The sequence below is a fragment of the Apium graveolens genome, chromosome 4 (assembly GCF_009905375.1).
Source record: "Apium graveolens cultivar Ventura chromosome 4, ASM990537v1, whole genome shotgun sequence".
NCBI lineage: Eukaryota > Viridiplantae > Streptophyta > Magnoliopsida > Apiales > Apiaceae > Apium > Apium graveolens.
In genome coordinates, this window is record NC_133650.1 from 62,457,682 (window position 1) to 62,529,770 (window position 72,089).

A 72,089-nucleotide genomic window follows, 5' to 3' on the forward strand; every position below is an offset into this window, starting at 1 on the left:
GGATCTTGGATCTACCTCCACTTGTGATTTTGATTTGGTTGCCTCAGCATTTGTCCTTTCCTTAATCACAATACCCTTAGGTTTTGGAAGTTTCATTTCAACAACAGAAGCTTTAGATTTGGAGTTGACTTTTTCTGCTTGAAGTCTAGCTTCTTCTTCCTTTAAAATTTCAAAGTCCATTCCAGGATTTTCTTTAAGAAATAATCTCCTTGAAATTTCTTCATCAAGTTCCAGATGTTCACCAGAACTTATCCTTTTACTAGTATCAGAACTTATTCATCTCCCAGTATCAGAACTTGTTCTTTGTGTAGAAATTTCAGTTGTCTTTGATGAAGATCCTTTACCTTGACTATGACCTCTACCCATTCCAGAGTTTCCCTGGTCATCATTTCCATCATCCTTACCCTTTAGTGATTGAGTAGATTTGCATTTGGACTTAATTACTTTCTCCCCCTTTTTGGCATTAGCAGGTAAAAGAAGAGAGACAAGCAATGCCACTGAGGATTGGATATCATTGAGTTGAGTTTGATGAGAAGCTTGATTCTTTAGAATTTCATCAATCTGAGCTTTTGCTTCTCCTGAGTTTTTTCAATATACCCAATTCTGTCAAAGGCTGGCTTGAAAAATCTGTTCTTTTCCAATTTTATATTCATATCTTGCTGGATCAAAGATTCTTGAATTTTATTCACCTTGTCATGAGTTATTGAGTGTTGACCTTGAAGGTGTCTAGTACTCATTGCAGTAACTCTCAGCTGTGCCTTGAAATCATCATTTATCAGCATTTCATCAGCTTTGGCAAGGTGCTCAGCAAGAATTTTTTCAGTAGGAACAAAACTAACTAAGTTCCATTCCTTAGTTCACTCCTTTCCTCTAGGAGTTTCACTCCAAGGTACTGGTGCATCCTCTCTAACAAACTTCTTGATCAAATCAGCTTTACATGGAGCTTCTTAAGGTGCATGTCCTGATGGACCAGCTGCATCAACATCTACATTTGCAGCAGCTTCACCAGTAAGTTCAGCATTATCAGCATCAGAACTTACAGAGCCTGCAGCATCAGCATCCTCTGATAAAATAACAGTATGTGAGGCTTTAGAGGCTTCAACATCATCCTCTAAGTTCTGATCTGCAGCTAAGTTCTGATCAACAGCCAAATCTTGATGCCCATCTAAAATCTGATTTTCATCATCCAGATTCAGAAATAGTGTAGTTGGAATATCTTCATTGAAATCAGCATCTAGAATTGGTGTTGTTGGTGGAGTGAGTTGAGTTGGTGGAGCTTCCAAGTACAGAACCTCAGGCACAATCAAGTTATGAATATCAATTTCAACACTTGTACCTGGGTCTTCAGTATGTACTGGATCAATTACAGGAGACACAGGATGTGTAGACACTTTCTCTTGAATATGAGACTTTGGAGCTTGAGTAAAGGCTGATTCAACTGTGGGAAGTAATTCAATTACTATAGGTTCAGTTGGGATTAGAGATTCTTGACCCCCTTCCTTTGCTGCTGCTTCCAGAATTTCTTCTGGTGGGATGATACACTTACAGCCCTCCTGGCTCTTTGCTTTTTAAGTCTCTTTGCAGAATTAGAGACTTTGGGAGCTTCATCATCAGAATTTAGCTTTCTAAGCCTTTTGAGGGGCCTAGAACTCCCAGTTTTAGTATCTTTCTGAGAAGAGATATTCTCAGCTTCTACAACAATAGGTTATGATATTGGAACCTGTTCCTCATTGTCTGACTCATCTCTCAGAATAATTCTCCTTCTTTTCTGTTGAGACTGAGGTACTATCTGTAACACCCCCAGATCCGGGGTCGGGGATCCGGGTCATCACGAGTTCCATTTCCCTTAATAACACCCAATCTTAATAATTACTCAACTACTCTGTACTGTGACCCCACAATAAACACACACACCACACGTTATAGTCTCAGAGATGAACATCCAAAAATAACCACAAGTCATTTTATTCCACAATTATCTGCCAATACACCTTAAAAGGTTTTCTGAATAAATTTACATTTCTTTGCCATTATTACAATTCATAAATATAAATAAATCTGGTACATCAAAAGTTGAAAGCCTAGCCTATTGGTAGTTCCTACCTCAGCTACGGCGGCATCAATGCTTCTAGAAAACTGCGGAACGTCTCCTAATCACTTGCGAATCGGGAGCTTGGTTCTGTTCATCTTTTCTATCTGTTGTTTTGTGATGAAAGAAGAAAGCAAGGGTGAGCAGCAAGCCCACCAAAATAATATGTATAATGATTAATAGTATATGAGCCTTCTCATAGTACTCATGAAAGTCTTGGTCAAAAGAAATGAACCAAGTTTGATATCTTAATGCGATGAAGTCGCAAAATATTCATTATATATACATATATACTTTTCAAAATATTGGAAGTCCTCTTCCATGCATAATACACACAGAGTTCCAGTGTATAACTGTATAAAAATATCGTTGCAAGGTGATCTCATATATCTAACCTTGTCTCAACGTTTTTCTGAAAATCTTTGTCATGCATAAGATAATCATTTACTAGATATAAGTTTAAAAAAAAATGAAGTTATAAGATACTCCAATATACTTTATATCCACATACTACTTGAACTACCACCGTTCAAGTTATAATCAGTTTCAAAGTTCATCACCCAGATGAGACTACAAGATAAGACTTGAATAGATTCAATCTTTGAAATATCATTATAAATAATGAAGTTACGAGATACTTCATTAAGTCCTGATATATATCCATATATATATATATATATATCTCATACATTTCCTGAAAATCTCTGTCATGTAAAGTATGAAGAGAGTTATAATATCCAATGAATTTTGGAAAGGAAAAGAATTTTGGCATAAACCAGATATCTTGCTGATCAGGCAAAGATACCAATAAGTAACCTTTTCTACTGTAGATGGATGAATTCCTCACCGGTCATCACCCTGGCCGCATTAGGACCTCGCGCTAGACCGTTACCCGGCCACTCACGCGTTGATGGACTGCCACCCAGCCACTTACACTTTGATAGACCGTACCCCGGCCTGTCGCTTATGCCGACTCAATTAGATGGGCTTACTTCCCGAATATTGGGCAAGTAATCAATTCATTTATCAAAACAGCAACCTTGTTGCGAATATAAAATACACCATAGAGCCGGATCCCTCAGGTTTTGAACGAGTATTTAAATCCCCTTTAAAAGGAAGATCTTAAATATAAAAATGAGTTTTGGGATCCGCTCTAACTTTTAAAAATCATTTTGAAGACTCGAAAACACTTTAAAGAGTGTTTGGAGTGATGCTGATTTAATGAAGTAAATCAGTCCCAATATATTTAGAAAATGTCTGAATATTATTATTTAAATAATATTCCGATAAAGAATAATCTTTATACAAATAATTGAAGTAGAAGTTGTAAGACTTATACTTGAAATGAGTATTAAATAACCAAAGATATACTTATATGAAAGTACTATCTTTATTTGAATAATCGAAAATAAGTTTAATTATCGAAACATTATTCTTTAATAAAATACAGAATATATCTCAGCAAATAATCGGAGTCATAGATCCTCAAATGAATATTCAAATAATATTCATTAAATAATATAAACTGAGTCATAAGCCCTCGAATGAATATTCAAATAATATTCAATAAATAATATAAAAGAGTCATAAGCCCTCGAATGAATATTCAAATAATATTCAAATAATAAAATAAAAGGAGTCATAAGTCCTCGAATGAATATTCGAATAATATTCAAATAATAAAATAAAAGGAGTCATAAGTCCTCGAATGAATATTCGTAATAATATTCAAATAATAAAATAAAAGGAGTCATAAGTCCTCGAATGAATATTCGTAATAATATTCATTAAATAAAATAAAGTTATCGAATAAACCTTATTCGATTAATAGTTTTTAAAAACTATATCAATATATATATATATAAATATATATTATACTCGGGAGCCTCGCCTCCCGGTTTAGAAATATGTTCACCTTTTATCCCCTATACTAAGGGTAAACTCAAATACCGCTTATCTCTAGCATAGGTATTATGCAACTATAAGCATTTGAACCAACAGATATATAAATCAAGAATATGAAACAGGCATGCATATATACCATATCACATGCTACAATATATCGCAAGAATTTGCTAATAACCAATATGCATTTATCGCAAGATCATGCATATACACATATACATCACAACAACAGTTATACGGGTAGAAAACTTGCCTGAGCGACTGGGGGTTACGAATGGCTCGGGACGAGTCTGGTAACCTATAAACAACAAGTAAGTTGGAATTAAACCAAAGTCACTTGTAAATCTATACTTTAACTAACTTAGACTCTAATGCTTGTTTTGCGCTTACTGATTCTCTTAAGTCACTCGAGTACCCTCGGCTCCACCATTTTTAATAATTTAACCTTTACGAGTTTTAAGGCGATTCTTTCGCGAGTGTCTTACCAACTGCCTAACACACTTACCATAAATGTTTCATACATTAATTAACCCTTTTTGGTCTTTAACCTATGTTTCAAAGTAAGGCGAGGGGAAAAGTTTCGTCCGCGAAACGCCGTTACTTGAAACGGTCGTTTCTCCTAAACCGTGCATCGGAATCGAACGAACTATATATCAAAACGAAGCTCGTAACATGAGCTATCTAAACATGGAAGTGGTCATAATCTAGCAGGGGGTTCTCGGGTCCTAATGTTATGCACAAAAACAGTCCAAAGAAAATCGGACGTTACGACGGCTATGTTTACGCGATTACCAATGTTTAAACTACTCCAATTAACCACCAACCAACTCATAACCATCAATACAACAAAACTTCACCTAAACCATACCACATCAGTCCATAATCTCCAAGGTTTTCAACTCAAACAACCACAATCAAGACCTATGAACTATAATCAAGCTTCAATTACCAAAACACTTCCAAATCAAACCAAACTACTAATAATCACAATCCATGGTTCTCATTTCACAACACCAACCAATAAACTTACTAACAAATAAAGTAAAGGCTAGGGTTTGAAGTTTATACCTTCCTTGGGAGGTGTTAAGTTGCTAGGAAGCCTTAGGGAGCCTCCTACAAGCTTGATCTTTCCAAAGAAATCAAGAACACAAAGTTAGGCTTTGAAGTTTCTAAAAGTCCGATTTAAAGAACTGTAAAAATGAGGGTCTTACCATGATTATTTGGATGAGACTTGTGAACAAGAGTTGTAGTCCATCTCAATACCTTTCCAATGAGCTATAGAACACAATATTTGAGTGAGAAATGAAGGAGATACATCAGTTTTAGTGTTCTGGTTCTGTTTTGGCCGAGAGCATGAAGAACAATGCCTTGGTTTCTTTTTGATTTTGATGAAAAATGATTTGCTTGGCTTGGTTGGTTTGATTTTTGTATTTTTTTAGTAAATTACCTAGTTGCCCTTGATTTTGTGTGGTTAAAAAGCCACCACATCTCCTTCCTTCCCATGTCATGCTTGTGTCATCCTCATGATGTCATCCTCCCCTCCTTGTCCTCTTTCTATTGGTTGGATGACATCATCCCCACTAATCCCCTTGATTAACTTCCTAATCGTTTACCTAATGACCGCTGATCTGTTATACGGTTCGCTTAACTTTCGTTTTCGTTTATCGTTTGAGGGATCATACCCGGGATCTTATTACTTAGGTTCCCTTAACCTTTCTCAATATATTATATTCCTTTTATGATCCTCTCCTATAATCCTTTAATTTAAATCCTTTTTATCCTGTTACATTTTTCTCAAATCTTTCCGTATCTAGTGTATTTCCGGGAAAAATCAAAGTGTTCGGATTTGGATTCTGACGATCTTTACATACACTTATATCCCATATAAAGTACTAATAAAATCTCAGAATATCCATATCAGAACCCCTACATAGTGTGGCATGAAAAGTTTTCTCATTCAGCAAAAACACTATTCATAAGGGTTTCAAAAATTTCCCAAAAATTGGGGTTATTACACTATCTTAGTCCTCTTGGGTTTGGAAGATGAAGGCTTCATAGGATGTGCTGAAGGTTGAGGTTGAGATGACTGTGATGGTTTGAAATATGTCCAGATGGAGGGTTGAGTAGGTTGAGGTTGAGAAGTTTGAGGTTGGTGAGAGATGGTAGGTTCTGATGGCTGTTGAGTTGGCTGTGATGTGTTGGTGGGTTGAACATCAGGGTAAACAGATGTGTATGTTTGAGGATCAGCATTTACCAAGATTTGTTTTACTGACTGAGGAATCTGTAAGGGTCTCTGCACTTGTTTCTTGATGTTAGCATTTAACAAATCATTAAAAGCCCCTTTTACAAGCTTAAAGGGTGGAATTAAAGTACTGGCTAGTTGGGGTTCATCAGCACAGCAAAAAGTATATATAAGCTGACATAATCTAGAAAAGTATACTACATTCCTATCCTCTGTCATTCTATCCCCTATGAAACCTAGCACAGCACTTGCAAAATCAAAATGTGTTTGATGAATAAGGGCATACCCGATTTGCTGACTCATGATGGGAATAGCATCAAAGTTGGAGCATTTATTGGCGAATGCCTTAGTGATACAATCAAAGAAAAAGCTCCATTCCTTTCTGATATTTGCTCTTTTCAGTTGACCCAGCTTTCCTAAACTTTTCTCATAGCCCAAACTGGCCATAAGCTGCTGTAAGACAGGATCCTCCATTATTGAGAATGTGCAACCTTTAGGTAAGTGAAGAGCTTTACGAACTGCTCCGGGAGTAACCACATGCTCGACATCTCCTGATGTGAAAACGATGCTTAGAGTACCAGTAGCACCACCATCATCAAAAAGCCCAGTTCTCTAAAATGTCAGCACTTGTTGGCTTGAAATAGTTTGAGGTTGGGTCAAAGCATACCCAATCTCACTATAAGCTAATAAATCTTGCACAAAGTGCAGATCTGATGGAACTTCAGCCTTGGTCAGGATTGCAGCATAATTATTTGGGACAAACTTGGCTCCATCAACAATTAAATCCTTGGGCGCCATCAGAAATAAGTGAGAAGTTAGAGTGCCTGTAAGGTGTTTGAGAAAATGTCTGTAAAGAAAACCGTCAGAAAATCTTAGAGAGAATAAGAAAAGAGAGAGAGTAAAATAAAAATGTAAATAAAAGATTTGAAAATCTTTTATCTCTTTTACTTAGACACCCCACGTGACAGTAGTTAATAAGAAGTGGAACAGACCTTTACACCTGTTAGGCATGCAACAGTTAAGGCAAAAGTTAATGGGCACGGTAAATAAGTAATAATTACATTGCACGTTCAGTTTTTTTTTTGAAAAAACTGTTCCCACTAAACAAATGATTATTACTGCTTTAACTCACATAAACCAATATTCTGAGAAAATATGACCATTCAAGTAATGACCAAAAATAAACCAAGTAAATAAATACTGCCACGTCAGCATCAGAACTTGATTATTATCAAGATTTAAAAGTCATCAGAATATGGCTCCTTAACTCGAAAAGTGAATGTTTATTCCTGTTATTCTTCACACAAATACTGATATGGGTACATCAGAACTTAATCATCAGAACCTCCATCAGAACTTGTCCTCAGAATTTATGCAACTGACACTTAAACTGTTCATCTAAAACAACATTTATCACCGCAGTAATTTTCATCATTCATATGGAGTGTAAGTGTGTGCAATAAGCTAAATATCAGACAAAGAGTAAAGTCTGGTTCACTTCAGTATATCTTAGAAATAAGGCATAACTAAGAACTTTGCTTAAAAATTATCATTGGTCTGAAGCCTACTATAGAATGAGTTCATGCATGAGTCCACCTCAACTATTTTGTGCTCATTTTATGCATCTTTTGAAATTCCTTTTTACAATGGCTTCTCAGTATAAGTGAGTCACAACTGCTTATCAGAATTTATGCTATTATCAGAGTATTTCTCCAGTAATCAGAGAATGTGAAAAGTCACCAAGAAAATTTTATTTTGCTTTTATAATGCATATTACCTAATACCAGCAATGCACTTGGGTTTTCCCTTCCACATATACTTTTCTCTAAATCTCAAAGGAGTACCTGATATTTCTTTTCTTTTCTTTTTCTTTTGATAAGTGAGGCTTATCAGCACTTAATACTTTTCTCTAGATTTACTACCGTCCGAACTTAACAGATAAAAAGCACTATTCTAGTTTTTTGACTTAGTAATAAGATACACAAAGTAAACTTTAACCAAGCTCAATATCAGAAATTGCTTGTGTTAAAAGATTTCCACATAAACAATTACTTCAAGCATGGGATCTTTAGTATATAAAAGACTACTAGGTCAGCATCTAGCACAGTTATCCTCATTGGATTGAATAGTCACAGAAACATTCATATCACTATCAATGTAGGCAATTATGTCAAAGTCAGGCTTGAAAAATTTGTTCTTTTCAAGTTTCGCATTCATATCTTGCTGGATCAAGGTTTCTTGAATTTTATTCACCTTGGCATGAGTTGTTGAGTGTTGACCTTGAAGGTGACTAGTACTCAATGCAGTAACTCTCAGTTGTGCCTTGAAATCATCATTTATCAGCATTTCATCAGCTTTTGCCAGATGCTCAGCAAGAATCTTTTCAGAAGGAACAAAACTAACTGTGTTCCATTCCTTAGTCCATTCATTTCCTCTAGGAGTTTCACTCCAAGGTACTGGTGTTTCCCCTCTAACAAACTTTTTTACTAAATCAACTTTATTAACTATTTGTTGAGGTGCATGTCCAGATGGACCGACTGCATCAGCATTTAGATTGGCAGCAGCTTCACAAGTAGTTTCCTCATTGGCAGCATCAGAACTTGCAAATCCTGCAGTATCAACATCCTCTGATAAAATAGAAGTATGTGAGGCTATAGAGGCTTCAACATCATCCTTTAAATTCTGCTCTGCAGCCCGGTTCTGATCAACATCCAAAATTGGTGTTGGTGGTGGAGTGAGTTGTGTTGGTGGAACTTTCAAGTACAAAACCTCAGGCATAATCAAGTTATGAATATCAATTTCAGCACTTGTACCTGGTTCTTCTGTATGTACTGGATCAACTATAGGTGACATAGAAGGTGTAGGTATTCTGTCTTGAGGAGTTTTTGGTTGGGCAGAAGGAAGTGATTTAATAACAATTGGTTCTGTTGAGATCAGAGATTCCGGACCCACTTCCTTAGCTTCTTCCACAACATCCTCTGAATCTGACTCAACTATGTCCCTGTGAGCTCTCTGTTTCTTCAATTTCTTCAAAGGTAGAGACACTGTAGGAGCTTTATCATCAGAATTTAACTTTCTAAGCCTTTTGAGGGGCCTAGAACTCCCAGTTACAGTATCTTTCTGAGAAGAGATCTTCTCAGCTTCTATAACAACAGGTTCTGATATGGGAACCTGTTCCTCAGTATCTGACTCATCTCTCAGAATCATTCTCCTCCTCTTTTGTTGGGACTAAGGCACATTCTTTGTCCTCTTTGATCTTGAAGATGAAGGCTTCACTGGATGTGCTGATGGTTGTGGATGAGAAGTTTGAGGTGTTTGTGTAGAGGTGGTATGTGCTGATGGTTGAGGTTCTGATGGTTGGACATCAGGATATAGTTCAGTGTATTTAACTGGATCATAGGTTATTAAGGCTTGTTTGACAGATAAAGGAACTTGGAGAGGTCTTAACACAGCCTTCTTATTATCAATAGATAATAAGTCATTAAAAGCTCTTTTAGCTAGTCTGAATGATGAAATTATTTCACTAGCTGATTGGGGCTTATCATCACAACAAAAACTAGAAATAAGCTGACAGAATCTAGCAAAGTAAACAGTATTTCTGTCTTCTCTCATTCTGTCCCCAATGAAACCTAAAACAGCAATTTCATAATCAAAATCAGTTTGGTTAATGAGAGCATACCCGATTTGTTGGCTGAATATGGGGATTGCATCGAAATTAGAACATTTGTTTGCAAAAGCCTTGGTTATGTAGTCAAAGAAGAAAGTCCATTCCCTCCGTATGTAAGATCTCTTCAACTGACCCAGTTTTGCCAATGTCCTCTCATACCCCAGACTGGCCATCATGTTTTGAAAAACTGGCTCCTCAACAGTAGAATAAACACAGTTCTCAGGCAGCTGCAGTGCTTGTCGAACCGTGGCCAATGTCATGACATGCTCATCCTCCCCTGATGAAAAAATAATACTTGGGGACCCTTGAGCACCACCATCATCATATACTCCTCTTCTCCAGAATTCCAGCACTTGAGTACCAGAGACTTCATTCGGTTCGGTCAGAGCGTACCTAATATCAGAACTAGTAAGAAAGTCTTGAATGAAGTGAAGTTCTGATGGGGCTTCTGACTTGTTAAGAATAACGGAGAAGTTATTAGGAACAAACTTAGCCCCATTGAAAATTACGTCTTTTGGTGCCATCTCTGTAAGAAATTAAGTGAATAAGAGAATGTTTGCAAAGTGTTTGTAAAAAGTCCTGAGAGAAAAACAACTTCAGAAAATAAGAGAGAGAGAGAGAGGGAGAGAGAGAGAGAGAGAGAGAGAGAAAGTAAAAGAGATTTAGAATAGAAAAGTAAGTAAAAGATTAGAAAATCTTTTATCTCTCATATATACACTCTCTCCACTCAACAGTTGTATTTTTGAAGCATGGGATACACTTTACACCTGGCACCATGTGAACAGTCAATATACGGTTAGAGCAGGAGTTAATGTGCACGTAAAATAAGCAATAATTACCGTGCACATGCAGTTTTTCAGGACATACACGTTAACCACTAACCCATAATGATTATGACTGTTTTATCTCACATAAACCAATATTCTGTAAAAATATGATCGTTCAAGTAATCAAGTAAATAACTACTTCCACGTCAGCATCAGAACTTGATTATTATCAGGATTTAAAAGTCATCAGAATATGGCTTCTTAACTCGAAAAGTGAATGGTTATTCCTGTAATTCTTCACACAAATACTGATATGGTTTCCTCAGAACTTCCATTATAACTTGTCCTCAGAATTTATGCAACTGACACTTAAACTGTTCATCTAAAATAACATTTATCACCATAGTAATTTTCATCATTCATATGGAGTGTATGTGTGTGCATTAAGCTAAAATCTGTCATTATTCTGAAGTCTACTGTAGAATGAGTTCATGCATGAGTCCACCTCAACGGTTTTGTGCTCATTTTATGCATCTTTTAAAATTCCATTTTACAGTGGCTTCTCAGTGTAAGTGAGTCACGACTGCTTATCAAAATTTATGCTGTTATCAGAGTATTTCTCCAGTAATCATAGAGTGTGAAAAGTCATCAAGAAATTTTTTTTGCTTTTCTAATGCATATTACTTAATACCAGCAATGCACTTGGGTCTTCCCTTCCATATTTTTACTCTAGATCTCAAAGGATTACCTGATATTTATTTATTTTCTTTTTTTTTTTCTTTTGATAAGTGGGGCTTATCAGCACTTAGTACATCCATCAGATTTATTAACATCTGAACTTAACAGATAAGAAGCATTATTCTAGTTTTTGACTTAGTAATAAGATACACAAAGTAAACTTAACTAAGCTCAATATCAGAATTTGCTTTTGTGAAAAGATTTCCTCATAAACAATTACTTCATACATGGGATCTTTAGTATATTAAAGTCTATTAGGTCAGCATCTAGCACAGTTATCCTCATAGGATAGAATAGTCACAGAAACATTCATATCACTATCAGAGTTTAGAATTCACATCAGACAATAATCAGCACTTAAGCAAATTTCAATTTAAGCACAGAATACACAAAGATAGTAATATCTGTAAATACTGATCATAAAGTCTGATGTATCAGAACATAAACTAGGCAGATTTAGAGAAAGAACCTGAAACTATTCCAAGTTCATTTACCAATCTTGTAAAAGTAGCTTCACATAGTGGTTTTGTGAAGATATCTGCTAGTTGTTGATCAGTTGGAACAAAATGCAATTCCACTGTACCTTCATCCACATGTTCCCTTATGAAGTGGTACCTAATGCTGATGTGCTTTGTCATTGAGTGTTGAACTGGATTACTTGTCATAGCAATAGCACTTTGATTATCACAGTAAATAGGGATTTTAGAAAATTCTAAGCCATAATCCAGTAACTGATTCTTCATCCAAAGAATCTGTGCACAACAGCTTCCTGCAGCAATGTATTCTGCTTCTGCAGTTGATATGGAAATTGACTTTTGTTTCTTTCTAAACCAAGAAACCAATCTGCCTCTAAGAAATTGGTAGCTTCCACTTGTGCTTTTCCTGTCAATTTTGCATCCTGCAAAATCTACATCAGAGTAACCTATTAGCTTAAAGTATGATTCTCTAGGATACCACAATCCCAGATCAGTTGTACCCATAAGGTACTTGAAATTTTTTTTCACAGCTGTTAAGTGAGGCTCTCTTGGATCTGCTTGAAATCTTGCACAGAGACAGGTAGCATACATGATATCAGGTCTACTTGCAGTGAGATAGAGTATAGAGCCAATCATACCTCTGTAATCAGTAATATCTATTGATTTACCAGTATCCTTATCCAACTTTATTGCAGTGGCCATAGGAGTGGATGCATTTGAACAATCTTGCATTCCAAACTTTTTTAACAAATTTCTGGTGTACTTAGATTGACAAATAAAAGTTCCTTCTTCATTCTGCTTGACTTGAAGGCCCAAAAAATAGTTAAGTTCTCCCATCATACTCATTCGATATCTTGACTGCATCAGCTTGGCAAACTTCTTATAAAGTCTGTCATTTGTAGAACCAAAAATGATATCATCAACATATATTTGCACCAAAAGTAAGTCCTTTTCATGGTTGAGGTAGAATAAAGTTTTGTCAATGGTCCCTCTGTTAAATCCACTTTCCAGAAGAAACTGAGCTAAGTCTCATACCATGCTCTTGGAGCTTGCTTAAGGCCATAAAGTGCTTTATCAAGCCTGGAGACATGATTGGGAAATTTGGAATCTACAAAGCCTGGAGGTTGTTCAACATATACTTCCTCTTCCAATTCTCCACTGAGAAAAGCACTTTTCACATCCATTTGAAACACTTTAAACTTCTTGTGAGCAGCATAAGCCAAAAATATTCTTATGGCTTCCAATCTAGAAACTAGTGCAAATGTTTCATCAAAATCAATTTCCTCCTATTGAGAGTATCCTTTTGCAACCAGCCTTGCTTTATTCCTTGTAATTATGCCATCACTATTAGTTTTGTTTCTGAACACCCACTTTGTACCAACAACAGACATGTTCTTTGGTCTTGGCACTAGGGTCCAGACTTTATTTCTTTCAAATTCATTTAACTCTCCCTTCATTGCTTGCACCCAATCAGCATCTTGAAGAGCTTCTTCCACTTTCTTTGGTTCAACCTGAGAAAGAAAAGAATGATAGAGACATTCATTTGATGTAGCTGTTCTAGTTCTGACACCTGCATCAGGATTACCAATAATTAAGTCAGGTGTATGTGCTTTACTCCACTTCCTTGCAGATGGAAGGTTATCTCTAGAACTGGATGCTCCCCCATGATCCATGCTGTCTCCATCAACATTTTTTGATGCTCCCCCTGAAATTATGCTCTCTGAGTTGGATCCTTCAGAATTTGAGTTTCCAGAAATATCAGAACATGAGTTTCCAAAATTATCAGAACTTGGCCCATCAGAACTTGAAGAGCCTGTTATAGGTTCTGATGCTTCCCCTACACAGGTGCTTTTGCCTTAGGCATAGTCACCACAGTTTCAATAACATCAGAGTTTAATCCTTCAGAGTTTGCAGTATCAGGATTTAGACTGTCAGGATTTAGACTGCCAGGATTTACATAATCAGAATTTAAAACTTCATTTTCGAATCTCAGCTGATCATGATTATTGAAATCTTCAAGTCCAGTAATCTTCTTATCATCAAAAGAGACATTGATAGATTCCACGATAACCCTTGTTCTTAAATTATAGACTCTGAAGGCTTTTGTGGAAAGTGGATATCCAACAAAAATTCCTTCATCAGCTTTTAAATCAAATTTGGATAGCTGTTCAGGATGAGTCTTAAGAACAAAACACTTGCATCCAAATACATGAAAATACTTCAGATTTGGCTTCTTTTTCTTCACCATCTCATACTGTGTTTTTCCATGGTTGTTGATAAGTGTTGCATTCTGAGTAAAACAAGTAGTCTGCACAGCTTCAGCCCAAAAGTAGGTTGGTAACCTTGATTCATCAAGCATAGTTCGTGCAGCTTCAATAAGAGTTCTATTCTTTCTTTCAACAACTCCATTTTGCTGTGGAGTTCCAGGAGCAGAGAATTCCTGCTTTATTCCATGGTTTTTGCAGAACTCTTCCACAATCAAATTCTTGAACTCAGTGCCATTATCACTCCTTATGATTTTCACAGAGTCTTTGACCAATTTATCCAGTTGTTTGACATGATCAATCAAGATAGATGTAGTTTCACTTTTTGTGTGCAAGAAATACACCCACGTGTATCTGGTGAACTCATTCATTATGACCATAGCATATTTCATCTTTGCAATAGACATGACATTCACTGGACCAAATAGATCAACATGTAGTAGGTGATAAGGCTCAAGAATTGATGATTCAGTCTTGCTCTTGAATGAAGATTTTCTTTATTTTGCCTTCTGACAAGAATCACAAAGGCCATCAGGAGAAAATACTGATTTTGGCAGTTCTCTCACAAGATCTTTCTTGACTAGTTCATTTATATTGTTAAAATTTAAATGAGAGAGTTTCTTGTGCCAATCCCAGCTTTCTTCAATTGATGGTCTACTCAACAGACAGATTGCAGAACCATCAGTACTTGTTGAAAGCTTGGCTTCATAAATGTTACCATGCCTGTATCCTTTCAGAACAACTTTGCCTTTAGATTTGCTTACAACTTCACAGTGTTCTTCAAAGAAATCCACATGATAACCTCTGTCACAGATTTGACTCACACTCAGCAGATTGTGTTTAAGTCCTGAGACTAGAGCTACTTTTTCATTGATGACATTCCCAAGATTGATATTGCCATATCCCAAAGTTTTTCCCATGTTGCCATCTCCATAAGAAACACCTGGGCCAGCTTTCTCCACAAAGTCTGATAGCAGGGCTTTATTTCCAGTCATGTGTCCTGAACATCCACTGTCCAGAACTACGATGTTCTTCCTGTTGCCCTGCAATCACAAAGACCACTAATGATTAGTTTTAAGGACCCAGACTTGCTTGGATCCTTTGGCCTTATTAAGTTTGTTAATAAGGATTTTGTGGCTTATATCTAACAGATTGACTCTTAACTCCTGATTTTGAAGGTAAGGAGTTTATGTTCTTATTCTTCCTGCAAAAAGAAGCCAGATGGTTAGAATTTCCACAATTATGACATGTTTTTCTAGAAGCATTAGGAACAGGCTTATAATTGTTACTTTTGTTCACACCTTCCTTTCCATTCCTATTTTTCCTAGGTGGCTTTACCTTGTTTACATTTTTAACCTCTTTCAGCTTATGCTTAAGTTGCTTCTTCGTCATTAAGCCTATCTTAACTTCAGTTGGCTTATCCTGTTTAAGTTTGTCAGAAGTTAATTTCTCCTTAACTTCTGATTTCTCAATATCAGTCTTTGCAGTTACAAACTTAACAGGATTTACCTTTGGTTTTTGTTTAACAACTATAGGCTCAATTTCTACAGTTCCCTTACTGTTCTTATCATCTCCGTAACCTAAGCCCTCTTTCCAGTTTCCACTACTAAGAATATCCTGAGTTGCTTTACCAGAGTTAGTCCAAGTCCTGATAATCTCTCTTTCCTTTTCTAACTCAGTTTTTAGAGATTCATTCATTTTTAGCACTTTATCCCTAACATAAAAGGCATCATCTCTATCTTTCTGAGTTTGATGGAACATGACTAACTCTTTTTCTAAATAATCATTCCTCTTTTTATAAGCAAGATTTTCAGAAGTTAATCTTTCACATGTTAAAGTTTGATCTTTATAACTAATGAACATGGTTTTAAGATATCTTCTCAACTCAGTAATATCATCAGTATGAAAGGCATAAGTAGTTTGAGGTACCTTTAAGTCAGCAGTATCGGAACTGCTATCATCATTTGCCATCAAGGCATAGTTTTTCTCATCCTCATAATCTGAAGCATCTGACCAGCTTTTCTTCTTTGTGACAAGAGCCTTGCCTTTGTCACTCTTCCCTTTTCTGCAATCAGGAGATATGTGGACTTTCTCACTACAGTTGTAGCATTTAACATTTGAGTAATCTCCTCTGTCAGACTTTCCACCTTTGCCTTTAGATTTTCTAAAACCTTTCTCATCAGGACTTGCACCTTTCCTGGAAAACTTCTTTCCTCTCTTGAATTTCCTGTATGAAATCTTTGTGATTCCTTTCACCATAAGAGCACACAGCTTCATCATCTCTTCATCAGGGTCCATCTCAGGTATACTTTCAGTTTCTGAGTCATCATCACTATCAGAACTTGATGACTCAGTATCAGACTTTGTGATGAGAGCCTTTCCCTTGCCTTTCCTTGAGGCAGCTTCTTTGGGACTTTCCTCCTCAGCCACAAAAGCAACTATCCTTGACTTTCTTCCATTCCTCTTGCTTCTTTGTTCCATCTCAAGTTCATGAGTCTTGAGCATCCCATAAATTTCATCAAGATTTGTTTCATCAAGATTATAGTTGTCTCTTATTATTGTGGCCTTCAAATCCCATCTTTCAGGAAGAGCTAACAGGAATTTAAGATTTGAATCTTCAATATCATACTCTTTGTCAACTAGTGACAAATCATTCAAGAGTTTGATAAATCTGTCATATAAATCAGTTAATGACTCATCAGGCTTTGAGTCAAAGTGCTCATACTCTTGAGTGAGTATAGTCTTCCTGTTCTTCTTGATTGAATAAGTTCCCTGACACCTTATTTCCAAAGCATCCCATATCTCTTTTGTAGTCTTGCATTGAATTACCCTATTTGACATGACATTATCAATGGCACTATGCAGCAAGTGTCTTACCTTTGTATCCTTTGCAATCGATGATATATCTTCAGCAGTGTAATCATTTTTCTCTTTTGGTACAGACTTTGCTGGCTGACCTGCAACTTCCACAGAGAGTTTGGTTGGCATATGTGGTCCTTCATTAATCCTGTCGAGATATTCTGGATCTGTAGCTTCCAGAAACATAGCCATCTTCACTTTCCATATGGAATACTCAGAAGGTCTCAACATGGGAACTCTTATAGTCTCATATCGACTATGGGTTATGGTTTTTGGAGTTTCTTCAGTTTTGGTGGGCTTGGTTGGTGTTCCTTCTTCAGACATGATTGTTTTTGGATCTTAAATTGTATGTGTATTAACAGATAGCTCTGATACCACTTGTTAGGTCACACACACTGTAGAAGGGGGTTGAATACAGTGTTTAGTATAATCAAATCGAATTAAAGAACACAAGTAACAGAACACAGATTTTATTCAACACAATAAACTCTGTTACAATATGGAACTGTCCTCTCTAAGTGATGAACAAATTATCACGAGAGCTGTTAGGGTTATAATGAATAATAACTTTGATAATGATAACACACATAGTGTAAACCCTATGTATGTGTTTATATACTACACAATTACAAGATAATGTTCTAATTGATATGGAATATAATTCTGCTTCCTAAAATATATCAATCAGTTATCTTTTCTTCCAAGTATTCTATTCTTCATAGAATTCCTTCTTCATGCATATTTCTTCTTGTATTTGTCTTGATCTTCTTTCCTTTCAATCAACCGCCTGCCTTATCTGAAAGTTTCCTTAAGTCCTGATATTATCTCCTGATAAATATCTTCTGATATCTTAAGTTCTGATAACTTAAATTCTGATATCTTAAGTCCTGACTTCAGTATAAGTACTGATTTCCAGTTAAGTACTGATTTGTCCTATTAAGTAAGATCTGAAAACTTAAACACAAATCATATTAGCCATGACATCACAAATATATCTAACATAATAATTTATAGAGGCATTGGCATTATTATAAGTACTTATATTTTCAATTCCTTTGCCTTTGTTGTGGCTCGTTGACGGATGATTACTCTTATAGTTGAAAAATTAATTTTGAGAGTTTTGCCCTTCCATTAGAGTTAAAAACTCTTTGTTGATTATATGATTTAAGGAAGTCTTTTCCGTATCTTTGAGCTTTTCTTTGAAGCACACAACGAAGTTGTCTCGTAAGTAAAGTAATTTCGCTTTCATCGAGATCTTGGAGTTCTTCATTTAACTTTTCATCATTGTCATTTTCATCCATCAGTATGGCCTTTAAAGCCATGTTTTTCTTTTTATCATCCACTTTTGGATTTACCTTTTTCGGATATTATCTTCCTTGTTAGCACTGAGATTTTAGAATAGGTTATCAATCTTATACTCATTTAGATTGTGCAACTCTTTTATAGTAATAACTTTGAATTTCCAACTTGGAGGTAGAGATTTGAGCACTCTTCTATTCTTTTCATTTTAAGTATAATTTTTTTCAAGTTGAGATAATTCATCGATAATATGAGTAAATCTTATGTCCATATCGATGATATTTTCTTCTTCTTAGAGTTTAAAGTTCTAGTATTCTTGGATCAATGTTTCCATCCGGGAATATTTTATATCAGTGGTTCCCTCATAGATTACCACTAATTTGTTCCACATTTCTTGTGCCGACTTGTAATTATTTACTCTTTTATTTATTTTTCTGGAAGTGCACTTGTGAGAACCATTTTCGCCTTGGCGGCTATATTCATTGTGGCTTCTTCCTATAGATTGTACTCACTAACCTTATTTTCGATGATGATGTCATCAAAGTTTGGGTAGGAACGCGAACACCATATTCGATAGCCATCCAAACTTTGACTCCTTGAAATCTAGCATAAATGCGAAACCTCGTTTTCCATAATGCAAAGTTGGTGCCATCAAATAGAGGAGTTCATGAGCTTGATAGACCTTTACCACAACCAACGGGATTAATATACACCATTCCAGATCACATTTTGTTTTGCCTGTAAATCTACAAATCACTTAACAAACACGTTAAAAAGCACTGTTATGATACCAATTGTTGGTCCCGTACGAGGCTATATTAAGCTAGAAGGGGGTTTAATAGCTTAACTACCAATTTAAAAATTATTATGGCATTATAATATAATTTTTCCCTTTTTAAAACTTTATCGAGTAGTGATGCAGTTTATATGTTGTGAAAAATAAAGTGCAAGGAAAGAAAATACCACATGGTGATTTTATCCTGGTTCGCGATGGCGCAACCTCTAATAGATTCGCTCACCCCTACGTCCAGTCCCCGAGCTCCTCTCCCAGATTTGGGATTTTCCCTTATAATAAACTAGTTCCTTTAGTAGGCGGAGAAGCCTTTACACCCTTACAAATATTTGTCTTGGTGTGTAACACCCGGGTTACCACCTCAAAATAAATGTAATACCTACATAACTTATCTTAAATAATAACTCTCCGCTATTTCTTCAAAGTTGATGTAGTACCCTTGTATAGACTTGGCTTCCTTAGCTTTTATCGGTCTTGGATCTTTTCCCTTCTTCACGGTGCAAAGACTACTAAATCCCCGTTAGTACTTCTAGGACTTAGTTTTTAGAACGAGAATCACCTAACGTCACTTCATGTGACGGCCTCAGCCCCGAGGTCAGGAGTTGACGTCATCAACAATCACCATAACAAACATAATATAATTAATTCCATGATAGAATATAAATACGACCCCTAATTCCAAGATCTTTTCCAGGTTTAAGTATGACTTAGGTTACTCAACTAACACAACTCAAATTACCTTACACAATCCTGACCACTAATTTAATGCAGCAACTCAACAGACCTCATCTGGTCTGAACACAACTACCTCAGAGGAGTCTGACTCGAAAGGAGCTGGAACTCTGCCCTGACTACCTCGCAAGAATCACCTAGGCATCTGCAATACATATAAAATATTCTGTAAGGGTGAGCAATTGCTTGCTCAGCAGCACCACTATATGAATAACAAGTAAAACAGTTTAAAGTAAAGCAGTTATAGGAACATAATTCACAACTTGTTTAGAAAACAAGTAAACATTCATAAACTGGATATTCAAAACTAGCATGCTCTGTAAAACAAAAACATCAGTAGTGTGCTGTGTATAAATACCAGAGTTTAGTTCTAGCATGCCATTTTCATTTCCAAATCCGCTATATCAACTACTCATGCCCTTGTGGGAATCACAAAACCAAATCAGATACGTAGCGGATATGTGAAGACAGCTGATCAGGCTATCAACACCAGACAGCTCCAACTGCCATCTCATTCACCTGTTCCGGAACTCAGAGACTAGCTAGGTCTCTGACCTGCTGGACTAATCGGTTTTATAGTGCGCGTAACCGAATTAGCCTCTTACGCCACCTCAATAGGCCTACTCTGGCCCCAATGTATCCCATATCTGACCATTTTATCCAGTTTTCAAAACACTTGTACCTATCTCATTTTCAAAATCATTTATTTAACCATCACACATATAAAATCCAGTTCGCAAATCATTTCATTCGAGATAGGTACCTTTCGAAGTTACTTCTCCCCAAAACAATTTGAAAACAGTGATTTATAATTACAAGGGATATGTAACTTAAAACGTTTCTGTTCTATTACAAGAATAAAACATTTAGCTATTCATACGTACTGAACCATAAAATTTAGGTCAGGGGTACTTGCCTTACAGAGCTTACGACTATCTCTGGTTGACCTTGGACTGACTTGAACACTCGGCTTTATCGCTTTACTATCAGACTATCCTGGATCCGACTTCAACGCTCAGGTCCTTCGCTTAGGAACCTCGCTGCACTTGTCGACTGATCACTAGGTCAATTTAGTTTGATATCAACTCTTGAGTCTTTCGACTAGAACCTACAGAGCCGAAATACCCTACGTTAGACGTCTAGGTATGCTTGACATATCCTCAATAACACATCTACCCATTCAACATCAAATCCCGACTCGTAATTACACATATTATAATAATACACACAACAATTAGGGTTCATATTCATGAAAAATAGGTTCGGTGTTCGTTTTCGGAAAAATACATATACTCATCATTTTGCAAAAATTAGGGTTATTACTTTTTGGCAAAATAGTTCGCCACCAAATACAATCAAATTTCGTATACAACACACACAGGAATATATATATATATATATTTATATTTATATACTCGTTCGACGGCCCAATAATTGTTGGATACGCTCCCGTATCTCCGTAATTCGATTTCTCAGAAATTGGGCAGCACCTCCTTTATTTATCGGACTAACCCGTCGAACAACTCGACATCAAATCAATCACAACCAAATCCAAGCCAACTACGATTCAATTCCCAACCACCACTTCCAGTCAATAAATCAATTCACAAATTCATCAATACCAATTAAATATACTTATTTACATCTTATATTTTTATTCATATTTTATATTTATTTATTTTAAAATATTAGGACTCATAATTATATCATCACCGTCCACCGTCCGCTCGTCGAAATTCATCGCGGACGGCGGTAAAATCCGCAGGTACCCGATTAATTCGGGTTTCCGACGCGAACTCCACCGATTTATAATAATAATTTCTCACACGAAATTATCATTTATTTCATAAATATTAATCAAATAATTCCCTGAAAAAAATCAAGAAAAATTCGAATTAGTATTGCACACAAACGGAACAACAGGCAATAGAACACCACACTGACTTGTGTTGGATTTTTAAACGCAGCGGGGCGTGGCAAAACACTTTTACACACACAAAATCCAAATAAAAGCATATAAATCGTGAATAAAAATTCGAGGGATCGAAAAAATAATTCGGAGATAACGATCAGAGATCCTTAGCAGTTGCTCCTCAAGTGTGAAGCACTCCACCGGTATCCACCAAGAAAACGACTTTTAGGAGGAGGAGGAGATGGAGAGAATTTGGTTTTCTAAAACTTTTGGGTTTCTGCGGTTTCGATGGGGTTAGAATAAAATAGGGCCTATAATAGTGTACTTATAGGCAAAATTTTCAGCTGAAATTTTTCCATAAATAATATTATTATTATCCCATTTATTATTCTCATTAATAATTAAAACACCTTTTAATTATTAATCATTTTTCTAAACACTTTAGAAATAATTCTCTCTCTTGATTTAATTTCCAAAAATTAAATCCTTTAATTAATAATATTAAGAACTTTTCTTAATTAATTTATAATCAATTAATTCTCATTTAATCAATTATTAAATTTCCCAATTAATTATTTATTTCATAAATAAATAATTATTAGCCATTATTAATTAATTCCTCCACCATTAAATCATTCTCTTTTTATGGTGTGACCCTGTAGGTTCAATATTAAGCCGGTAGTAGAAATAAATAATAATAAAACTATTTTATCATTATTTATATAAATTCTCTAATTTATTAAATATGATTAATTAATTAATCACATTTATTCTACATCGTGAGTGATGCTTCTCAACATATCGCGACTATCCGGATAATATGAATTCACTGCTTAGAATACCAAGAACCTGTCAGTGAATAGTTACCGTACAATAAACTCCTTCTACCCTACAATGTTCCGATTAAATACAAGGCATGGATCTCGTGTCAAGCCTATCTAATTCAATCACTTGCTTACCATTTACTATGCGTAGTTCTATGCAAATTAGAAACTCCTTTCTAATTTCATTCACTCTGGTCAGAGATTCCTGAACTAGCATAAGTGGATCAGCCTTGAACATTCGCTTCCTTCACTGGAAGGGGTAGATCCTTTATTGATCATACACTATCTTCGTGTACAAATTCCTATACCCAGAAGAGCCCTAATAATTGTCCCTGGAGACTAAGAACTAAACCAAAGCATAGTTCAGTGTACACAAGATGACTATGATGACCTCAAGTCTAAGGATACTTGTACAACTATCACTAGGTGAACAACTGCTGACACGTGAGTGAACTCCATCAGTTGTTCAGCTGTGCGAGTCATGTTCAGTGAACTTATTCCATAATAAGCACCTACATACTAGCTATAGTGTCACCACACAAATGTCTATGAGAACAGACATCCTTCATAATGAAGCAAGCATAGTATGTACCGATCTTTGCGGATTATTAATTACCAGTTAGTAATCCTATGACCAGGAACTATTTAAGTTTAGAGTTATCATCTTTTTAGGTCTCACTATTATGATCTCATCATAATCCATAAAAAGCTTTACTCTAAACTATGGTATATCTTATTTAAACACTTAAATAGATAAAGCCCGTAGTAAAAACAAAACAAGTCTTTATTAATATCAATGAAATCAAAACAGATTACATAAAAGTTATTCCTAAATCCTAATACATGATTGGACTTAGGACATATTCCTTTCAATCTCCCACTTGAACTAAAGCCAATCACTCTGGTATCTAATACCCATCTCATCTTTATGACGATCAAAGTGACTTTCAAAAAGTAGCTTTGTGAGTGGGTCTGCTATGTTGTTATGTGTGTCAACTCTAATTCAATACAATACAAGAAATGTTATCACGCTCCCACTAACCCTTTTGTAGACACACGGTTCATCTACGTTTTTGATAAAATCAAACTCTTTGATTGTCTCATCAAAATGAATGTTCCATCTTTTGAGAAGCTTGCTTTAAACCACATATGGTTCGCAGCAGCTTACATACTAGGTTTTCATTTCCCTTGGAAAGAAAACCATCTGGCTATTTGCCAGATCTCATAGTCGTAGTAAGCAGCATTCGCAAGCAAAATCCGAACTGATTATAACAGGGCTACAGGTAAAAGGCTTCATCAAAGTCAATTCATTGCCTTTGTTTGAATTCTTTTACCACAAGCCTGGCCTTATAGGTCTCCACCTGGCTGTCTGCTATAATCTATCTTTTGTATACCGTATACATAGATTCCATTCTGGATTTTATGACACTATGCCATTTCTCTGAGTCAACACTACTCATAGCCTCATTATAGGTCACAGGGTCGTCATCATCAAATGATTGACAACTCATTGTCATTCTCAATGACAAGGCCATATTACCTCTCAGGTTGGCGAGACACTCTCCCTGACCTACAAATGGGCTGTTCCACAAAAGGTTGTTCAGTCAGAACAGGTGTTTCCATTTGATCCGTAGTAGTTTGTGCTTCTTGAACTTTATCAAGTTCGATTTTGCTCCCACTGTTTCCTTCAAGGATAAACTCCTTTTCCAAGAAGGTAGCATGTCTGGAGACAAACACCCGATGATCGGTGCAAAAGTAATACCCTAAAGTCTCTTTAGGATATCCCACAAAACTACATTTTACGGATCGATATTCGAGCTTATTTGGGTCAACTTACTTGACATAAGCTGGACATCCCCAAATCTTAACGTGTTTTAGACTCAGTTTCCTTTCTTTCCATATCTCATACGAAGTTTGAGGAACAGATTTTGGAAGGCACCTTATTCAGTAAATATGCTGAGGTTTCCAATGCATAACCCCATAGGAATACTGGAAGATTTGCATAGCTCATCATGGACCAACTATGTCTAACAAAGTTCGATTTCTCCTTTCAGATACCAATCTGGAGGAGTCCACTGGGAGACTATACTATTTACTTAGAGATAATCTAGAAACACTCCATTAAAGTATTCACCACCTCGATCTGATCGAAGAGTTATAATACTATGTTTGGTTTATTTCTCCACTTCATACTTATACTCTTTGAACTTTTCAAAGGCTTCAGACTTGTGTTTCATCAAACACATATCCAAATCCAGATCTATCATCTATGAAAGTAATGAAGTATGAAAATCCACCCATGGCTTGCTTAGACATTGGTGCACATACATGTGTGTGTACCATTCCTAGCAAATTTGCAGCCCTCTCTCCATGTCAACTAAATGGAGACTGTAATGCCACTATAAAGTGAGATTTTCATCATCCCTTTTCTTTTATTAGTTTATTCAATCTGAAGTAAATTATGTCACATATATACAGACCATTATTTAAAGTACCACGTCCATAAAGAATATTATCTCTAAGAATAGAACATTCATTATTCTCAATAATAAATGAAAAATCTAGCCAAGTCTAACATGGGAATAATATTCCTCACAATCGAGGGAACAAAATAACAATTATTTCAAACAATAGTCTTGCCCGTAGGCATATGTAAATGAAATGATTCTACATCTTCAGCAGCAACTCTTGCTCCATTTCCCATCAGTAGAATCACCTCCTCTTCCTCAAGAGTCCTACTTCTCCTTGGTCCCTGCAACAAATTGCAGATTTGAGAACCACAGGCAGTATCTAATACCCAAGTAGAAATGACATATTCACTTCTATCATGAACATACCTGAATCAGAAGCGGTAGTCTCACTACCCTTCTTCTTCAATTCTGCAAGGTAAACCTTGCAGTTCCTCTTCCAGTGCCCCACCTTGTTACAGTGAAAACAAACAACTTTGCTCTCGGGGTCTTCAGCTTTTGGTGGAACCGGCGTTTTCTCACCTACATTCTTCTTCTTGGAAGAGTTCCTCTTCCATTTCTTAGGATTGGAACCTTCACCAATTAGAAGAACAGAACTCTTCTTAGGGGGAAAATTCGATTCCGCAGTCTTCAATATGTTGTGGAGTTCAGGCAGGCTGACATCCAACTTATTCATGTGAAAGTTCACAACAAACTGCGAGAACGAACTCGGAAGCGATTGCAAGACCAAGTCTTGGCTCAGCTCCCCATCCATGGCAAAACCAAGTTGTCCAAGACGTTCAATCAAATTGATCATCTTAAGTACATGGTCATTCACAGATGATCCCTCAGACATCCTACAACCGAACAACTCCTTCGATATCTCATATCGAGCTATCCTCCCCGCCACATCATACAACTCTTGTAGATGCATGAGGATAGTGTGAGCATCCATATGCTCATGTTGCTTCTGTAGCTCAATGTTCATGGAAGCTAGCATGATGCATTGAGCAACATTTGCATCATCTATCCACTTACGATACACAACATGTTCATCATTATGTACATCACTAGCAGGTTCAGTAGGCTTAGGTGAGTCAATCACGTATTCCAGCTTCTCAATCCTGAGAACAATTCTCAAGTTTCGAAGCCAGTCAGCATAATTAGGACCAGTCAATTTGTGAGCATCTAGTATACTCCTGAGTGATAGTACAGAAGACATAACGTACAAAGTAAATCTGTAAATGATAAACACATAACAACACTTAGCAAATATTCGATTTCATTTTAAAACACTATATGAATCGGGTCTTTATTCATAAGTGGCTCCCACTAGTTTATCTAATTTATTCAACCCCCTACGTGAAAAATTAAGCATTCATAATGCTAGTGGGAATAGGGATCCTATATTCCATTACACAACCCCGGCTGTGGCACGAAACGCCATGTAATGTTCAATAGGCAGACAACTCTTGTCAATTACATCTCATGTTATTCCCTAATCAAACTTTAGCCTCTTGAATAATTGAGTCATGGCTGTGGCACGACAAACTCAATATTCTAAGTCAAGTCTAACCCAACATTCCGTACAATTGAATCTGTCCCCAAAAGCCCATTGCTGTGGCACGTAACGACCTTTAGATTCTTATTCAATGTACACATCTCTATGTAATAGACAAGTATTTCTTATTTCGAAATCAAAGCCCTCGGCTGTGGCACAAAACGATAATGATTCAAAAATAAGAACTACTTTCTACCATGTTGGAAGGCTATGACCGACACAAGCCCGTTGTATCATTGGCCAATTACTACTTGATATTATTTAATTTTAGAGGGATTATATTACGATACAATCATAATCATATTATAAAGAGATTCTTCCTTTTAAATTAAATATTTCAAATCAATAATCAATAATCAGACGATTCCCAGATCGGGTGGAGCATTGTCAAGAGGCGTCACTTAATAACCCTTTCTTACAGATAGAAATCTGTTATTGACAGAATCATCCTTTCTCTCATATCGAAAATTCATATTCAATTACGTGTTTCACAAACACAAGAATCTCATGATTGTATTCATAATATTATTCTTAAGGTTATGAAATAATTTCAATATACTAGGTTGTCTAACAAACGCCTTATGTTTATTTAAGTTCACCTAAATCTATCATCGCATGATAAACTAAGCATATATCACATATATCAACATGAATAAACATCAAGGTAGGCATGTTACATCATCTAGCACATTAGTCTAAGCATTATACATCTCTATGTATCACATGAAGCATTTAAAATCAATTAAAACAATCAAAAACAGCTTTAAAACACTTCATGGAAATATAAACAGTTCAAAACTTTTATATAAACTAAAATTGATCACTCCATTAGATCCGTCTCGGAAAAACGAATCCAACGGTATATTGCACGCCTAAAACGGAGTTACGAAACTCCCAGAAAATCAATTTTAAAATCAACAGAAGGGCTGTAACGCATTACAGGAACGCGTTACAAGCCCTGTAACGCATTTCGGTGATGCGTTACACCCATTTTAAGCCATTAAAGGGTGTAACGCATTCCGTGAATGTGCCACAGGTGTGTAACGCATTCCCGGAATGCGTTACACCTCTATTTTTTTTTTTTCAGTAGCCGCCATTCTTCTTCCTCGGAAAACGTGCATGTCAGACCTGACTGTTCCTTGCTTCTTTCTTCCGTGCACAGCAGCACAGAAACAATAGCAGAGTACAGCAGATTACAGATATATACATACATACAAACAATTTATATATATATATATATGATTTATTTAATTACGAATTTAATTGTTAGAACTTCAAAAATTCATAATAAAAAATCTATACATCCTAAAATTATGAAAAAAATACCCAGACGATCTACAACACTTGTAGAACCCAGATCATTATTAAAAATTATTCTGAGAAACGATTTCTCATCAGACAAAATTAATCCATAATATAACTTGTAAAAATCATAATTAATTCATACAAGCACATAAAATTTTGAAATTTTTACCACAGATCTATAGGCATACAACCTATGCTCTGATACCATTGTTGGATTTTTAAACGCAGCGGGGCGTGGCAAAACACTTTTACACACACAAAATCCAAATAAAAGCATATAAATCGTGAATAAAAATTCGAGGGATCGAATCTAACCTTTAAAAATAATTCGGAGACAACGATCAGAGATCCTTAGCAGTTGCTCCTCAAGTGTGAAGCACTCCACCGGTATCCATCAAGAAAACGACTTTTAGGAGGAGGAGGAGGTGGAGAGAATTTGGTTTTCTAAAACTTTTGGGTTTCTGCGGTTTCGATGGGGTTAGAATAAAATAGGGTCTATAATAGTGTATTTATAGGCAAAATTTTCAGCTGAAATTTTCCCATAAATAATATTATTATTATCCCATTTATTATTCTCATTAATAATTAAAACACCTTTTAATTATTAATCATTTTTCTAAACACTTTAGAAATAATTCTCTCTCTTGATTTAATTTCCAAAAATTAAATCCTTTAATTAATAATATTAAGAACTTTTCTTAATTAATTTATAATCAATTAAATCTCATTTAATCAATTATTAAATTTTCCAATTAATTATTTATTTCACAAATAAATAATTATTAGCCATTATTAATTAATTCCTCCACCATTAAATCATTCTCTTTTTATGGTGTGACCCTGTAGGTTCAATATTAAGCCGGTAGTAGAAATAAATAATAATAAAACTATTTTATCATTATTTATATAAATTCTTTAATTTATTAAATATGATTAATTAATTAATCACATTTATTCTACATCGTGAGTGATGCTTCTCAATATATCGCGACTATCTGGATAATATGAATTCACTGCTTAGAATACCAAGAACCTGTCAGTGAATAGTTACCGTACAATAAACTCCTTCTACCCTACAATGTTCCGATTAAATACAAGGCATGGATCTCATGTCAAGCCTATCTAATTCAATCACTTGCTTACCATTTACTATGCGTAGTTCTATGCAAATTAGAAACTCCTTTCTAATTTCATTCACTCTGGCCAGAGATTCCTGAACTAGCATATGTGGATCAGCCTTGAACATTCGCTTCCTTCACTGGAAGGGGTAGATCCTTTATTGATCATACACTATCTTCGTGTACAAATTCCTATACCCAGAAGAGCCCTAATAATTGTCCCTGGAGACTAAGAACTAAACCAAAGTATAGTTCAGTGTACACAAGATGACTATGATGACCTCAAGTCTAAGGATACTTGTACAACTATCACTAGGTGAACAACTGCTGACACGTGAGTGAACTCCATCAGTTGTTCAGCTGTGCGAGTCATGTTCAGTGAACTTATTCCATAATAAGCACCTACATACTAGCTATAGTGTCACCACATAAATGTCTATGAGAACAGACATCCTTCATAATGAAGCAAGCATAGTATGTACCGATCTTTGCGGATTATTAATTACCAGTTAGTAATCCTATGACCAGGAACTATTTAAGTTTAGAGTTATCATCTTTTTAGGTCTCACTATTATGATCTCATCATAATCCATAAAAAGCTTTACTCTAAACTATCGTATATCTTATTTAAACACTTAAATAGATAAAGCCCGTAATAAAAACAAAACAAGTCTTTATTAATATCAATGAAATCAAAACAGATTACATAAAAGTTATTCCTAAATCCTAATACATGATTGGACTTAGGACATATTCCTTTCAACTTGCAGCTACGCGCCACCACCCTCGCCGTTTCCGGTGAGGGGCGGCGGTGGCCAAGAAAAGAACAAGTCTTCACCCAGACAATAATCAAAACAGGAAATCAGGCAACAACAATCAAGGGTATAAGGAGATATAAACACAAGCATCGTATATATATACATACACATAGCGTGTATATACACACGCACAACAATTTAATCCAACAGCGGAGGAACAAAGAGACAGGGCAAAACCACGGCTAACCAGAAAACAACCGGAATAAACCAGGTGGCGGCGATCATCGCCAGAAAGTACATGAACGAAGCAACGATGGAGAGGAGAACACAGAGATATTGGCAAAGAAAGTAAGAGAAGAGAGTTCACAGAGATTGAAACAGAAGGTATCGGGGAAGGAGGGGATGAACACAGCCGTGTTTATCTCCTTTATATTTTTTTTTATTAATCTGAAAATTTCAACAGTTAACACGTGTACTGGATTGTATAAATAGTCGACACGTGTATTATCCCGTTTTCTGATAGACCCACTTGCCCCGACCTTTACGTTTTAACGAGTAATTTTACGGGTAAATGAAACTCTATAAATTACCAATTTAACTTTAAAAATTCTCCGAATATTTAAGAACTAATAAAATAAAATTTTCATAATTTTAGAATAATTTCTGAAACGCAATTTATACCCGCTTTTATCAGTTAAACGAAATAACGTGCGGGTGAAATTACTCTCAAAAATCCCCAAAATAATTTTAAAATTCCCGGAATACTCCCAACTTAAATAAATATGAGTTTCATAATTTTTGAAGAATTCGGGAATTAAATACATATATTTCAAATAAATGAAATCAAAAAATCATACAGGGTTAAATAATTGATGAAATATTGATTTCTAAATTTTATAAAATCCCAAAAATTAATATTAAATTATATAGTCATTAAAACAATTTTGGAAACAATCCACATATTTACACAAATAAACTTGTATTAAATCCACTTTTAAAAGTGGAAAACAATTCAATGCAAGTCCATAATTAATTACACAAATCATCCTGGACACCATAATTCACACACATAGATAAAAATAAAACAACACATAGCTGACAGAAGCTATACACATATATTATTCATTTAATAATTCCTAATTACACTTTAATTAAATATAAAAGTATACGAGTCATTATACTTCACTTCACTACAAAACTAATAAGACAATTCACAAAATAAATCATATATAGAAAAGATGATTTGAACTAGTATGTTACCGTATTAGCCCATAAGATAGTATAATATTTAAATAAGAATATTAACACCAAATACGTATACTTGACTTGAGATATAGAATAATATATCAAGTATACTTTTGATTACTCATTCTTTATGGAATATATATTCTATTAGAGTAATATTAGAAGTCTTTTATATAAAGCGATATAGCTTATGACTTCTTTAGTATTATTCTTATTTTGATTATGTATTTATAAATCGAAGAATACTTTAGTTATAACCTCGGAATTGTAACTATCATTTAAGCTCGTAGGCCTAAGGTATATTTATGTATACTAAAGTGCAAGTAATTGGCCAACTCGTGAAGTTTATTCCATCTTGATATTTGGCAACTTATAAATTTTATTATTTATCGATTTATAATACCACGGAACACTAAAGATGTTAGTGGAGATTATACGATAGTTTTCGTAATGATTTCTATAGACACGATATATGTTGGCCAAGATCGAGATAAATAAAGTGCAAGTAAATGGCCAACTCTTGAGTATTTTTGTCATATTTGAAATCTCACTCGTGAGGAGTTATAGAGATTTATGAAATCTCACTCGTACGGAGTTATAGAGATTAAGTACTTGTAATTTATAGATCTTCTTCTTTATATATTTCTTTTTGAAGATCAAGTACTTGTTCGAATTCTGAGTTCGAATCTTTGTTCTCTTTTCTTTTGAGAACTTTCTTTATAGGAGATCTTGTATTAGAGCCTGAGATGAAGTAGAGAAATTAAGTAGAAAGCTCAAATAAAAGAAACTCAAATAAGAAGTTAAAAATTATCACTTTTGGTAAACGGTCAGAAAGGTTCGCCGAAAAAATTCGCAGGAGGTTCGACCGGATTTTGGCACTTAGATCAAACTTTGGGCAGTCCTTCGGAAGGCGAGAGAGTGGTAGTGGATGGGCTGACTTGGTAGGAAGAAGCTTGGTTAGGTGAAGCTAAGCTTGTATATCAAAAACCTTGTATATATGATAATATATCTAAAAGAGAGAAGGTTTTTTAGAAGAAGTATGTGTTTAGAAATTTGAGAGAGATGAAGAGAGTGTACTTCTTGAAAATCCCAGCAACTTTGTGGCTCTTAGCTTGGTTGAAATGGTTTGGGGGTGGGGGTTTATATATAGGAGAAGTTATGTACTTTGAATTGTGGAGATTTAAGGAGAATGAATGGTGGATGATGTAAGTGACATGGATTGATGACATGGAAGGTAAGGTGTGTTTGTTGTGTTTCTTTGTCACTTGCCATATGAGACAAACAAGTTTATGAAGTTCAAAACTCAGATGATTTAATTTAATTAAAATATATTTTACTTTTTCTTTTAATCATTGTTTAATCATTTAATTAAGCATTAAACACCATTAACACTACAAAAAACAGGTCTATCAGCGACCGGGTATCAGTGACCGCTTTTGGTCGTAGTAATGTATCAGCGACCGCACTACGTCACTATTATCCGTCGCACAAAAACTGGTCGCTAATGTGTTCGTCCGCGACGGCTTTTGGCGACCGCTTATTTAGCGTCGGCTATTAGCGACCGATGTTGTCGCTAATCTAAGTCAGCATCAGTCTAGCAGAAGCAAACGTGGCGAAGACAGAATTTGTGACTGAAAATTGTCACAATAAATTTGCGACCAATGTTAGCGATAGAATTTTGTCACTGCATTCTGCGATAAATTCTGGCTTCCGATTTTGGTCGCTAACAATAGCGAAGAATTTTGGCTATGACTTGTGGTAGCTAATAGTTACGACCAAAATTAGCTACTCCTATCTGTCGCTAAATCAGCGACAAGTTATTAGCACGACCTGATAGACCAAATATAGAAAGCCTACCATTTAGTTCAATATTTCCCCCATCATCATTTCTTGAGACGTGGTTGGCCTTTGTCAAGACTTCGTCTGGAAAATAGTCTGAGACAAACATAGATATCTCACTAAAACTGTATGCTTCACATATCGAACCCTCAACACAAACTCTATTCTTGAGTACCCTCTAAAGCATTCCCATCAACATCTCGAAAGGGTACATCCACCTATATTGAACCGGACCCCCAACATGAGCCTCGTAGGGAAGATGTATTGTCAAATGCTTCATGGAGTCGAAAAAACCAGGTGGAAAGATTTTTTCCAGTTTACACGTGAACTCTATGATATTTTTTTCAAGTATGGACATGTCTTTCTCATTTAATGTTTTTGAACATAAGTCATTAAGGAAATGACTAAGTTCCGTCAAAGCAACCCATATTGGTTTATAAAGTTGATCCTGAAATGCTATAGGGAAGAGTCTTTCCAAGAACACATGACAGTCATGACTCTTCATCCGTCTCAGTTTCCCATGCGGTGTCTTATCCGTCACACACCTTGCAATGTTTGACGTATATCCATCCAGAAGTTTCAGGGACTTAATCCACGTGCACACATCTTCAACTTGCTTTATGGATAAAGTGTACCTTGCATGAGGTTTGACAGTCTTACCATTAGAGGATTGTCGAAGCTCTAATGCAGGACGCTTACAAATATCTTTCAAGTCCAAACGCGCCTTATCATTATCTTTTGTCTTTCCTGTAACATTCATCACGGTGTTAAACACATTGTCAAACACATTCTTCTCGACATGCATTACATCTAGATTATGACGAATCAAATTTGTAGACCAATAAGGCAATTCCTAGAATATACTTTTCCGAACCCAATTATGTGATTCACCAAACCCACTAATTTTCTTATCATTCTTACCAAATGGGACGATCGGAAGTCTCATCACACGAGTTCGCATCTCCGCTCCTGACAGTCATGGTAAAAGCTTATCATTTTCCACTTTACCTTTCCTAAAGTTTTCTCTAATTTTTTGAAATGGGTGATCTGCAGGCAAGAACCGACGATGGCAATCAAACCAGCAAGGTTTTTTACCTTTTTGTAGAGTGAAAGACTTCGTATGCTCCATACAATACGGACAAGCCACCTTCCCATGTGTGCTCCATCCAGTTAACATACCATAGGCTGGGAAGTCGCTTATAGTCCACATAAGCGCTGCCCTAAGGTTGAAATTTGTTTGCGTTAAAACATCCCAGGTTTGTATTCCATCTTTCCACAGTACCTTCAACTCATCTATTAGAGGCCTCAAGTAAACATCTAAGTTCTTTCCAGGGCTTGTAGGACCAGGAATCATGAGAGAGAGAAACATGTATGGTTGTTTCATACACATCCAAGGAGGCAGATTATAAGGAGTGACAATAACGGGCCAACATGAGTACGGAACAGCTGAGTGGCCAAAGGGGTTAAAACCATTAGTGGACAAACCAAGCCTTACATTTCTGGGTTCCGAAGCAAATCGAGGATGTGCTTTGTTAAAATCTTTCCAAGCCTGTCCATCTGCGGGATGATTTAGTTCTCCATCTTTAGCCGGATATTTTGCATGCCAACTCATATGTTCATTTGTTCTCGAGGACATGTACAATCTTTTAAGTCGATCTGTTATTGGAAAATACCTTAGAATTTTGAATAGAATAGTTGATTTTTTTGAAATCACACCATCTTTGTTAGGTTTAAACCGATCATGACCACAAACCGTGCACTTTGTAATCTTTTCATTTTCCTTATAAAATAGCATACAATCATTGGGACAAACATCAATCTTCTGGTATCCAAGACCCAACTTCTTCAACATCTTCTTGCAAGAGTAATAATGATCCGGTAATTTTTCATTATCGGGCAACATACTCTTAATAGCCTTCAAGAGGGACTCAAAACACTCATGGCTGATGTTGTGATCAGCCTTGATGTTAAGTAATGTTGCCACTGTAGATAATTTAGTGTGTTTGGTGCAACCATACCACAACGGCTCCCTCCCCTCTTATAATAACTTTGTGAAGGCCTTGGCATCAGAATTCATAGGTTGCTCCCTATCTTGTTCCCAATCAAAATCTTGCCTTGCAATATCATGAACTATTTCATCCATATGATATGTACTACTACTGCCCAAATAATTACTTGTGAAGCTACCATCTCTTTTCTGCCCATGTGCCCACCAACACTCTTCATAATTTCTCATAAACCATTTAACTAGCAAATGGTAGTTTACCATGTCTCTGTCCAGGTAATTATTTGTTTTGCATTTCCAACATGGACATCGAATCTGATTCTTCTCATTCACATATTTCGGGTGACTATACGCATAATCTCGAAACACTCCGCAACCGACTCTAAATTCAGCCGTGGCACCTATCTCAGTATATGACTTCCGTCGTTCCATCCAAGTACGGTCCGAAAAGAAGTCCATGATATCTAATACCTATATATAGAGAAAGGTGCATTTGTATTGTAAATAACATACTTAAAGAACAAGTTCCATATATGGAACACAAATTAACTAAATCTTGACCTATATAATATCTATAAATCCAAAACTCAAATCCTATTCTATATATTTAATATCATTAAAAGTATTATATTTTACCAAAATTAAAATAGTGTTTTACCATGATATCATGATACGTATATAGTGATAAATTGTTTCACTACCAACCTATTTTAAAATTCAAAACTAATTTTTTTAGCATTTGTCACCACATATAGCAACAGAACATTACAAGTAATACTACCGAAATTTTTTAGCATTTGGCAGATTATATAATTAATATCATTAAAAATATTGTATTTTACCATTTTCTCCAATATCTTAAATTTAGACTACACAACCATATTTAATCATATGCAGATGGTCATTACTTTACCCGCGTAAAAACTATTTTGACACCAACCTCATTAATTTTACAGAAAAAACACGTGAACAACTTCCTGTAAGGTGCAGAGTGTGTGTACTCTTCAATACAATAATGTCAATGTATGCAAATTAGCAGAGTCACATATACAACATATTAAAGTACTAAATATTAAACTATTCTCCTTTGATATTCCAGCTTGTATTCTGATCAACATACATGAACTAATCAGAGAAGATTAAACACACAAGTATAACACAAGCATATCATATAAATTTTGAAATTGACACAAGCATATTACAAGTATTATCAAGTATAACACAAGATATACATATATTACACACACAGAGGTTGTAATTGGTAATCAAATCGGTTGTAATCTACAGAATTATATATTGATTATACAAAAATATAGATAATATATAAAGAGAGACAGAGAGATATATAGAGACATAGAGAGGGACACTTAAATAAAAGATTACAAAACAAAAGCGAGAATCGAAAGAACGATTACCTGGAGTTAGAGTTTGGAACGGTGTTACCTGGATGGGTTTGTAAGTAGGAGCAGATGAGATGATCGAGAGCAAGGGTTTGGAACCGGCCTTTGAAAACAAACTTTAATTATTTATTGAATTTCCTTTATATATATTTTAATAAAAAATTAAATTTCAAATTAAAATTAAGTATTATATTATTTTTATAATATTTTTAATTCTTGGTATCTAAAAATGCATTCAGTCGCAAATGTTCTTTGGTCGCTAACAAAATTGTCCTAAATTTATATTTTCAAATTTAAATGAAATGAATTTTAAATTTTTTATCAACAATTAAATCTAAGATATATTTTTATTAATAATAGAAATTTTTTAAAAAATAAATTCAATTAAAATACTATTTACAATTAAAACATTAATATTTTCAGTACTTGGTATCTATGACTCCATTTGGTTGCATATACTATTTGGTCATTTACAAAACTACGCTAATTTTTTTATTTTTTTACTAAAAAAATTTTAAAATATATTTTTAATAATAATTTTATTCAAAAAATAAATATAAATAATATAAAATATTTTATAGTCAAAAAATAAAAAATTTAATACTTTCGTATGTATGACTGGATTTTGTCAGAAATGATCTTTAGTTGTTAACAAAAGCGCACGATATTTGTTTTCCAAAATTTAAAAGAAATAAATTTTAATTTAAAAAAAAAAAATTAAAATATATTTTTAATAATAATATGATTTATAAAATAATATTTTTAATACTTGATATCTCTGAATGCATTCGGCCACAAATGCTCTTTGGTCGTTAACAAAATTAAGCCCAACTTTTTTCCCACATATAAAGGAAAAATATTTAAATTTTTTATTAAAAATATTTAATAAATATTTCAAATAATAATTTCATTTTAAAATATTATATTTAAATAAAATACTACTTATTGTTTAAAATTATAATTTTAATATTTGGTATATGTGACTACATTCAGTTGCAAATGTTGTTCGTTCACTAAAAGAAGTGCGCCAAACCTTTTTCGAAATTTTAAAGAAATAAATTTTACCTTTTTAATTAAAATAAATTTGAAGAATTTTTTAAATATAAATTAATTAAAAAATAATATATGAATAAAAAATTATTTATAGTATTTTTAATATTTTGGTATCTGTGACTGCTGTCGGTCGACGATGCTCTTTAGTCGCTAAAAAAAATGTGCCAAAATTTCATATTTATTTTAAACTATCTGCGACCGATAGCGGTCGCTGAAAAAATATTATTCGGTCGCTGGTTTTAGCTACGGACGTCGGTTGCGGCTTTTATTGCTGATGTGGCACTTTCTGCAACTACAGTCGGTCGCAATATAAGATTCAGTAGCTAATCTCATGGCGCTAATTTTTTCCCGCATTTTTTCATGGGGAAAACAAATTTTTCTACCGATTAGCGACCAACGTCGGTTGCTAACTTTAAATTAGCGACGACTTCAATGGCGGCCGCTGAAACCCGTCGCTGATCCAAAACAATAGCTACTACTTTTGCAATCGCTGATAAACTAGGTCTCAGATAGGCATTTTTCTTGTACTGTAAATATGACCACCTTAGAAACTCCTAAATAAATACCATAAAAATACGATAATTAACTAAATATTCTAAAATGATGTCCTAAAAATTTTGGTCAACTTTTCTCAATGGTGACTACTTCAAACGTGGTCAACTGCGGGACCAACTGCCTCGATTTTTGTACCCGGATAAAAATTCTCAAAATATTACGAAATTTTTACCATGCATAGGAAATACAATTTAAATGAACCATAACAAATTTCAATTCATTATAGTATGTGGAAGTTGTTAGATATATTTGAGATGTCATGTCTAATATGATTCATGTTTAGTTTTCATATCTTAACAAACAGGACATATCAGGACTTACTGAAATCAGGACTTACTGGAAGTCATAACTTAATATCATAACTTAAGGTCATATCAGAACATAAGTGTGGGAAGACTTTCATATAAGAAAGGAAACTGATTTGCAGTAGAAGATCGAGATTAAATAAAAGAAGATATGCATGGAAAGAGTTAGAAGACTGGAAGACTTGTAGAAGATATCTGATTGATATATTTTAGGAGACAGAATTATATTCCATATCAATTAGAAGTTATCTTGTAACTGTGTACTATATAAACACAGACTTTGGGTTTACACTATATGTGCTATCATTATCGAGAAGATTATACATTATAAACTAGCAGCTCTTAGTGATATTTGTTCATCACTGAGAGAGAACAACAGTTCTTATTATAACAGAGTTTATTCAATATACTTGATCTTTGTTACATACTTGTGTTAAATCGATTTGATTGTATTAACACTGTATCCAACCCCCTTCTACAGTGTTCTGTGACCTAACAATTAGTATCAGAGCTTATCTGTTAACACACATACGATAAAGATCCAAACAATCATGTTTGAAGAAGCACAAACTCCAACCAAGCCCATCAAAACTGAAGAAACTCAAAAGACAAACCCACAGTCGATATGAGACTATTAGGGTTCCCATACTAAGACCTTCTGAGTATCCCATATGGAAAGTGAAGATGGCTATTTTTCTGGAAGCTACAGATTCAGAATACCTTGATAGAATTAATGAAGGACCACATAAGCCTACCAAGCTCTCTGTTGTAGTTGCTGATCAACCAGCAAAGACCATACCAAAGGAGAAAGGTGAGTACACAGCTGAAAACATCTCATCTATTGCCAAGGATGCAAGGGTAAGGCATTTGCTGTATAATGCCATTGATAATGTCATGTCAAACATGGTAATTAATTATAAAACTGCAAAGGATATATGGGATGCTTTGGAGACAAGATTCCAGGGAACTGATGCAATCAAGAAGAACAGGAGGACTATACTCACTCAAGAGTATGAGCACTTTGACTCAAAACCTGATGATTCTTTAACTGACTTATATGACAGGTTTGTCAAACTCTTGAATGATCTGTCACTGGTGGATAAGGAATATTATCATGAAGATTCAAATCTAAAATTTCTTTTAGCTCTTCCTGAAAGTTGGGATTTGAAGTCTACTACTATAAGAGACAACTATGATCTTACTGAAACTACTCTTGATAAAATTTATGGTATGCTTAAGACTCATGAACTTGAGATGGATCAAAGAAGTAAGAGGCATGGAAGAAAGTCAAGGACAATTGCTCTTAAGGCTGAGGAGGAATCTCCTAAAATGGATGCCTCAAAAAGGGGCAAAGGAAAGGCTCTCATCAGAATGTCTAATTCAGAGTCATCATATTCTAATGATGATGATTGAGAAACTGAAAGTTTACCTGAAATAGATGCTGATGAAGAGATGATGAAATTGTGTGCTCTTATGGTAAAGGGTATCACAAAGATAGCCTACAGGAAATTCAGAAAAAGGCAAGAACTTTTCCAGGAAAAGTGAAAGTTCTGATTAGAAAGGGTTCAGAAAGTCTGAAGGCAAGGGAGGAAAGTCTGACAGAGGAGACAACTCAAATGTCAAATGCTACAACTGTGGTAAAAGAGGCCACATATCTCCTGACTACAAGAAAGGAAAAAGTGACAAAGGCACGACACTTGTCACAAAGAAGAAAAGTTGGACAGACACTTCAGATTCTGAACAGGAGGTGAACTATGCCCTGATGGCAAATGTTGATAGCAATCCTGAAACTGCTGAATTGAAGGTACCTCAAACAACTTATGCCTTCCATACTGATGATATTATTGAGTTGAGATTATATCTTAAAACCATGTTTATTAGTTATAGAGATCATACTTTAACATGTGAAAGATTAACATCTGAAAATCTTGTTTATAAAAAGAGAAATGATTATTTAGAAAAGGAGTTAGTTTTTCTTCATCAAACTAAGAAAGAAAAAGATGATGATTTATATGTTAGAGATGAAGTGTTAAAATTAAATGAATCTCTAAAATATGACTTAGAAAAGGAAAGAGAGATTATCAAAACTTAGACTAACTCTGGCAGAACAACTCAAAATTTATTAAGTAGTGGAAACTGGAAAGAGGGCTTAGATTATGGAGATGATAAAAGTGAAAAAGGGATTGAACAAATTGAGCCAATTGTTGTTAAATAGACTGCTAAGCCAAAGGTAAATCCTGTTAAGTTTGTAGCAAAAACTGTAAAGTCTGATTCTGAAAAGATGAAAGAGTTTGTGACAGAAGTTCAGGAAAAGTCAACTTCTGACAAATTGAAACAGGATAAACCAGCTGAGGTTAACATAGGCTTAATGACAAAGAAGCAGCTTAAGCATAAGCTGAAAGAGATCAGAAATGTCAACAAGGTAAAGGAAGCTAGGAAAAATAGGAATGGAAAGGAAGGTGTGAATAAAAGTAATAATTATATGCCTGTTCCTAATGCTCCTATAAAGAAATGTTATAATTGTGGAAACTCTAACCATCTTGCTTTTTTTTGCAGGAAGAATAAGGATATAAACTCTTTACCTCCTATATCAGGAGTTAAGAGTCAGTCTGTTAGGTTTAAGCCACAAAATCCTTTTTTTCATTGTGGTAGTTTATGGCATTCCATTTATACTTGTAAGGAATATCGTAGTCTGTATAATGATTATTATCAAATAAAACCTGTTTTAAAGAAAGTTAGTATTATTCCTTCTAGTGTAAAGTCTGATGCAAATTCTGATATATGTTCTGATAAACAGCATGTTAGCATAAACTCTGAAATTAAATATGCTGCAAATGCTAACAAACATAAAAGGCCAAAGGATCCAAGCAAGTCTGGGTCCTTAAAACTAACCATTAATGGTCTTTGTGATTGCAGGGCAACAGGAAAAATATCCTAGTTCTGGACAATGGATCTTCAGACATATGACTGGAAATAAAGCCCGGTTATCAGACTTTGTGGAGAAAGCTGGCCCAGGAGTTTCTTATGGAGATGGCAAAATGGGAAAAACTCTGGGATATGGAAATATAAATCTTGGGAATGTTATCATTGAAACAGTAGCTCTTATCTCAAGACTTAAACACAATCTGCTAAGTGTTAGTCAAATCTGTGATAGAGGTTATCATGTAGATTTCTTTGAAGAACATTGTGAAGTTGTAAGCAATACTACGGGAAAAGTGGTTCTGAAAGGTTATAGGCATGGTAACATTTATGAAGCCAGACTTTCAACAAGTTCTGATGATTCTGCAATCTGTCTGTTGAGTAGAGCATCAATTGAAGAAAGCTGAAATTGGCATAAAAGACTCTCTCATTTAAATTTCGACAACATAAATGAGCTAGTAAAGAAAGATCTTGTGAGAGGACTACCAAAATCAGTATTTGCTCCTGATGGCCTTTGTGATTCTTGCCAAAAGGCAAAACAAAGAAAATCTTCATTCAAGAGCAAAACTGAATCTTCAATTCTTGAGCCTTATCACCTACTGCATGTTGATCTATTTGGTTCAGTCAATATCATGTCTATTACAAAGAAGAAATATGCTATGGTTATAGTGGATGAGTTCATAATATACACTTGGGTGTATTTCTTGCACAAGAAGAATGAAACTGCATCTACTTTAACTGATCATGTCAAAGAGTTGGATAAATTGGTCAAAGATTCTGTTAAAATTATAAGAAGTGAAGATCCTACCACAATTCAATACTCTCAAGAAGCATCAGAACCTGTCACTGGCTCTTCAAGTTCCGATTCATCAACTTCTGATAAGCCAAATTCTGATAATTCTGGAAACTCTGATTCTTCAAATCCTGAAGGATCTAACTCAAATTCTGAAGTCTCAAAGAGCATAACTACAGGGGGCATCAGAAAATGCTGATGGAGATAGCATGGATCATGGGGGAGGATCCAGTTCTAGAAATCAACTTCTATCTGCAAGGAAGTGGAACAAATCACATACACCTGACTTAATAATTGGAGATCCTGAAGTAGGTGTCAGAACTAGAACTGTAACATCAAATGAATGTCTCTATCATTCTTTTTTATCTCAGACTGAACCAAAGAAAGTGGAAGAAGCTCTTCAAGATGTTAATTGGGTGCAAGCAATGCATGAAGAGTTAAATGAATTTGAAAGAAATAAAGTCTGGACCCTAGTGCCAAGACCAAAGAACAGATCTGTTGTTGGCACAAAGTGGGTGTTCAGAAATAAAACTGACAGTGATGGCATAATTACAAGGAACAAAGCAAGGCTGGTTGCTAAAGGCTACTCTCAACAGGAGGGTATTGATTATGATGAAACATTTGCACCAGTTGCTAGATTGGAAGCCATAAGAATCTTTTTGGCTTATGCTGCTCACAAAAAGTTTAAAGTCTTTCAAATGGATGTGAAAAGTGCTTTTCTCAATGGAGAATTGGAAGAAGAGGTTTATGTGGAACAACCTCCAAGCTTTGTAGATTCAAAATTTCCAAAACATGTCTACAGGCTTGGCAAAGCACTTTATGGCCTTAAGTAAACTCCAAGAGCATGGTATGAGACTTTAGCTCAATTCCTTCTGGAAAGTGGATTTCACAGAGGTACAATTGATAAAACTCTGTTCTACCTCAACCATGGAAAGGACTTACTTTTGGTACAGATATATGTTGATAATATCATATTTAGTTCTACAAATGCCAAACTCTGTGAAAGGTTTGTAAAGTTAATGCAGTCAAGATATCAAATGAGTATGATGGGAGAACTTAGTTATTTTCTGGGACTTCAAGTCAAGCAAAATGAGGAAGGTACTTTTATATGTCAATACAAGTACACCAGAAATTTACTGAAGAAATTTGGAATGCAAGACTGTTCAACTGCATCCACTCCCATGGCCACTGCAACCAAGTTAGATAAAGATGTTGGTTCATCGGTATATATTACTTACTACAGAGGTATGATTGGCTCATTACTCTATTTAACTGCTAGTAGACCTGATATCATGTATGCTACCTGTCTTTGTGCAAGATTTCAGCCTAATCCAAGAGAACCTCATTTAATAGCTGTGAAAAGAATTTTCAAGTACCTCAAGGGTACAGCTGATCTAGGATTGTGGTATCCTAGAGAATCAGATTTTAAGCTAATAGGTCACTCAGATGCAGATTTTGCAGGATGCAAAATAGACAGGAAAAGCATAAGTGGAAGCTGACAATTTCTTGGAGGCAGATTGGTTTCTTGGTTTAGCAAGAAACAGAAATCAATTTCCACATCAACTGCAGAAGCAGAATATGGGTTAGAATTTTCTAAAATACCTATTTACTGTGATAATCAAAGTGCTATTTCTATGACAGGTAATCCAGTTTAATACTCAATGACAAAGCACATCAACATAAGGTACCATTTCATAAGGGAACATGTGATGGAAGGTATAGTGGAATTGCATTTTGTTCAAACAGATCAACAACTAGCAGATATTTTCACAAAACCACTATATGAAGCTACTTTTACAAGACTGGTAAATGAACTTGGAATGGTTTCAGGTTCTTGATAAGTGGCATTTTATACCACTTAGAGCATCTTGTAATGGCTTGGATCGGTGTCTTGAACTCGAGTATTTTGTGTATTTAATGTGTTTTTGAGTGTTTTTGCATTTCAGGGTATGACTTGTCTGTACAGGAGAATATCATCAAAATAGGCTAAGGGAAGTACATGGGATCAGTTGCAGGGAGTTGTGCGAAGAATTCAGCAAAATCAGAAGCAAACCTGAGAATTTTCCAGAAGGCATGCAGGCGCCCGCCTGGAAAGAGCAGGCGACCGCCTGGTGAGCAGGCGCCCGTGTGGAGATTGGAGGCGGCCGCCTGGGGTCGGAATTTCAGATTCTGGAATTTCTAATTCGAGTTCTATTGGGCTTCTACGACTGCTGTTTCTTGTGGACTCTTATATAAGTAATCTTGGGAGACGTTTTGAAGAACAAGTAACAAGGAGAGAAGATCAAGAAGACCGTTTTAGCATGCAACAACGAAGAAGTGGAAGCATACGTTTATCTTGTGATTCTTTTCATTCGTTATAACAGTGGATGCTAGTTTTCTTTACTCTTTGAACCTTAATACTCTTGTGACGTACACTATTTTTCATGTTTTCATATGAATCCATGGTGACAATGAGTTCTATCATGGGCTAATCGTGATCATGGGGTCATAGTGGATTTACTATGGATTTCTTTAGTTAATTGTTTAATACCTTGGTATGTGGTGATTGTATGATATCTAGCATAGGTTGTGCTTATTCGTCTTATGTGCGTCGCGAACATATAAGATAGCGTGTTAATCTCTTGTAAAGCGACAATGAATCTTGAGATTTAAAACTTGTCATGTTAGCATAGGCTCATGTATTGTATGCATGATTAGTGGGTAACTCTAACCATTTTACTTGCCCTGTATAATCATCATGAATAACTTGCGCTTAAATCGTTATGTTGTCAAATTCTGTAGACATATAAGGTCTCAATATAATTGATGCTTATTCAACTTCTATCTTAATTGTGGATGCTTGGTAGAATGGTATTCGTACAACGAAAGTTGGCGTTTATCATTTTCGTGTTGTTCGAATAATATCATCACCACTACATGCTAAGAATAATAACAATAACTATTGAATAAAGTATTAATGAAGTTATGATCTCATGTGTGTTTAATATTGATAATTTTAGTGTTTAATTCTCGTAGTTAATATTAGTTAATCAACCTTAATTGTTATTGTCTTGACATTGAAGAGTAATCATACATTGGTTAGTAAGTGTTAATTAAATATAATTAGTCAGAGTCTCTGTGGGAAAGAACTAGAAATCATTCTATATTACTAGCGAACGCGTATACTTGCGTGATTCAATTAGCGCATGCTTTGTTCCTAACAGTTCTTTCTCTAAATCTGCTTAGTTTTTTTCTCATACATCAGACTTTATGATCAGTGTTTACAGATTGTCTTATCTTTATGTAATCTATGCTTAAATTGAAATACATTAAATGCTGATTGTTATTTGATGTGGATCTATATACTCTGATAGTGATTTGAATGTTCTGTGACTATTCAATCTAATGAGGATTACTGTGCTAGATACTGACCTAGTAGTCTTTAACATATTAGAAATCTCATGTCTGAATTAGTTGTTTATTTGGAAATTCATTAACACAAGCAAATTCTGATTTTGAGCAGAGTCAAATTTACTTTGTGTATCTTATTACTAAGTCACAAACTAGATTCTTGCTTCTTATCTGTCAAATTCTGATGTCAGTAAATCTTAAGGATAACCTAAATGCTGATAAGCCTCACTTATATGAAGAAAAGAAAAGAAAATTAAAGTCAGGTACTCCTTTGAGATCTAGAGTAAATATGTGGAAGGAAAGACCCAAGTGTATTGCTGGTATTAAGTAATATGCATTAGAAAAGCAAATTTTTTCTTGGTGACTTTTCATATTCTCTGATTACTGGAATAATACTCTGATAATAGCATAAATTCTGATAGCAGTTGTGACTCATTTACACTGAGGAGCCACTGTGAAAAAGAATTCTAAAAGATGCATAAAATGAGCACAAACAGTTGAGGTGGACTTATGCACAAATTTATCCTATAGTAGAATTCATTATTAATGACAGATTTTAAGCATTTTTCTTAGTTATGCCTTATTTCGAAGATGTACTGAAGTTTATCAGACTTTAATCTTTATCTGATATTCTTCTAATGCACACACTCTCACTCCATATGAATAATGACAATTACTGTGGTGATCAAGTTGTTTTTGACAAACAGTTAAGTGTCATATGCATAAATTCTGAGGACAAGTTCTAATGGAAGTTCTGATGATTAAACTCTGAAGAAACAAGTCAGTATTTGTATGAAGAATCACAGAAATAGACATTCACTTTTTGAGTACAGAAGCCATGTTCTGATGACTGTTAAAATCTGATAATAGTCAAGTTCTGATATTAAATCCTGATGGAAACTCTGATGCTTACGTGACATTATCCTTTACTTGACTTATTTGTGGTAAATACTGAAACGGTCATATTTAATCAGAATATAATTAGGTGAGATAAAAACAGTCATAATCATTTGGGTTAGTGGTAAACGTGTTTGTCTTAAAAAACTGGATGTCCACGGTAATTGTTACTTATTTTCCGTGCCCATTAACTCCTGCTTTAACTTTTGACTGTTCAAATATTGCCTAAATTATTACACATTGGTCTAGGGAGACGCTCATTAAGTTAACTCCACACTTAGTCATTAATCAGTCCTCTAGTCCCTTGATATTCCATTGGCTATTTAACTGACATTTCATCTCAGACATATCATCTTCTATTCTCACACAAAATCATTCTCTCTCTTTTAATTCTCACCATTTTCTTCCTTCATAAAAATGGTTCTTGTAAACATGTTTATGAACTATGAAAACTTCAACCTCGAGTTCAGTTGTGGTGACTGGGAACAAGAATGGAACGTCACTGCCATTCCTGATGAGATATGGAACTTGGTTCCACAAGAGGTTCGAACAAATCTCTTGTTCTTTGAGATGGACTATCAACTCCATCTTGATCGCTTGGAAGAAGAATGGAGAGAGGCTTTTCTTCAGCAAGAACGGATCATCCGTCTTGCAGTGCTAGTTGTCAGCAGCATGAGGAAATAATCTTAGACTAGGATTCTCTTGTAATCTTTTGCATGTAATCTACAAATTTCATAAAATGTACTATTTTGATATTTTAATGAAATTTCTTTTGATTGCAAGATTTAGTCTTTTTTTATCTCGTATTATGTGCATGTGAATGTTCTCATTGAAACCTGTTAATATTTACTTCATCTACTTGAACTATATTTCTTGATGACTGTTTTGATTAAAATTGTGGTTACTAATAATTTGTGTTGATTTGACAAACAAATGTTGAATTTGAATCGACATATCCTGAGTTACACTTGAGAAAGTAGAAGCAATTGAGAAAGCTTAAGAAAAGCAACATGCCCAAATCTTTGAGGTCCTGGCTAATCAAGCTTCTCAACAGGATCAATTGGATATGATCCAGACTTCAGTTGAATTTCTTCTCTCACTCCTACTATCAAATGATGCCAAAAAGGGGGAGAAGATAGTTAAGTCTAAATGCTCTAATGATCAAATACTGAAGAAGAAAGATGATGAAGCTGATGACCAGGAAAACCCTAGCAAAGGTAGAGGTCAAGTTTAAAGTAAAGGGTAGAGCACAAGGTTTCTTCAAGGAAACTAATTACTGAAGCAAGCAAATCTTCTACTCAAAAGAAGACAAGTTCTGAAGCTGCTCAAACTCAAAATCTGATAGCAAGTACTCAAACTCAAAATTTGATATCAAGTTCTAATTAGCAAAGTTTGACAAAGCCTGACGTTCTAATATAAGGTGGAAGTCAAGATTCTCAAAGGTTTATGCAAACTCTGAAGCTCAAGGGGAAGCAGACTATAGTCTACTACAAGGATCCCAAGATTTAGACACTTGATGAGGAAATTGCTAGAAGATTATTTCTGAAGCATAATCCAGGAATGGATTTAGAAAATCTCAAGGAGGAAGAAGCTAGATTAAAAGCTGAAAAGACAAATCTAAAGCCAAAAGCTTCTGTTGCAAAGAAACCTCCAAGGCCTAAGGAAAAAGGCATTGTGATCAAGGAGAAGTCACATACTGAGGCATCAAAGCCCAAAACAAGATCACAATCTGAGAATGATCCCAAAGACAAAGGGAAAGGAAAAATTGATGAACCAATCAAGCCACTGGAGATGAAAATTCCTCAAATGCTGATAAAGTCAGTGTGCAAAATGGTTCAAGTTACTGATGATAATCTTGCTGAAGATAAAGATGTTCAAACTCTGAAAAAAAAGAAGATTTTTGAAGAATCAAAGACAACCTCTGACAAGGCTCAAGTTGTTCAGAGTGAAGAATTGCAAGCTATAACAGAAACAGCAAGTTCTGATAAAGTCATCAAGTCAACCTCTGACAGTGCTCAAGTTGATTTAGACAAAATGAAAGTAGCTGATAAAAAGAAACTTCTGTGGAAAAATTTCAAACCATCAGATCCAAAGAAAATCCAATTGATGTCTACTCTCATGACTATTGGGTTAAATGCTAGAGAACCAAGAGACAGGGCTGGACTAGGTTCTGATGAAGCAAAGATTAAGACATGAGTTGAAGTTGCTACTAGAGATCCATTTTTATTGACTGACAGACCTCTTGAAGATGTTACACGGAAACACCTTAATAAGGTTATCTCTGTTCAAGTGGTATTGGATGCTTATGACAAGCACAATGTAAAGAAAAATCTGATTCTATTTCTTGAAGATGAAAGGACATATCAGATGTCAGAATCAGATGTGCTGAATAAATCACTGAAAGAAATTCAATTCTTTCATTACCTTTTAGAGATAAAGTCTGATATTACCAGGAGATGGTTAAATTTCATATTAAGACCATCAGAGATAAAGCAAGAATTTATGGATCAAGAGTTACAGAATACATTCCAAATATTGTTGAAGATGATGAAAGTGAAATTCCAATGAAGAAGAATTCTGCTAAGCTTGAAGTAATTTATGAAAGGGAAATATCTATGCTACAATGAAGATTCTTCTCATCCTAGGGTAATAAGACTGAATGATGGTTTAGAAAGAAACCATATCTCTGCTTTAAAGACTGCAATCTATCAGATTGGAAGTCAAGATGAAGAGATGAAGTAAGTCAAGAATACACTCTCTCAAGTCCTGAGGATTAAAGAAGAAAAGCTGATATCAAGCTTTGTCAAGAATCATTATGGATTCAGATTGACTCAGTGAGATTGGTAAAAGCTACAAGGACTGTAAGTTGTAGTTAGTTATTTAATTAAACTCTTATTTGCATTTATACTTAAATATTTTTGCCATCATCAAATCTATTAACTTGTATATTTAGCATAATTTACAAGTTGGGGAGATTGTTAGATATATTTGAGATGTCATGTCTAATATGATTCATGTTTAGTTTTCATATCTTAACAAACAGGACATATCAGGACTTACTGAAATCAGAACTTAATATCAGAACTTAAGGTCATATTAGAACTTAAGTGTGGGAAGACTTTCATATAAGGAAGGAAGCTGATTTACAGTAGAAGATCGAGATTAAATAAAAGAAGATATGCATGGAAAGAGTTAGAAGACTGGAAGACTTGTAGAAGATATCTGATTGATATATTTTAGGAGACAGAATTATATTGCATATCAATTAGAAGTTATCTTGTAACTGTGTACTATATAAACACAGACTTTGGGTTTACACTATATGTGTTATCATTATCGAGAAGATTATACATTGTAACCTAGCAGCTCTTAGTGATATTTGTTCATCATTGAGAGAGAACAACAGTTCTTATTGTAACATAATTTATTCAATATACTTGATCTTTGTTACATACTTGTGTTAAATCGATTTTATTGTATTAACACTGTATTCAATCCCCTTCTACAGTGTTGTGTGACCTAACAGAAGTATTTTATCAATATTTAAAATGGTTTTGTCAGCCTTTTCTTCCGAGTAAAATACAACTGGTCTTGAAGCGAAAGAGATGGATTTTTTGACCAAAGTTTTGAATTGAATAAATACTTAAAATATATTTCCTAATATATAAACTATATTTAGATGGTAGGAAATATGTTTGAGTATTTTTAAATAATTTTCTCCGAGAAATGCTGATTTTATGAAACAAGAGAAAATTACGTCAAGTATACATGAAATGAGTTATAAAATTGGATATTAATATTTCAATCATGAATATTAATAAATTCTGAATAAAAACTTTTTTGATGGATGTAAAAATATATTTTAGAGCGAAGAGTAAAATATTTTTGATATAGCATTAATTCTCTAAAGAATATTTTTGATATATTCTTTTTCGAGTTTGTTGCCTTATTGATGTTGCAACAGAGATCTAAAAAATATCATGTCTTGATATTTCTTCTTTGATCATTTCTCCTTAAAGATATATTCCATAAAAGATATAATTTTGATAGTTCAGAATAATGGAGTATCTTTTTTATATTTATATCTATTATATAAATATACTTGAAAATAATTTTGCTAGTTTGACCATTTGACTTTGATTTGGATCAATTAAATTCATATTCTAATGGAGATGATCTACGTGTATTTAAATTTTATATTTAATCTTACAAATACCAAAATAAATAATATATCAAAGATATCCTTTCGTTATTTCGATATTATAGAGAATCAAGCCAAAACGTAGTTTTAGGTTAGGGGGTAGTGTAACGCCCCCAAATTCGGGGTCAGAGGATTTGGTCGTCACTATAAAACTTCAATCCAAATTAACCTTTTAAATTAATAATTAAATGCCAGTGGAAGATATTTATCATAAATGACCCCAAATTAATCCAAGATCTTTTAAGGTTACAGTTCTAGAAACAAGATATCCAAATTCCACCAATAAATTTTTCGCTTTCTTTTAAAACTCTTTTCAATAAATTCCAACTCAAAACTAAACCCACTAGTATAACTTCAAATTGAAGTACACTATGCCCAAATAAAATATACAACTATAATATAATATAATATAAACAACTTTACATAATAAAACTTACACTAGCCCGCAAACCCTGGACCAACCACCTTCCAAAAGCTTCTTCTTTGCTTCCTCGAATTACGCAGCTAAACAGCGCAAGCTAATCCTCACTGGAGGTTAAATTTAAAAACAGACAAGTATGAGAGGAAGAAATGCTCAGCAAGTTTATTATAATATATATGGTTGTTTTGATATAAAACCGACATCTGCATCAGCGCAGAACATTTAAAATCATAATTGTTGAATCATAAAATTCTAGTGGAGGAACCTCAGAATTGATTCCTTAATCGTATTCAAAACCATTTTGATATTTTTGAGTGAAATGCTTCAGTAATATTTTGAATCTTGACGAGAATAAAACTTGTAAAACAGTGTTTACGGAAATATCGTAAACCACAATAACAAGAAACAATGATTATGGATTGAATCATAAACTTTACTCAAAACCGAACTCTTCAAATTAATACTTATTTTGCTGTCATATCAAATTAGATATCAATACGACCTTTGATTCTCACAACCAACCCGCGCTAAAATAGGGAAGTTAACATCAATCATCTATACTAATACCACCTTTGATATTTAACAACAACATAAGTATCAGCATAAATCACAATTTGAATCAAAACCGCATTTTACCATAATTCCAAAACAGAAACAGTTGATAAATCATTTATTTTATGAATATCAAAAACGATATGATAATTTAGATTAGGATCATCCTCCGACGGACGTACTATCACATGCTAATCAGCCCGTGTGATAGCACAAGGTCATGATTCATAGAAACGTGACCCCAAAAACACGAGTACTCAAATAAAAGGCAATATACCTACCTGTGGCAAAAGTTGTGTCATAATATTTCATATGGCACTTAGAAATAGCCCTTCGCTGGACCGTCTGTCCCGGTCACTTACGCAATTATGATTCAATCTTAAAACCTTTTATTGAAATGGGGTCATGATACTCGACACCCGAAATAATTTTATTCCCCCAATTCTTGGGTAGGAATATTCGCAACCAAATCGTTTTTCTCAAAATCCAAAACATTTACAAATCCGATAATTGGATAAGTAAAATCACTTGACTATTCTAAACATAATAGTAGATGAGTATTTGCATAAATAGAATTATATAATTCAGCGATATGTAAAACATTTATCTATTACGAACTGAACAGGGAAAGCAATACTTGCATGATAAGATTTAAACTAAATATCACTTGAACAACAAGTGATGATAGGGATACTTGCCTTTGGGTTTTAGTAGTTAGTCACCCTCGTAAAGACGCATCTATTCTGACATTCTGTCTCAAAACATCACCATCTTTCTTTTCAACACTCCATCAATATGTTGCTCCTGCGATTGCTAGAAGCCAGATATCCAATGCCATTCCATATCATTCTTTATCCAACGTCTTGTCCTGATCAACTTGAACGATCTGCATCTATAATTAAAAGATACACTTTAATCGCCTAAACGATAATCACTCGACGAACTGCGCGTCAAAAGCCTATCGTCGACCCATACGATAGCCCACACATAATTATATCAGCCAAACACGGGATTCTTGACCCACATATGCACATAATTCACATAGCACGTAAGCACATAATCTACGTATCACATAATGCATATCACATATGACTCAGTTCGTCAAAAGGGTCGACTCGGTACGTTTAAAACGGAAATCGGGTCAAAAATATGATTTTTCGATTAATAATCGACTCAGAATGACTCGTGAATCAAATGACCCTTTTGAAACAAAAGAGTTTGGGTCTCGAAAGTATTTTTAATGAAAGCGGAATATTTTTCTGAGTCTGGAAGCGTTCGTTTCGTATTAAACGGTCAAGCGGTTGATTTATTATGAATTTTTGAACATTTTTCGGAATTAAAACGGGTCTCCGGATCATTTAATAATTAAATAATACAGCTCGAACACCCTAAAATAATTTTATAAGGATTATCGAGCCTGGAAAATAATTTAAAATAATATTTTAAAGCTCGAAACTATTTTTCAGATTTTTTTTAAATCAAGAATAATTAATTAAATCTAATTAAATAATCAATTAAAATTAATTAATAACTAATTAAATTAATTAATCAATTAATATTTAAATTAATTGACTAATTAAATAATTTAAATATCAACTAAAATTAATTAACTAAATAATTTGGATTTATTTTTGAATTAAAAATAAATTTTCAGAATTAAAATAATGATTTTCAAAATAAAAATAAATTTTCAGAAATTAAAAATAAGATTTTTGAATTACTTAAAAAGGAAAAATCCAAAAACAGTTGATAGGAATAAGGTTTGGGGGAAATCAGATCAAAAGCGGGTCAGATCAAGAGTAAAACGGGTTGGACCGGGTCAAGGAAACGGGTCACCGGAAAACAAGAACATGGACCGGAATCTGGAAAATCAGAAAACCGGCCACCGGAGCTCCGTTTTCCGGCCAGACTCCGTTCATGGGTATAACGCCTTAGACCGAGTTCGTTTATATGCCAAATTCGCTTAATACGATACCAGCATCTCAGAACTAACAATTATAGTTACTAACGATCAAGAATTCAACAACTCTGGCCAAAAATTCGAGCAACGCCGGTGAGCTTGAGTAAAATCCGGCCAGACCCCAAAACGTCACCAAATTTAACGTTATATATATGAAATTGAAGCTTATCAAACATGCAATCTAACCCATGTAATCATATTAACAATTATTCAGCAATAAGAATAGAAAATCAACTCAAAAATTCAACAATTTTTATGAACTCGAATATGCCACTCCGGGAATCGTTTGATACACTAAAATATATGAATCGATAGCAAATTTGACAAAGAAGCTTAATCAAACATCAAAATCACCCCATAACCCTTAAATCAAAAAGCCCTAATTCGACTTATAAACCCTATAAATCGGGTTTGAAAATTACCAGTCGTTTGATCAAATTGATGGCAGAATATGATAGAGAGGATCAAGGGCTTCAAAACGGATATTCATACTTGTGATTTGGACCACAGAATCATACCCAAATCTACTTTGATCTTCAAGAACAAATCAAAACCCTAACCCTAGTTCTTGAGAGAAAAATCTATTTTTCTGAAAAATAAAATAAAAACTGATTTTTAATACTAATTATTAATAAAAAAAACTATTTATACTTGTAGAATATTGGTACGCATTGGATCATATTGGATCGATAAATTTGTTGCTTAGCCGCTAAGTAACTGCAAAACGGTCCGAAAATAGATTACTTAGCCGCTAAATAACTATTAAAACGATACAATTTAATACCAGAATTGGATAATTATTAAAACCGAGCTTTTTACAAAACACCATATACGAAAATAATGTAAAATATCTCGTCTCTCCAGAATACGGGTTTTTATTGATTACCGAAATGATTGTCGTATCGAAAATATTGCGCCAGGCCGCGCACGGGTCAAACCGTAATCCGGATCGAAAAAGTCAAAACACAGAAAATGTCCGGAATTATCAGATTAGGTTAGGAAGGAGTTTTCGGAAGAGTTTCGGGTTGTAAAAACGCAAAAACAGTTGAGGTTGAAAGATTCCCGGCTTTATAAAATAGTTTTGTAATTATTCAGAAAATAATTAATAAATACATAAATCATTATAAAATCATATAACACTCCAAAAATTACCAGAAAAATATCACAATTATCTATATTTTATTCTGGACATATAAAAATTCAAATACTCAAATAATATCACGTATAAATACCCAAACATCAATTCAAATTATCAGATAATTCACCAAAATTCACATAAATAATTCCAAATCATAATAATAATAATATTTGAAAATATGGGATATTACAGGTAGAGCCCTTTATATAGAGGTGAGTCTAGGTTTATACTTGGGTTGGGAGACTTGGTGGACAAGTCTCCAACTTAGATGATAATTAGGACTCGTGTAAGGCCGCGTATTCTAGATCCTTCCTTGTGGGAATTAGTGTCCAATTTGGACGTCCTGTCTCTAGTCTTCAACTGTATTGAGCCTTGTCCGTGAATAACATTCGTTTGTGGATTTTGAGGACCTGAGCCATTTTCAGTCTGTGACATGCCTTGATCATGCTGGTCTTTATTGGGTTTTGGACATGAATTACAAGTATAATTAATGAGACATTTATTATGTCTTTATGATATTTTTTTTATCCATATCACCCTTTATTTTTGTTCAATTTTATCGATTTTTCAATAAAACTCATTTTTTGAGTGTTTGTGTGTCTCTTCTTTTTGTCTACCCGGACTTCCTTGCAAATACACAACTATATTCATGCCTATTTGGTAATCTGGTCTAAGGCTTATAAAATGATGAAATTATTAGTTAAAGTTCACATTCCAATTCCACTTTAGGCCCAAATACTCTTTCATCAACCCCATAATTGTTTAGAATTTTATTTTAACAAGTTTAGGAAGTTAAGGGTCCAAGCCCAAATTATGCTTGACAAATTCTTTTCTCAAGTTTTGATTCTTAATAAATAAAATTTCATCAAAAAAACCGCAAATTTTCACTATAAAGTGGGGAGAACCCCTAGAAAAGTATCTACAATTTTTAAGAGGAATTTTAAGACTGATAGGTTCACTACTAGATATTTTTCCTTAGATATCGGGTAAAAATCGATATCTTTGTAAAAAATGAGTGATGTCTTCGTCAGTGATGTTAAAAGTATTTTTACATAGACATCGGTTTTTACCCGATGTCTAAGACGAACTTTCACAACGGTTCTGGAAAACTTCTGATGTCTAATTCATATTTTTGTTGTATAATTGAGTGTTGTCAAGTTCAGAATTACAATATTAGGATGATTAGGCATGTTTAAACCTATAAAGTAATTTTGCAATATTTTATCCTTGCAAAAATTTGAATTCTCGTGTGTTTATATGCTTTTTATTTGAAAATTTAACCTTACATAACGAAATTACTTTTTATAACAAGAGCAACTTGAATAGATCACATGATTTTCCTAAATCGAAACTCAGGGCATCTAACTATTACAATGATGTGGTCGACTTCTTAAATACCCTATTTTTAAGGCTATTATAGTTAAACGATATTTTACTTTTAATAACAAAAAAATATTATTACATTTTTTGCACACTTCTTTTCTCTTCACTCCATTATTATATTTCAAATATATTAGTATTACAATAATAATAATGCATATAAATAAGAATTATGGTTGAAATTCATGTTTGTAAATGTCCTAAATTATTATGACACTATATTTTATAATATTTATAAGATAACTACTAGGACCTTCTTTTCTTCTAAGTTTCAAATCTTACTCTTATATAAATTTATCACGATAGAAAAATCAAATAATTTTCTTATGCAAATTATATTTTTACATAACAATGTCACTCAACTAAAAAATTTGCTGAGAAAGAGTTGAACTTATTGTGACCAAAATCGTGCATATGTTTAGATTTAGGCCCCATAGAGAGTATAAGATCCAATGCTGCATGATAATTTGAGGGGCTTTTAAGGTGTTAAGGACAACCGATATTGATTATCGGTTAGTCAATAAGCCAAGCATTACAATTACAAGAGATAGCTCCGGACCGAACCCGCCTAATCCATAGCATCTAGGGACATGATCCCGGAAGACGCTACTAAATAGGGCTCACAAAAGCAGGGCACTAAGTCACAATTTAAGAGGACAACCTCCCACTTTCGAGGAGAACATCTCCCCGACACATATTTATGTCTTTAACATATTATTAACTTCAAATTAACAGATAAACAACGTAAATGCATGATAATAAAATAAGCTTCCAAATTCCGCTTCCACATTCCTGATTCGACTAGAAACCTGAGTTATACTCAATGTACATAAGATATACGTAGAAAACAAGGCTAATCTCACCATAAACGGGATAAACGATATTGAGAACTACACAAGGGACTTGATCTCTTATAAATTGAGGTATGTAGGCAGTTTCTAGAAGACGAAGCCACGAACGTAGAAGCCTAACCAAACAGAAATAAGTATGAGTGTGTCTGAAAGGCTCGGTAAAAAACTTTGCAACAAAAATCCACACCATAAGCTTGAGGAAACAGGTGAGAGGTCCTACATAGTAAAAGGTTTTGGATTAATATTTATTGATGCCTATATATGTATTTATACATGTAGCCCAGGGTATATCTTGAGGAATTCCACTGATTGTGGATCAGATATCCTAACAAATATTACATGAATGAATACATAAGATATGCATATATATATAATTATAATTAGTTCCATGATTGTAGGGATAACACTGATCTTCAGGGATATGATTACTACTAGCTGTTGCGCCCCAGCAAGATGGAGGATCCATCAGAGACGCCAATCTTGTTTCACAAAAGCAGGAAACGTTGTGCAGAGAGAGGTTTGGTCATAGCATCAGCGAGCTGATCTTATGTAGAAATGTAGCAAACTTTCAGTTTACCAGCTTGAACTTGCTGCCGAACAAAGTGATAATCCAATGTGAGGTGTTTCATCCGAGAATGAAATACGGGATTAGCACTAAGGTAAGTGGCTCCAATGTTGTCACAATGGATAGTAGGAGGCTGCGCAAAGGACCCGCCAAGTTCAAGAAGTAGATTCTGAATCCATTGCATTTCAGCTGAAGCATGAGCAAGGACACGATATTCAGCTTCGGTAGATGAAGCGCAACTGTGCATTTCTTGGAAGAATTCCATGAAACAATATTAGATCCCACATAAATCACATAAGCAGTAGTTGAAGATAAGTCATCTTTATTACCTCCCCAGTCTGCATCACTGAATCCAGTTAAGCTTAATGGAACATTTCTTTTGAGTAGTAAGCCATGAAATATACTCCCTTTCAGATAACGAACTACCCGTTTTAGAGCTTGCCAATGCATCTGCGACGGTTTATGCATAAACTGAGATAGCTTGTTGACAGCAAATGCAACATATGGTCGTGTTAGTGACAAATATTGAAGAGCTCCTACCAACTAACGAAAAAGGGTAGGATCGGCATCTGCACTACAGTCTGACAGTGTGAGTGATGTCGATGTGGACAAAGATGTAAGAACCTCTTTGGCACCATCTAGTTTAAACCGTTGGAGAAGGTCCCAAATATATTTTTGTTGGGATAGAAAACAGCCTTGTGGAAGGTGAATCACTTCCACCCAAAAAAATAACTGAGAGGACCAAGGTCCTTTAGAGAAAAACGGGCTGAGAATCGTCTATACAGATCTGCCAAAAAATTGTTATTGTTTCTAGTAACTACAATATCATCAACATAGACAAGTATATAGGCAATAACATTTTCGTGGTTGTAGATAAATAGAGAGGCATCAAATATAGAGTTAGTGAAGCCAGTTGCCAACAAAAATGAACTTAACTCCGTATGCCAATCTCAAGGAGCTTGTCGCAGGCCATAGATTGGCCTCTTGAGCTTGCGAATGTGATTTGGAAAATATTTATCGATGAATCCCGGAGGTTATATCATGTAGACTTCATCACTGAGAGTTCCCTGTAAAAATGCATTATGATGTCAAGGTGCCGAAATGACCAACCTTTAGAGAGAGCAAGAGAGAGCACAATTCTGATTGTTGTAGGTTTCATAATTGTACTGAAGGTTTCTACGAAATCAATTCCAGGCGGCGGATGAAATCCCTTAGCCACGAGACGAGCCTTATACCTCTCAACGGTGCCATCTGGTTTACGTTTGATCCGGAACACCCATCTACACCCAACTACATTTTGACTACCAGTATTAGGAACCAGATCCCATGTGCCATTCTGCAGAAGTGCATTATATTTCGTGTTCATAGCATCTCTCCAATTACTATCTTGCATAGCTTGCCGAACACATGTAGGTTCTAATGAGGCTAGTGTATGATGTTTTGTGGAGGAAAGGGAGTGACTGCGTTGGACAGTGTTGTTATTGATGTTAGAATTGAAATATTTAGGATTAGGCTTCCGAACACGAGTGACACGATTGTCTGAATCATTGGTGGAAGGAGTGGTTGATGAGTTTGTGGGTGAGGTTTCAGAGAATAAATATGGTGATAGTGATTGTGGGGGCGAGCTTCTCGCTGTTGATGTTGATTCATCTGTGGCTGAGGTTGATTGATTAGTTGAAGTATTAGATTGTTGTGTAATAGTTGGAACAGGGTGTTGGACATGTATGGTCATATCTGGTGGTGGGTTAAGTTCTGGTGTTGGACTAGGTGACAGTATATGAGTTGGTATTTCCATAATTTTGTTGTTCTTGGAAGAAAAATTAGTTAGAACCAATTCTGTAACGGGAGGAGACCCATTTGATGTACCTACCAAAGGGAGAATATATTCTACAAATTTCACATGCCTAGAATGAAACGACCGGTTGGTATCAAAACATTTGTAGGCTGATTTAGATGAAGAATAACCCAGAAAAATACAAGGTTTAGATTTAGGTTGAACTTTGGACTGATTATATGGTTTCAACCAAGGATAGCATAAACAACTGAATATTTTCAACCTGTGATAAGATGGCTTGCTACTGAATAACAACTCATATGGTGTGTGAAAGTTTAATATTTTGGAGGGCATTCTATTGATTAAATAGACTGCACTTTGGAATGCATGAGACTAGAAGGGCACGAGCATGGATGCATGATAAAGTAGAGTTAGGCCCGTTTCAATGACATGACGATGTCGTCTTTCAGCTTGACCATTATGTTCTGGGGTATGAGGTGGTGTGGTGAAATGAGAGATGCCAAAAGAGCTAAAGATTTGAATAAGTGCTTGATATTCACCCCATTATCAGAGTACACAGAAATAATTGGTAATTGGAAAAAAATTCTACTACCAACTTGAATTGTTGAAATATGGATTTGACATCAGATTTATGTTTAATAAGATATAGCCATATATACTTAGTATAATGGTCAACAAAAATTTCGTAAAATTGGAATCCATCAATAGAAGAGATCGTTAGTCCCCAAACGTCTGTATATATTAATTATAAAGGTTGTGTACTTGTAAGAGATGAAACTCCAAAGGGGAGTTTATGACTTTTGTTGTATGCACATGCATTACAATATAATTTATAGTCAATGGGAACACTAGACATGATTTTATTTTCTAGCAAAAAGGAACAAAGAATTGGAAATGAAGGATGTCCTAGACGATGATGCCATTCCTCAATTTGAGATTTAAGGGTGACACTCAAATGTGGTGAAATGGTTGATGTGGTATAGTAAACATCATTTTGATTCTCCCCTCGCATAAGAATCGCCCCCGTGCTGAGATCCTTTACCAAGAACTGCAATGGAAAAAATTCAACAGAGACTTTATTAGTGGTACAAAATTTAGAGACCGATATCAAACTCTTATTGATCGCTGGAACACATAGAACATTTTTGAGATAAAAAAATATGGGTGCCAGAATTTAGTTTAGATGTGCCCGTGTGAGTGATCGGCAAACCTGTATCATTACCAATATGAACTTCATCAAGTCCACCATAATCAGAGTATTGATGGAGATTGGTTATATCCGGAGTTACGTGGTGCGACGCTCCTGTGTCAAACAGCCATTGTTGGGATGCTTGCGGAGTGAAGCGGGTAGCATGTGCAACTGGGTTGACAACTGCAATATCATTATCTTTGAGGAAGCGAGACAACTTTCTGCACTCTTTAGTACAATGTGTAGACCAATCACAGAAAGAGCAATAAATTGTTGACTTTGGGCCAGATTGTGATCAAGATGTCCAGTTTGTACGAGAGCTTGAGTTATGAAAACGAGAGGTACCTTGAAAATTATTGTGCTGGCTTTGATTGTTGGGCTTGTAAAAGGGGCGACCTTTTGCATTATGGTTGTATGATGACCGACTATATTCATTTCGCTGCACATTGTTGGTTGTAACTATAGTCGGTTCAGTTGTATTTTTCCTCGGTCCTCTGTCATGAACTATAACCTTTTCGTGAAGTTCTGTGAAGGACATAGGTGACTCACGTACCTTAATTGCAGCAGTAAGTTCCTTGTATCCATCTCCTAGACCTGCTAGTGTATGAAGCACAAGGTCATCATCAGATATTGACTGTCCAATAAGAGATAATTCATTAGCGGTGGCCTTCATATCTTGGAGATAGTCTTCAACTGGACATGATCCGCATGTGTTATGTATAAGATGACTTTTGGGAGATATAATTTTGGACCGGGAGTTATTGGCATAAAGTGTAACCAATCTTTCCCACATCTCTTCAGTAGTAGCAGTAGTGGATATGAGAGGTTGAATTGTTTCATGACAACTTCCTAGCGTAGCATTAAGGATAATCTGGTCTTGACGGTTCCAAATAGTGTACAGGGGATTTAGGATTTTTTCTAGAGTTTGGGCAGGAATTTTGATTGATTTCTCGATATACCCAATGACTCGCAGACCTATGAGTGTTGATCTACACCATACGTTGAAATTGGTTGTGGTTAATTTTGTAGGCATGTGAGTGGGAGCATTGACCTGAATAACTGTTGTTTTAGGGGTGATTTCGATGGTACGCATCATGCTTGAATGACAAATTGGTTCAAAGAGAAAAGAAAAGAGAGGATCGTAAAGAGATGCGTCTAAGCGTCTATGGCTCTGATACTATAAAAGGTTTTGGATTAATATTTATTGATGCCTATATATGTATTTATACATGTAGCCCAGGGTATTCCTTGAGGAATTCAACTGATTGTGGATCAGATATCCTAACAAATATTACATGAATGAATACATAAGATATGGACATATATAATTATAATTAGTTCCATAACTGTAGGGATAGCACTGATTCAGGGATTTCAGGGATATGATTACTACTAGCTGTTACATAGAAGGTATCAAGAATCGGAGGAAAGGTCCCACTCGGTAACCTCAAGAAGCCGGGTGAGAAGGTAGTCAGGTGGGATTAGAAGCTACTAACGGGATGGTCACCTCACTGGGTCACGACTCACGAAGTAAAAGGTCTTCCTCTATAATGACTCCACAACACAGGAATCAGACAAGAGCTTAGGCTCCAATCAGCTTTTCACTCATCGAATGATCAAAACAAAATACGAAGAAGAGGACTATAATGACAATAAGGAATTTTCTTATAAATAATATGGGGACTTTAAAGCTGATGAATGGAAGAAGGTACTTGAAAAGTTCAGAAAAGAGAAGAATTATAAGACGGGGTTGACAAACAATGACCTCGCATCAATATATTCCTAAACTTTGCTAGCAAGGAAAAAAAGCAAATTACACTAAATACCCTCTCATCCAAAAAAAATTTATACTACTCTATGCCCATTTTGGTAAATATACTTTCAGTTATGGATAGTCCAACTTTAAATGGGTAAACCAGCTTTTCTATTTTTACTCTTTTTTGGGTTAAAATATGGATAATCCGGTTTCATGGATAAACCCATGTCTATTAATGTAAAATCATATCAAATATTGTGTAACAAATAACAAGATCATGCCTAAGATTACTCCTCAATTTAAGTTACATCAAATTCAAAATACACTAAAGCTTCAAGCTTAAACATATAATTCAAATTCAAATGTATCCTTTCTTCATATCAATTAACAATACATCAGTTACAATATTTGATTTTTTTGGATTCTATGACACAGTAACATATTGCCATGATTGAAGAGGGTAATCCAACTGCACAGAAATGGCGTAACAATGGTCCATTATCTCCTTCTTCTGCACAGATAGGTAGTACTCTCTTGCCCGTGAAAATCATAATCGAATTATCATGTTTTAAATTTGTTTATGGCATGATCTGTTGTAGGTTTTAGGAGAAAAACAACCAGTCAGTTGTTTACATTTTCAGTTGGTAAAGAGAACTCTTGTATTAATTCTAAGGTTCCTGAGAAACACAATCACAATGTTCAAGGATCTTCTGTTTCAGGTATGTGTAATTCATGTTCTATTTTTGTGGCAATCTTAAATTATCTAATCTGTGTTCTATTTTTGTAGGTATTAAACGAAATCCTCTTGGCCCGCTGTCTCAGACATATTCATCAAAAGGTTTGGTTATGATCTAATTCGTGTTCTATTTTTGCAGGTTTGGGTATTCATCAAAATTCTCAGCATTTGTAGCTGAATTTTTGTAGGCTTGGATGAGGCTTCTTGCATGCCAACCACTCTGGAACAACTTAATTAACAGGTTCCATATTGGAAGGACATGTGAACCATGAATCATCATCAGGTTTGTTGGACGAAATATTGTTTACAATTTGTTTGCAAATTAATGATCTTCCTCCCATTTACAATAGGTCATAAGCAAATTTATTTATAATAGGTCATAAGCGGATCTCTCCTGGACCATTGTCTCCTTCGTCCGCTCCTAAAGGTCTGCCATTTTTTAAACGTAGTAATGCAACTAACCTAGATTAGTTCACAAATCAAACTAAAGAAACATTTTGGGCATATTTTCAGCTTCGAGGAAAAAAACTCTGCAATCTTCTAAACAATCTAAATTGTTCAGTCAACGTTCACTTGATGAGAATGCAGACCCCAATATTTCAGCATCAATTAAAAATGGTTAATATAGTATTCCATTCACTTGCATTTTGTTTGCCAACATATATCTTGCCCGTTCACGCATGTTTGACAATATTCGTATGTTAGGTTTTCTCCGCCATGCAAGTAATCCTGCAGTTACTACTACACCATCACAACGAAGGCTTAATTTATTTGATTTAACACCTCAATCTGGATTGACGCACATAAAGTCATCGGCTATAACATATAGTCCTAAACAGTCAGCGTCTTCAGGTATAACTATTACTTTTCAAAAACTTTATAACTTTTGGATAGTTAGTAGTAGTACATTTAACTTTTATAATCCATGTTTGTCAAGTCTTGCAACAAAGGCCAGTAGCTCGAATATTACAGAATAGGCCAACAATGGCTAAGAAACACAGTATGTTTGCGCTCCCTGCATCTAGGATAATACCAAGCAATAATCCAAACTTAATTATGAACGATCCAGTTCATTTTGGTAAGAATTTACGATCCCCGTCAAAGTTACACAGTAAAGACAAAAAGGCGCAGATTGATGCTCCCATTACTAAAAATTCTACCATGGCTAAGAAAAGAGAACGACGAAATACAATATCAGTTACAATTCCGGAGACTGAGGATCTTGGTATTCCACTACCAGGTTGTTTTCAATATTAATATATTAATTATTTTATCTGTAGTTCTTTCATTATTTTTATATTGATATTGTTAAATTTAAAAATTATCTGCAGACTGGTTTCCCCGTAATGAAGGTTAGTTATGTCTGAATATCTTTTTATTTTTTTTAAAGGCATTTATTTTTGCATGATTTTTGTTTTTCGCCAATTTTTCTTGAAGTGAATGTTTGATACAGAAGGAACCTCTGCAAGCAGAGTAAATATGATGGATGCTTTCAATGATGCAAGTGATGTAGTACTGGAAGATATGCCGGAATATGAGCAATACGTAACTGGTAGTGTCACATTCACAAATTGCATATTCTTCGCATAATTTTGGAAACATCCATGAAAGATGAATGTTGATATACATCCTGAATTTTTTTACAAATGATGAACTTGATACAACTAAACGCCAAGGTGAAGATTTATCAGACTGTAACGATGAATATATAGATGAGAATTTAGGTATATGGCAATTCAATTAATTCACCTTTCCACTTTATACAAAGAAATTGATGTAAACATATACTAACCTTTTTAAATATTTTTCCAGATTTTTGGAAAGGATACATGGATCTTGGACCACCATCAAAAATATGTGGAAAATGTAAAGCAAGGATGTGGAATGAAGAGAGGAACAACAAATCAAATAAAAACAATCCACCTACATTCTCAACTTGCTGCAATAATGATCAGGTTGAACTTACTAAAGAACGTCCTCCTCCTCCTTTCCTCTACTATTTGCTTTCTGGAGGTGAAAAGACTGCTCATTTCCTGAAAATATAAGGACATACAACTCCTTATTTCAATTTACCTCATTTGGAGGTAAAATAGATCGTAAAATCAACAATGGAGGAGGTTCGTATTACTTTAAGCTGAATGGTCAAAATTATCATCTGATTGGAAGTGACAATCACCAAAGTTTGCTCAACTCTATGTGTATGACACTGACAATGAAATCCAAAATCGGATGGACGCGGTCCCTGGATCTGATGGTCTTGATCCAGAGATCGTCGAAGGACTCTTAAAGATGTTGGATGAGAATAATAAGCTCTCTGAAGGATTCCGTTATGCACGTGATCGCCTTAATATTCCGGATACAGATAATTTTAGTTTGATTCTGGTATGTTCAAAATCTGCATCCGGCAGAAAAAATCAGGTTGGACCATCCAATGCAGTAGCTGCCTTAATTATTGGTGTGATGATACATGTCCATTCAGAGACACTGTAGTTGAGACAAAGCAAAAATTCCTTAAGAGAGTTTATGAAACATGCAAGCACTTCATGTCTCTGTAGTATCCGTTACTTTTTCCGTATGGTGATGATGGATTCCATCTCAATATACCGTTGAAGAACAAGAAGCAGAATGTGCCTGCTGAAGCGGTTAATGATTAACATCCTGACGAAACCAGACACCGAACTACAGTCACAATGAGGGAATACTATGCCTATAAGCTTATGATACGTCCTGATGAAGGTATTATCCGTTACATTTTAATTCATGTTAAATCCAGGGAACTTTTTATTTCATACGTTATACTATTTATGTTGTTTTAGGAATGAATCTACATCTTGGTGGTCGTCTTTGGCAACAATTTTTGTCGACGCATTTGCTGCGATAGAACAGTACAGATTGGACTGGATTAGAAACCACCAAAGCACCATTCTTTCTGATTTGCACAGGTCTATTCGTGATTCCCTTACTAAAGGTGATACAAATCCTGGAAACATTGGTAAGAATGTCATATTACCAGCAACCCATACAGGTTCTCAACGGTACATGAACCAGTATTTCAAAGATTATTTGGCTATTTGTCGTACAATTGGACATCCATCATTATTCTTGACAATGACATGTAATACTCAATGGCCGAAAATTAAACAAATGATGGAATATCTTCCCGGAGTGGATGTAGCTAACAAACCCGATGTGATAGCTAGAGTGTTTAAGCTGAAACTTGATCAACTCCTAGACCTTATAAAGAATAATAACTACTTCGGGAAATGTATTGTAGGTTAGGTACAATTTTTTAAGTTTGCATGACACACACTTATTATGCCTAAACAAATTTAAATTTAACAGTAGTCTTTTATGCATTTAACACGATTTTTTTTATTTTTTTATTTTTAATATCAGTTATGCATGTTGTTGAGTTCCAAAAGCGTGGACTTCCTCATTGTCATAGGTTAATATGGTTGCACCCACAAAGTAGGCCACAAAATGTGCAACAGATTGATCAATTGATATCTGCCGAAATTTGTTTATTGTTGCAAATGCATATGAGAAACCTGATTCTCTTGATTATTCAACAGGTTAAACTATTTTTCAAGTACTTACGTATCAATAAGTCGAACAAATTAAGTTTTTATATTAGTCTCGCAAATAATTTCATTTTATACACTTATTAATCCAAAATATATAATTGGTCTTGGTATGTAGATGTGATTGGTGTTTTAGTGGATTTTGAGCATGTATGGAAAATCAAAACTATGTACGGTCTGAAGGATATTTGCAAGTTCAGGATTAGTGACGGAAGGTTTTTATTGACTTCTCATTGACTAATATTTATTCTTGATCAAACTCTGTTTTTTTCCGGCTATTGTATTATTTCATAATCTTGAACTTACATATACAGAGATTCTCATAAGGTCACTGTATGGGGTAATCTTGTCGTGACTACTGATGCACGTGTTAAAGAGGTTAAGGCAGGATTTAAAGATGGTGAGGAGGAGCCTATAATTGTTATAACGTCAAGTACAAAGCTTAAGATTTGGAAGAGTAAGTCTTATAAAATTCAATATTAAAGTAGTAAAGTGTGAGGTTATTAACATGTACTCAACAAGATTTTAGTTCAAATGTATATGCAGGTTCTGTTCAGATTAGCACACTACCCGCGTCTAAGATATACATCAATTTGGATCATGATTTTGTTTTTTCTATGAGATAGAGGTACACTCATTTTCATCAACTATATTTCATCTATATATCTTAGATGATTAGTTAGTTATTTTTTGAAGAGTTTAAAATCATTTATCCATATTTGCAGCAGGCTTCGCGAAGAAGGTTATGTACCTTTTGACAAGACAACTTCTTCTCCAACTACGACAGATGTTAAGGAGGTGGTGTCTGTCATTGAAATGGTTACACTAAAGGAGTTAAGTGAGAAAACTTCTACTGATTTTTTGAAGGTATTCTTTATCTATATGCTGCCAATTTAAGATCAATGTGTAAGTTCACATATAATACATTCTGTATTTGATTAATACTGCATGCATACATACGAAGTAGAGTTTTTTGTGAATGTAATAAATTAAAACATGTTAATGGAATATGTAGATGAGTTTTATGTGCAAAGTAAAGGTTAAATCCGTTGAAGAAAGTGACAACTGGTGGTATGGTAGCTACAACAAGAATGATTGTCACGAAGAAGTTATAAAGTTCGAAGGAAAGTATCAATGTGCCAGATGCCAGAAGAATTATCCAGTACCACAAAAGAGGTTATCTAGAAACAGAAGCTAAATGTATATATGAACAAATAACTGTATAACTAAACAATCACCAACAATTCATATATCTCATTTGCAGGTTCAAGATCTTTGTTCTTGCTGAAGTTGACACAGAAGCTTTTAATTTTGTTTTATATGATCGTGTTGTGAAACGACTGTTGGGTAAAACATTAACTAAGCTGATGGCTGAAGGATACTTTAACAACCCAACTAATAAAATTTCTCAAGATAATACTTATTTAAATCCAAACTCCATTAAAATCCGATAAAACTTTCAATTCTTGAAATAAAATACAACCAAATTACAACCAAACCAACAAACTCTAAAGAAAATCTAAGAAAATACAAAACTCCTCAAAATCTTGGAACTCGCACTCTTCCCCTTAAATAACCCACCTAAAAGAGAGAATACCTATCGGAGGAAAATAAGAAAAACAAAGGACCGGCAGTGAGCGAAGGGCTCATATACGGATATAAAATAAAGTATAACTGAACAAAGATTAAAAGTTGACGAGGCTAAGAACACAACTGAATATCTGAATGAAGCACAATAATAATAGTAGATGAGACAATATAAAAAAATGGATACTCAACTCACAAAACAAAACTAAATGCTTACCACCCAAAACATATCATACTCTTACACATATACTTATCAATTTTACATAATAATCACAAATACTATAATCGAAAGAATAATGATAAAATGAAATCATACCCTTACACATACTCTTACACATATTCTCACACTTACAAAATAATACATAAAATAGCTTACATACGAACATGGAAGATAATCTTACTGTTACAGGATGTCCTACATTTTTGGTAATCCAAAAATATGTAGTCAACAAAACTTACAGGGGCTTGCACAGCACAAAGCAAATGCTACCCAATATCTTACAGGGGCTTGCACGGCAATAAGCACGTGCTACCCAAAAGGCCAAATCATACACATACTAGCCATGGCTATACGTGTCCCACAACTTCGGCGACACGCCCATACAATTTAAGTACACCGCATAGGAGGTGCCAAACACGAGATTATCCACTCGCGACGGATGTCTTACAAACTACCAAGTCATACAAATAACATAAATAACTCAAAATAAATACTCAAAGATCACACACTCAAATATCTTACATCTCCAAAATTATATATAAATTTATCAAATAACCTCAAAAGACAATAACCCAACATCATGAAACAAAATAACATAATAAACCACTAATTATTGATAAGCTCAAATCTGATCAGTTTCAAAGAATGTCAAATTACTGCATAAAGATGAAGTCAACTGAAAAAGTACGAAACATGAAAGTCGTGGGAAATTCCGAGACCTTTCCAGAATGGTAAGGCTCGTCAAAAACGAACAAGTAACGAATTCAGAAAAGAAATAAATGCGGACTGCAGAACAGAATCAGCCCCTGAATACAATTGTATTTTGATGTTTAAGACATCAAAATCACAGAATTTAGCAGTAGAATGTAAACGTAAATTTCAGATATCGAAAAGAGCTTTCCAGAATGGTATTACTCATAATATTTGAACAAATATTCAATTTATAATGAATTTACGAAGTTAGGCCGTACAAACAGAAATTTCAACAATAGATTACACAAACAACAGATTTTGGCATATTTACAAGAAGAATTTCAGAAAATGCAAAGAACAAAAAACGAAGATAATCAAATTAGCTTTCCAACGAGTATAGAATCACAATAATCCAATAAATAGAGAATTAAATACGAATTTCACGAGAATTCAGATTACAAGAATTGACGCACAACGATGAAGTATAACAAGATTTAGATTATAACGAAAATATCCGTACAAATGAATTCGAATACGAATATAAAGAGTATAAGAAAGATATCCGTACCTCGAGATCTTAGTAACTGAGAATGAAAATCAATAAATTCAGAACCCCAAAGCACAAGAATCTTAATCCCTTAAACTCCAAATCCATAATCTCCGATTTGACTTTATTGTTCATCTATTTCTCCTTGTTTTACCTTCTCTTTTCCTCCCTTTCTATCTATTTTACTATCTCCTCTTCTCTCCATCTCTTTCTCTCTTCTCCTCTTTTCATAAAACGTAAGTAATCTCTTTTTGTTCTCCCTGTTGTTTTTTTTCAAACCCTAACTCTTGCTTCCTCCTTTCTTTTTTTTATTAAAACCCTCACTCTTTTTTTTAAAAGCCTTACTATTTTTTTCAAACCAATACCCTTAAAACAATATTCTGAATATAAGAATAAAAATAAACTTATAAAAACTATTTTAACTACAGCACACTGACATTAATAAATAATTACACCAAATAATTCAACTAAAATAATTATAAAAATCAGGATGTTACAGATACAATGTAAAGTACTTTAATCCCTGTAGTGTCAATAAATTGTTTTATCTGAAACATATGTTACCGTTTTTATGATTATATCAAGTTATCTACTGATTGTAACTTTGTAGGATCCTACATCATATCCTCTACCTTTGAAGCAAATTGCAGGAGAAGAAATTACTGTTAAAGTTAAGCTCACTGATGATAACATATTAGTTAGCAGCACAATATATTATGCTCATGATGCATATGAATGTTCAGTTAGCACTTCTCCTGTGCTTGAAGACATTGATACTGGGACTTCAGTTTCAAATTATACAAATGTGAGCTTCATGTTTCACATCTTAAAAATTTCCTGCTTATTCCAAAATATACCTATAATACTATATATTCTAAAGATATTTGTTAGCTCTTGAATTTACAAATGTTTTCATACTATATCCAAAATTGCTAATAAGTGTTCCCAGTCAATCAGATGGTGCAGGCACTCCAGGTTCAGCTCCATCGACTAGCAAATGAGTTAAAAAGGTCGGTAGATTGTATAATTACCCATTATTAGATGTGATTCATCATATAACATATGCGTAAAGTTTTTTTATTAAATCATGTTACATTAACATTAAATTATATTCCATTATGAAGGAAAAGTAAAATGTTTTGGTAGCGGACTCAGGATTCATATAATCGCTTCGTTTCGAGTAATCTTGAATGAAGATTATCCCATTTTTCCATTTCAGAACTTCAATAATTATGTTTGATTTTTATTTCCATTGTTGTTTACTGTTTTGTAAGCAGTAACATTTTGCACAACGGTGAAATTGAAACTTTTGGATGTTGTTCATGTTTTTGCAAATTTTTAAATTAATGGACCAATATTTTTTAATGGCAGGTAGTTTGTACAGTAATTTGATTATTATCCTTGTCGTTATGTGATTAATGTTTTATACTATAAACGTGCTTAAACTATATACAAAAAATAGAACTTTTCGTACTAATTGATTACAATACTATACCATTTCTTTGTCAAAGACAGAAAAAGGGAAGAGACGTTATCGAATGATTTGTTGTTAGTGTTTACACATGATGATATTGGTGTAAAAATGTTGGTACACATTATCGCAACTTCAAGATTTATATCTTTAAAATTTAAAAAATGATCATATATAACTAAACTCCGTGTGTGTAGCACGGGCAAGATAACAAGTATCACTAACAATGTAAAACAAACCCTTCTATTAAGGTTCAACCTGATAAATGGTGAACTAAAGTTTGATGGAAGTACAAACCCGGTTGAATACCTGAACCGTTTTAATATGGCGAAGGTGTACCAAGTTGAGAAGCCTACCCGGTGAGGACTGCTAACAGCAAATCTTGTGTGAAACACACATCAGTGGTTTGAAGGCTGGCAGCTGGATCCGTGGGGTTAGAGGGACAAATGGAAGAGTTATTTATTTCCTATTTTAAGGTTTCCATATTGTATGTTCCCACTACAAGAAAAATGGCCATTTTCTACCAGCGTTTTGGTAGAAAATGGGCTATTTCTGGTAGGAGAAAAGGGCAATTCCTACCAAAAGGCTTGGTGGGATTTGCTCCAGTCGGAATTACTTTGTGATAGGAATTGGTGCTTGTATCTCAAATGGTCCCACTTATCAAGTGACCGCCCATGTGGCACGCCACATGGGCGGCCACATCACATGCCATGTCAGCTGCCACGTCATACAAATTGGGGTCAGGTTGATGAGTTGGCATGTGGGACCCATCCACGTGTCCTCCCACGTGGAAATTGACACAGAAAAGACCTTTTTCCTACCAAAATTGGTAGGTTTTAAGTGAGTATTTCCTACCATAATTGGTAGGTTTTGATTGATGAATGGTAGGGTTTATGTCAGAAGACATGAATATCAGTATTTCCTACCAACCATTTCATACCACTGTTTAGCTTGAATGTGGTAAGAAATGTCTTGAATGTGGTGGGAAATGTTGGACAGTTTTTTTATAAAAAAATTTATTTCATTGTTAACAATGTAGAACAAGTTGTACATAAATTAATATTTAAATCATAAGCATACAACAATAACCAAAATTGAAAAATTCATCATAAATCACAATCCGGACATATTACCATTATAACATTAAAAAAAATTACATCTCTGTGATAATTGCATATTAGAAATAATAATTCATTACAACAATTAATAGATGTTTCAAAAGTTAAGACTAATCATCTTCACGTTCTCATCATTGTTGAATCATTTGTCTTCATTCTTTGTAATTTCTT

General features: G+C 34.7%; 1 protein-coding gene across 1 annotated transcript; it reads right to left on the bottom strand.

The window, feature by feature from the left end:
- Positions 1-33,018: 33,018 nt before the first annotated feature.
- Positions 33,019-34,743, bottom strand: LOC141718581 (uncharacterized). Its single transcript, XM_074520960.1, has 2 exons — positions 33,849-34,743; positions 33,019-33,650 (listed from the first exon to the last, which is right to left on the bottom strand). Exons 1-2 carry the CDS (start codon positions 34,741-34,743, stop codon positions 33,019-33,021), a joined length of 1,527 nt encoding a protein of 508 aa, XP_074377061.1.
- Positions 34,744-72,089: the final 37,346 nt, after the last annotated feature.

Excerpts from the sequence above, each read along its gene's own strand:
- LOC141718581 (XM_074520960.1), bottom strand. The coding sequence starts at position 34,743 with ATGTTGCCCGATAATGAAAAATTACCGGATCATTATTACTCTTGCAAG. Across the intron at positions 33,651-33,848 it reads TAGAGAAAACTTTAGGAAAG|ATGTAATGCATGTCGAGAAG; the intron begins GTAAAGTGGAAA and ends GTCATAATCTAG.